The 72,089-nt window shown below is 37.5% G+C and overlaps 1 long non-coding RNA gene and 1 pseudogene across 1 annotated transcript; both read left to right on the top strand.

Annotated features, from left to right (window-relative positions):
• Window positions 1-21,960: 21,960 nt before the first annotated feature.
• Window positions 21,961-26,373, top strand: LOC133799520 (type II inositol polyphosphate 5-phosphatase 15-like; annotated as a pseudogene).
• A 4,736-nt stretch (window positions 26,374-31,109) lies between these two features.
• On the top strand, window positions 31,110-32,397 carry LOC133801520 (uncharacterized). Its single transcript, XR_009876887.1, has 2 exons — window positions 31,110-31,681; window positions 32,067-32,397. It is a non-coding gene; the product is annotated as an uncharacterized LOC133801520 (long non-coding RNA).
• Window positions 32,398-72,089: the final 39,692 nt, after the last annotated feature.

The raw sequence follows: 72,089 nt of genomic DNA on the forward strand, positions 1-72,089 counted from the left end.
GTTCTATTGTTTTCCATCAGCTTAGTCAAACCTTAGCCAGTTAAGTCAATTCCTGAGGCTCGGGGTACCGGAAACGTCCCCGAGGGAAAAACGGTAAATTTCCCCAATATTCCCACCTGAGCTTTCTATCCTCAAATATATCTCCATATATTTATTTCCATAACTCGATAGTCCAAATAACTACCAAATACCTAAAATACCCCTGACTTATCCAAAATCAACTATTAAGCCCCGTTGTGACTTTTCCCCCTATCTGGCTCCCTAGGATCGCCTCGAGTTGCACATTGCAAATATACCCACATAATAATGTGGTTCTCCCAGATATAACATTTAACCTCATTTATATTAATATAATCACACAAGCATGCATTAAATCATTAATTTCACCCATAAACCAATTATACCTTCCCAGCGCACTACTCAAGGCTCTTAAGCCATATTAGTGATTTTGGGTCATTACATAGAACCTGAGCCCGAACCTCGTAGGGTCCAAAAAATACTAGAGGTAGACTCTCCTTCTCTTCCAATAGTTCCAAGGCCGGAGGTCGTGCTTATAGACTCCTCCCCCAGCCCGGAGGGTAGGATCTTTATTTATTTTATTTCTGTATATGCGTTTAACTTTATTTGTAAACTAATCCCCTTTTATTTTTTTCAGGCGAAGAGATGGAATGAGCTGGCGCTCCTGACCTCTGCACTGCCTTCTAGGTCGGGAAAACCGGTTTAGGCCCTGTTGTGAAGAGGCCCAGACTTACGAAGAAGGCCCCTCCAGCAGTGGAAAATGTCTCAAAATCCCTTGCTAAGGGGACAGGCACGAGCTCGGCAACTCCCACTGACAAGAGGGTTCCTCTTCCTCCTCCTCCACCCCAGTTTGCGCCTCCCCAAGTGATACAAAGTGATCCACCAGCTCCCCCTTCCCAGCTGTGACCGTCCGAATACCAATAGATCCCCAGGATCTAGAGAAAATCCCTAAAGCCTTTCAGGGAATTATTTAGGAGACGACGAGCCATATGGTGGGGCACGCCTATAGGGCCAGCTTGAGGGATTTGAGGACTATCGAGGAGCGCATCCCAGAGATCATAATGGAGTCTGCTATGGGAATGAACTTCACTGTAAGTTGTCCTCCCTTAGTGAAAACCTTGATCTTCTTTTTTTTTTTTTATCTAAACCAAGGGGATCTCTGACTGTTCTTTTTTTATGTGCAGTCCACCCTGGCTCAATATCGCAGTATATCCCGTGCTAGGGCTAGAAATGATGAGCTAAGGGCCGAGCTAAATGCTGCCAACACAACTTTGGAAACTTCCCAAGAGGCCGAGCAAGCCGCCCAGAAGATCGAACATGATGCCAAGGCTGCCCTCACTTCATCCCAAGAAAGTGAGCAGGCTGCAAAGGCTGCCTTGGCTGCCCTTTAGACTCAATTGGCGCAACTCCAGGCCGAGGTTAATGGAGCCAAAGCTAAACTTCTCGAGGCTGAGGCTATGGTCAAAGAAGAGAGGGTGGCCTCATTGTCGTCCATGGAGGATATGTTGTACGATTTCTGAGCCTTTAACCAGGATGGGAACTTTTCCTTTATGGCTCCCGAGCTGTGGGATCCGTACCTTGAGAAATTCAGGGCTCGGATTCTGCAAGAATCATCAGAAACGGGGGAGACTCTGGTGGCAGGAGAGGGGGATGGCGAGGAGGTTACATCCTCAGAGTGACCTGGAGGAGTTCAATGACACCTTTTTTTCCTTTTGGTTTTTTTATTTGTTTGTAAACAATTTCCCTTGGGCTCGGTTCGAGGTTTTTCTCCTTGGGATTATTTTATATTCGATTTATATATCTAACTTTTTATCTATTTATCTTTCATTTATTATCTCTCATGTTTATGACTCCTTCGACTTGTACATTCATGATTTTAGGAATCGATTTTTAGATCGGGATAGATATTTTAAGCTCGGTTATATCTAAACTTTACGTGTTGATTTATATCCTACCTATTAAGAATCAGGCCTTGAACCTGGTCATATCCGGGGTTTTAAATATTTTAAACTTATTTCGTGTTAGGTTTATTGATAACTCGAGCTTTAAAAAGCTCTTAATTTTAAACAATTTTCCAAACTTTCCAAGTTTTGTACCTGGTTGCATCTAGGGTTTCAAGTAATTTAAACTTAGTTCGTGCTAGGTTTATTAACATCTCGAGCTCTTAAAAAGCTGTTGAATAATCAATTTTCCAAGCTTCTAAGTTTTAGACCTGGTTGTGTCCAGGGTTTTGGACCTGGTTGTATCCAGAGTTTCAAGTAATTTAAACTTATCCAGCGATCTTATTCTGATCCACCTCGGGTTATATGTCCCCCAAGCAACCAGAATGTGAAGACTTTCTCGATTGCTTTTACAAACATTAATACACGAGCTAATACAACCTTAACAAGATAAAGTATTTAAAACCACCTTAACAAGGAAAATTATTTAATAATCCATCTGTTATTTAATTAAATGCTTTTATAATTAAGCCTTACATGGATGATTGTACTAGTGATGATACTTTTTTAAATGCATGGCGTTCCAGGTTCATGGGACTATTTCTCCATTCACCCGAGCTATCTTGAAAGATCCTTCATGCAAAACTTCCATGATCTAATATGGCCCTTCCTAGTTCGGGCCTAAAACACCATCCTTGGGATCCTTATTTCCAAGTAATGAGTGATTTTTTTTTTATATCGGGCGAGCTGTAACAGCGAATCCTCTCGTTTCTCATCAATCAGGTCGAGAGATGCGTTAATTAATTCATCATTCTGTTCCTGGCTAAATGTCCTTTGCCTATGAGTGGTTACCATAACTTTGACTGGAAGGATGGCCTCGCTTCCAAAGGTTAAGAAAAAGGAGTGTGTCCCGTGGAGGTCCTGTGGGAAGTTCGGTATGCCTAAAGTACTTGCGGGAGAAGTTCGGGCCATACTCTTTTGGCCTCATCTAACCTCTTCTAAAGGCTCGCCTTTAGGGTTTTATTCACAGCGTCGACTTTTCCATTGGCCTTTGAATATGCTAATGAGGAGAAACTCTTAATAACGCCATAATTTTTAAAAAAGTTAGTGAAAAGATCACTGTCGAATTGGGTCCCATTGTCCGACATGATCTTTTTAGGAAGCTCAAACTGACATACAATGCTCTTCACCACAAAGTGCTAGGTTTTTCCCCCCAGTATGATCTCCACAAAAGCCTTCATGCACTTCTTGCATAATGGTTTAGCCTCTTCAGGCAGAACGCACCGTAGGATAGGCAATGAATGACCACGTCGGTATAATGTCCTATCCACTATCACATACCTCGGAGCTTGATAGAGTATTTTTCTTGCATCCTTTCTTTCCTCAAGTAGCATTCTCATTGTGAGGTATTCCATTATGGGCGTCATCCAGGTCGGTCTTGTGTCAATCATTTTGACCTCTACCATCTTTTCTTCCATGCTCGGATTCTCCAAGAACTCTACTAGCACTACATTCAAGGTCTCCGCTTCCTTGGTGGTGGCAAGTCTTGCCAAAGCATTAGCATTGGAATTCTGCTCGCGGGGTACCTGTTCAACAGTATTGTATTCAAATTCGGATAGCTCCCCCTTCACCTTAGCTAGGTAAGCTGCCATTTTGGGGCCTCGAGCTTGATACTCTCCCAACACCTGATTAACCACGAGCTAAGAATCGCTATAACACTAGACGGCCTTTGCGTTGAGCTCTTTCGCCACTCTCAAACCAGATAGTAAAGCCTCATATTTGGCTTCGTTATTAGACGCTTCGAATCTGAATCTCAAAGTTGTACGGATTCGATGCCCTTCTGGGGAGATTAATATGATCCCACATCCTGATCCGTTCTCGTTCGATGATCCATCTATGAATATTTTCCACAACTCTTGCACCGGTTCCTTCAAAAGCTGCTCTTGAAACCCGGTGCATTCAGCTACAAAATTAGCAAGGGCCAGACTTTTGATTAAGGTCTGTGGAACGTATAAAACCTCGAACTTACTGAGTTCAACTGCCCATTTTAAAAGACATCTCGACGATTTCAAGTTTTTGCAATACCTGCCTTAAAGGTTCGTTGGTCATGACGTTGATTGAATGGGACTGGAAATATGGTCGGAGCTTCTTGGAGGCCAATATTAGACAAAATGCCATCTTCTCTATTAGTGGATACCGTGATTCAGCTCCGAGAAGTCTTTTGCATATATAATACACCAGTTTTTGAGCATGTTCTTCTTCTCGAATTAACATGGCACTGGCTGCACTTTCTGTCATGACCAAATAAAGGAACAATGGTTCTCTAGACATAGGCTTAAACAATACTGGGGGCTCGGCTAAGTGCATTTTTAGGTCGAGGAATGCCTGCTCGCACTCCTCAGTCCATTCAAAGTTCTTGTTTCCTCTGAGCAAGTCGTAGAATGGCAAGCACTTGTCAGTGGATTTTGAAATAAAAAAGTTCAGAGCTGCCACCTTTCCAATCAGGCTTTGAACTTCCTTACGCGACCTAGGCGAGGGCATTTCTAACAATGATCTAATTTTATCAGGATTCACCTCTATCCCCCTTGTATTGACTATGAATCCCAGAAATTTTCCTGATGCTACTCTGAAAGTACACTTCTGGGGATTTAGCCTCATATCATAACTCCTTAAGATCTCAAAACATTCTTTCTGATCGGATACATGATTGCCAGCAGTTTTGGACTTGAAAAGCATATCGCTGACATACACTTCCATACTTTTCCCGATCTAATCAACAAACATTTTGTTTACTAATCACTGATAGGTAGCTCCGGTATTCTTCATCCCGAAGGGCATGACTTTATAACAATATATGTTAGTTGAGGTCATAAAACTAGTATGCTCTTGGTCCGCAGGATTCATCATGATCTGGTTATATGCAGAATACGCATCCATGAAGGAGATGAGCTCGTGACCCGCCATGGCATCTACCAACAGATCAATCCTTGGCATTGGAAAGCAATCATTGGGACAATCTTTGTTCAGGTAAGAGAAATCGATGCAGGTCCTCCATTTTTGTTTGGCTCCCAAACGCCTCTATTTTTGGGACTTTGCAGGCACGTTCTTGTCCAAGTTTAGAGTGTGCATGATTACACTCGGGCTTATTCCCACCATGTCTTCATGTGACTAGGTGAAAACATCTAGATTCCCTTGTAAGAAATTAATCAGCTCATTTTTCCTTTCATCACCAAGATTTTTTCCAATCTTAACAACTCTTGAAGCTTATTTGGGATCTATGTTTACTTCTTCGAGCTCCTCAATAGCTTGGAGCTCTGACCTATCCTCGCCCATTAGTGGGTCAATGTCATCATTTAGGGCGATGTCACTATCCTTTGTTTCTTGAGATTCTTTCATCCCGCAAGCAACTTCCACTTCCAGGGACTCCTCACCTCCGTCACTTATGGCCATAACTTGCTGTTCAAGTTGTGATTTTCCCTTCATAAAAATGCTATAGCATTCCCTGGTAGCGAGCTGATCGCCTTTGATGGTGCATATTCCCGCAGCTGAGGGTAATTTGATTGCTAGGTGGCGGATAGAGGTTATGGCTTCAAATTCCATCAACACAGGACGACCCAAAATCGCATTGTATGCGGCTGAACAATCGATGACCACGAACTCAAGCAGCTTGGAGACAGTTCGTGAACCTTCTCCCAATGTTACCACTAACTCGATCGTTCCAATGGAAGCCGACCCTTCACCAGAAACCCCATATAGAATCATTGAGGTTACCTTTAGCTCAGTTACAAACAACCCTATTTTTTCCAAAGTGGACCTAAAAAGTAGATTCATAGAACTCCCGTTATCTACTAGTGTCCTCCGCACTCTCCAGTTGGCGACTTGAACAGTTTTGACCAAAGGATCGTTATGAGGGAACTGCACATGGCTGGCATCTTCTTCCGTAAAAATGATTGGTTGTTTTTCCAATCGTTGTTGTTTTGATAACCGTTGTCCCAGGATGAACTCCACTCGGTTATGGGATTTCAATTCGTTGATGTACCTCTTCTGGGTACCTCTGCTCGTGCCTGATAATTGAGGTCCTCCTGAAATGGTGGCTATATCTCCCTCTGTTATCAGAGGAGGGTCATTCTGATTCACTTGAGCTCCGACTTGATTCATCTCATGAGCTGACGAAGGATTTTGTCTAGCAGGTTGATTGGGGATCACTCGATTTCGGGCGTATTGGGCCAAAGGTCCCACCCTGATGAGAGTCTCGATCTCATCCTTCAGTTGTCTACAGTCATCAGTATTATGACCGATATCGTTGCGGAATTGGAAAAACTTTGAAGGATCTCTCATCGCTCTTTTATTTTTTAATGGTTCTGGCTTCTTCCATAGAAGGCGAGTAGAATTGGCTAAGAAGATGTGCTCTCTAGTATCTGTGAGGTCAGTATAAGTTGCGTAAACAGGTTTGAATTTCTCCCCAGACTTGTTTTTCTTTGTTCCGCACTGGTCGCCCTCACCATTTCCCTTCTTTTTATTATTTCCCCCTTGGTTATTATGGGCAACGGTTTGAGTCGTTGCTGCCACATCCGTTACCACTCCAACGAGCTGGATAGGGATTTGGATGGTTCCTGCAACAGAAGATCATGCTTCTTCCAGGTTGACCCATCTTTGAGCTCGTGCTAAGAACTCGTCCACATTATTAACTCATTTTCTCTGTAATTCTTGCCATAGATCGCCTCTAACAAGGATTCTCGTCCTCATTGCCATGAGCTTGGAGCTATCATCGGTATCTCTAGCTCGTGCAGCGACATTGGCAAACCTACTTAGATATGCTTTCAACGGTTCACCAGGCTATTGCTTTACATTAGCCAATGAATTAGCATTAACCCGAGCTATCTGGGAAGCCCTGAATGCTCTCTTGAAATCAACAAAAAGACTCTTCCACGCGATGATTGAATGCCTCTTGTATTGTTTAAACCATTGCCTGGCAGGACCAATCAGAGTTGAGGGGAATAAAAGGCACCTTAGATCGGGTCCGACGTTGTGGGTCATCATCATGGTGTTAAACATCCCAAGGTGATAAGATGGATCACCATCTCCGTCAATCTTTGATAAGTGTTGCATTCTGAATCCCATCGGATGTGCAGCCGCTGAAATATTTGGAGCAAAAAGCTCGAGCTCATCCTCTGAGTCACACTCATCTTTATCTTTTTCAGATAGAAGCATCTTCATTAGCTCCTCCATTTGAGCTAGCCTCTCGAGGGTTTAGTCCCTGGTCCCTAGGTTATTTTGGGGCTATTCAACAGCTCCCATCCTATCGTACGTTTTCGATGGGTTGTTGTGTTGGTTTTTATTGATCAAATCAGAGATTATGCCCAGCGGAACAACAATCAAATTGTCAGATTAATCTCATAAGATTTCTAGATCTACTTCTTCACACTCATATATGTATTGAATCAAGGACAAGAATAGAAACATTACCTCAGGTCCTTCCTTGCTGCTGTCTTTTCGTATGGCTGAATCCTTGAGATCTCACACCAAGATCTTCCAAAATGTTCTCAGTCACCCAAAGAACGAGTGTGGGCTCGCTATACAAAAATAGACAATAACTATTTATCAGATATTCTCAACACATGAGATCTGATAAAGTTTGGACCTAGGTTTTGTGAAGAACAATGACCTTTGATTTTGTCACTGATCTTTTTCTCTGAGAGAATCCTAGATATTTTTCTATCTCTGAAAACTTACGTTCTGTGAAAACTGATATCCAATATTTAATAATATCAAATATATTAAAATATTTGTTATTTTAAACAAATTCAAAATAACTGATCAGTTATCAGATTTTTGTTTAAATAATAATATTTAAATCAAATCAAAATATCTCATTATTTATTTAATATTTAAATAACTAAAATTGTGGAATCAAGAGACCAAGTCTATCTCTTATGCATGTAGCACAGTGCATGTGCACTGTGCCACACGTGTACCACATGCATATGCATGCATGTGATTTTTCCCAATTTTTATTATTATTTAAATACCAAAAATCGCAAAAATAAATTAATTCAAAATTAATTATATTTTTGTTAAATCAAATAATTAATTAATTCTTAATTAATTAATTACACATAATTAAACAATAATTATGTTTGATACATAGAAAAATATTTTACTTATCACATAAGTCCTTTTTGCCCATTTTTGTATTTGCCTTTGACAGTGATTGTTTGAGCCATTCTGGGGACCATGGACCTATAACATTAAGCTCCAATAAATTGAAACTAAATAATTAAACTCTTTAATTATAATAGTTAATTTATTAATTCTGATATTACTCCACTATGAATTCAGAATTGCACTCTTTATGTTATAGATATACTTTTACAGAAATCTTTTTCTTAAGTCGTCCATTGATATAACCATCTTACAATAGTTCAACCCTATAATTAATTAGTTCATAAATTAGAATGGGAGAATTACCATTTAACCTTTCTAATTTATTTCTTATTCCTTAAGTACCATTAATTCACTAGTGAATAATTAATCTATAATCTAATTATAGATTTGAGCTCAAAATCATTCAGTTCCAGAATTAACCCTTAAGGGAACTAATATACGATCCGTTAGGAAAGATTAGATTCCGTGTTGTTGATACATGTTCCCAGCCATCCATGATATTAAATCTCCAAAACAAAAGTCATTAGCCTCATTCTTTGAAGAGACCTTAACGAGTGAATCAAAAGATTTAATAAACATGAACAGGAGTTCATGAACACTCAGGATTTAGGTTGATCTATAAATGATCATCAGTTATGATATGAATTACAAGTCTTTATTGTTAAATGGTTTTTGGATAAAGACTTTAATTCACATCGATCCATGTCATATATAATCATATTATATAAAGCACCTTTACCGAGATGTCTTACCACATCAATAATCCGAATCTAGATTATTTGTATCATTATGATACTCAGTAAACCGTACTTGCAACTCCAATTAAAGAATTCCATAACTTTAATTTGTCGTTGTTGACCATTTTTATTCATTCATGTGATCTTAATTCTCTCGTACTAATACAAGATCACATCCTCAATAATGAATATGGAATTTTTCTGATATTTACAAAATTATTCAAACAATAATTTAACAATCTAAATATGACAATAATAATAAACCATTGTATTTATTTATTCACAGAAAAAAAAAACAAATGTCTTTACATGCTTTTAGGACACACTCCTAACAATCTCCCACTTGTACTTAAAGCAAGTGAGGCATTTCTCTCAATCCCATATTACGTACATGACCCTCGAATTGCTTTGCTGGAAGCGTCTTCGTGAATGGGTCCCCCAGGTTGTGTTCTGATGCGATTTTCAGAATGGTCACATCTCCTCTATGTACAATTTCTCTGACTAAGTGGTATTTGCGCTCTATATGCTTTCCCCTCTTGTGGCTTCTTGGTTCTTTAGAATTGGCCACTGCTCCACTGTTATCACAGTATAGAACAAGTGGTTTTTCCACTTCTGGAACTACTTCCAAATCTGTGTAGAACTTTTTCAGCCAAACTGCTTCCTTAGCTGCTTCACAAGCTGCTATGTATTCAGCTTCCATGGTTGAATCAGCTATACTGGATTGCTTAATGCTTCTCCAGACAACTGCTCCACCACCAAGAGTGAATACTGACCCAGAAGTAGATTTTCTACTATCCTTGTCAGATTGAAAATCTGAGTCAGTGTATCCAGTAGGTTCGAGGTCACTACCCGAATATACTAGCATATAGTCTCTCGTTCTCCTGAGATACTTGAGAATATGTTTCACCGCAATCCAGTGTTCCAAACCTGGATTTGATTGATAACGACTGACAATTCCTACTGCATAACATATGTCAGGTCTAGTACATAACATTGCATACATTAGGCTCCCTACAGCTGATGCATAGGGATACTTTCTCATGTCCTCTTGCTCTTGTAGTGTCTTTGGACACTGATCTTTGCAAAGAGAAATTCCATGTCTGGTTGGTAATTGACCCTTTTTGGAATTCTCCATAGAGAATCTTTCAAGCACTTTATCTATATAATTTGCTTGTGAAAGTGCTAGGAGCTTGTTCTTTCTATCTCTTAGAATTTTAATGCCTAGAACATAGCTCGCTTCCCCCAAATCTTTCATTTGGAATTTGTCAGCCAACCATTTCTTTACATTTGATAGTGTCTCTACATCATTCCCAATGAGTAGGATATCATCAACGTAAAGAACTAAGAAAACCATAATTTTTCCTTTGATGTATTTATAAACACATGCTTCGTCAATATTTTGTTCGAAACCATATGTTTTAATAGTTTCATCAAATGTTAAGTTCCAAGATCTTGATGCTTGTTTCAATCCATATATGGATTTCAACAATTTGCATACCTTTTTATCTTGATCCTTCTTTATGAACCCTTCTGGTTGTTCCATATAAATGGTTTCATCAAGGTGGCCATTCAGAAAAGTTGTCTTGACGTCCATTTGCCATATCTCATAATTATATATGGCAGCTATGGATAAGAGTATGCGAATGGACTTAAGCATGGCCACAGGAGAAAATGTTTATTCATAGTCCACACCCTCTCTTTGTGTGTAGCCTTTGGCCACAAGCCTTGCTTTATAGGTTTCTACCTTTCCATCTGCACCCCTTTTCTTCTTGTAGATCCATTTGCATCCAATGGCATTAACATTGTCAGGCAGATCTACAAGTTCCCAGACTGAATTGGAATACATTGATTCCATTTCTTGACTCATGGCTTCTTGCCACTTATCAACATCAGGGTCTTCCATTGCTTCTTTAAAAGTCAATGGATCGTCCTTTTCAGTATCTGATACAAGAACGTGTGCCTCATGTTCGTAGCGAATAGGTTGTCTCACAAACCTCCCACTATGACGTTGCACTGGTTTTTCCTTTTCAGGAATTGTGGTTTCTTTGGTTGTTTTATCATTAACTGATGAAGAGGATGGATATGAAATATTATCTGTCATTAGTTCCTGTAAAACTACTTTGCTCCGAGATTTAAAATCATTCATATAGTCCTGTTCTAAAAAGGTTGCATTTGTCGAAACAAATACCTTTTGATCACTTGGGCTATAGAAATATCCACCTCTTGTTTCTGGAGCATAGCCCACGAATATACACACTTCAGACCTAGAATCCAGTTTTCCATATTTAGGTCTTAGCACATGAGCAGGACAACCCCAAATACGGAAATGTCGTAAACTAGGTTTACTTCCATTCCATAGTTCCAGAGGTGTCTTTGTAACAGCTTTGGACGGGACTACATTCAAAATGTAGTTAGCCGTTTGTAGTGCATATCCCCAAAACGATAAGGGAAGTGAAGAGTAGCTTAATATAGACCTGACCATGTCTAACAGAGTCCGGTTTCTTCTCTCTGAAACTCCGTTTTGTTGTGGCGTTCCAGGTGCTGTGAGTTGGGATAGAATTCCATGCTCCAGCAAGAAATCATTGAATTCAGAATCCAAATATTCACCACCACGATCAGATCGAAGTGTTTTTAAAGATTTACCTAATTGCTTCTCAGCTAAAGCTTTGAAGTCTTTAAACCTTTCAAAGGTTTCTGACTTCTTAAGCATTAGGTACACATGACCGTATCTAGAATAGTCGTCAGTAAATGTGACAAAATATTCATAACCACCACGAGCTTGAATGTTAATTGGACCACATACATCAGTATCTATTAGCTCTAGTGGTTCTTTGGCTCTATTTCCCTTCGAAGTGAAAGGTCGTTTAGTCAATTTACCTTCTAAACAGGATTCACAAACCGGTAGGGTTCCAACTGTTAGTTCCCTTAGAGGTCCTTCTTTAGTTAAGCGGTTTATCCTATCTAGACTGATATGACCTAATCTTAAGTGCCACAGATACGTGTCAATTTCTTTAGAAACCTTTTGTCTTTTGTTACTTTGCGGAACGGCTACTTTAAATAATTCAGAATTATTGAGCGATTTTTCTATTGGATCAAGCATGTACAGTCCGCCCTTTTGTTTTGCATGACAAATATTGTTCCCATTCCTTGAAATAAAAATCATATTATTATTAAAAGAAATGTTAAAATTTTGTTCATGTAACAAAGATAAAGAAATAATGTTTCTAGTAATTTCAGGAATAAATAGCACATTATTCAAAACTAAAAAATTGTTCTTAAAATTCAAACGGACTGTTCCACATGCTTTGGCTGAAACAAGCGCTCCACTTCCCACTCTTATAGTCATCTCTCCTTGCTCCAACTGCCTTGCGGACTCAAGCATCTGCAAACAAGAACAAACATGGTTAGTGGAACCAGAATCAACTATCCATGATAATTTATCTTGTTCCACCATACAAGCTTCGAGTACAAGTAAATCTGATTTACCTTTCTTTTTCTCTTTTAGCTCGGCGAGATACTTTGGGCAGTTTCTCTTCCAATGACCATCGACATTACAATGGAAACATTTTCCTTTGGGTGTCTTTTGTTTGGGGTCATTGTTCTTTTTGTTCTCGGGCGCTTTGGATGACTTCTTTGCCTTTTTCGGATTGTCCTTTTTAGGTTTGCTGTCATTGTTATTGCCTTTTCTTTTCTTCTTTGAAGAAGATGGTTTTGCTTCAGCAACATTTGCTTCAGCCTGACTTGAGATGGTCTTATTCAAAGACTCAAAAGTTTGTAATTCATTCAGCAATTGTGTCATGTTAAAATATAATTTTTTCATGACATAATTTGTTGTGAATGCAGAAAAGGCAGGAGTTAAAGACTCAAGTATAATGCTTACTTGTGTCTTTTCATCCATGACTGCTCCATGCGTCTCAGCTTCATGAAGTACACTGATCATGTTCAAAACATGCTCACGCACAGATTGACCTTTCTTCATCTTAGCATTCATGTAGGTTCTAGTAGCCTCATGACGGCTTTGCTCAGATGGGCGCCCAAACATTTCCTTAAGAGATTCTAGTATCTCAAAAGCAGTTTCCATGGATTCATGCTTTGTTCGTAAGACATCACTCATGCTTACAAGCATATAGCATTTAGCTTTGTTATTGGATTGAATCCATGCATCAAATTTGTCCCGAACATGTTTCGGGGCATTTGCGCCAGGTTCTTCAAGACATTCCTCATTTAGGACAAACTTGTGGTTTTCACTAACAAACAACAGATTCATATTTGATTTCCATTTTATGAAGTTATCACCAGTTAATTTTTCTTGTGCAATCAAAGCAGTGATGGGATTTCCAGAGATAGACATATTCTGAATAAAATAAAAAAAATACAAATATATTATTATTATATTTAGAAAAATAAATATCAAAGTTTCGGAAATTAAACGTGATGCATGAGCACAATTAAAACACATAAAATAAAGATTAATTTCCACGATAAAATTTTCTAACAATTAAAGTGCCGCCTTAGGGTCGGTCAAATTAATTTTAGAGAATTTATAAGACATTCTTATCTTTATTGTTTAATACTTAAAATAACTCTTTATTTTCTCTTTTAAACATTAAAGTACCGCTTTGTTTGGTCAAGTTATGATTATCCACTCTCAAGCTTAATCATAACTTTGTGAGTGTAACCCATTATTTCAGAGTTCATGACTTAACTTAGGACATGCCGCCTTAGGGTCGGTCAAGCCTAAAATACATCATTAGTTCCTATCTTTATAAGAAATATAACCTTGCTATTGATATGTCCAGACACCTTCCTTAGGGGGACGAAAACAAAGCCGTCGCGAGGCGCTATTCATATCTCACGGTGTTATATTAATAATGGAGACCATGGGTTATGTTTGAGATATCAACCCTCTCCCACTCACTATTTTGAAATAAGTGTTTTTAACCTAATTAATTCCAAATTAATTATAGTTTCTTTAAACTTTATGAACACAATTAAAATTGGAAAGAAAGCGAGTTTCTAGGTCCATGTCCAATTTTAAATTACCAATCATGTTCATCTAAACTTTACTAAAAAAAACACTTTTTAAAATAAAGTTGGTTTAAAGAAATTAAGTCATAAAGACTTAAAAAATGGTGTGACATTTTACCAAGTTTTCAAAATAAAACTAAGTAATTTACATGCAATTGATTTCACAAAACAATTCATATAAACATATAGGACAATCCTAATAATCATGTTTCTACTGATGAGATGCATGATTATAACTGTGTGGGTTTTTATGTATGGCATACAATGCATGAATCATGTTATCAATCACATTAACCACATGAAAATAATTATTTAAGTAAATAAATAAGCAATAAATGTTGAACCGGGTGCTTTTGGGTATTTCTAATTTTACAACCACTTTATAAAATTAAAATAAATAAAATAAAATGCCTTGATCTCCATCGGGCTTCTTTACTTTACTGTCGGTAGGATTTATGGCATTGTTGGTCCAGAACAATAATAAGAAAACAATTTTCAAACTATTTTTGATTAATTAAAACAAACTTTTAAATAATCAATATTTTTCTTTTTCTTTTTAATTAAAACAACTTTTAATTAAATCTGAAATGAATTTAAATCTGTTATTTTGAAAAAATAAATTTTAAATAAGATATTAAAAAAAAAATTTGTTAAGACAACAAAAATATCTCATTGTTTAAATATCAAATTTCAAAAATAGGATATCTAAACATTTTAAAATTTTAAAAAATAACAGATTAATTTCAGAAAAAAAAAAAATATTCTGGACTGTCAAGCGGGGCCACACGGCGTCAAAACGGGGCCGCCGGGGTCAGACCGTACGGACCGTACGGACATGTCCGTACGGCCGTCCGTACGGCGTCCGTACGACATCCGTACGACGTCGGGCAGTGGCTCGGAGGTTGGCCTCGGAGGTGCGGTGGCTGATTTCTAAATTCCGGGCTCCATTCTGACTTTTGTGTGATCGGAATTACAATTTTTATGGTATCAAAAACCAAATAAAATTACATAAATCCTATGCCCTTTAATGGCTTACACAATGATCTAATCATAAACAAATCCTAACCCAAAAACACCATACAATTAACGATTCAACATTCCCACGCATTCAATCACATTAAGCCATCCATTCATAAATAAATGCATAAAATTAAACCCACACAGATTCAATACATATATATGTGAAGATGGCTCTGGTACCATTTGTTGGTTTTTATTGATCAAATCAGAGATTATGCACAGCGGAACAACAATCAAATTGTCAGATTAATCTCATAAGATTTCTAGATCTACTTCTTCACACTCATATATGTATTGAATCAAGGACAAGAATAGAAACATTACCTCAGGTCCTTCCTTGCTGCTGTCTTTTCGTATGGCTGAATCCTTGAGATCTCACACCAAGATCTTCCAAAATGTTCTCAGTCACCCAAAGAACGAGTGTGGGCTCGCTATACAAAAATAGACAATAACTATTTATCAGATATTCTCAACACATGAGATCTGATAAAGTTTGGACCTAGGTTTTGTGAAGAACAATGACCTTTGATTTTGTCACTGATCTTTTTCTCTGAGAGAATCCTAGATATTTTTCTATCTCTGAAAACTTACGTTCTGTGAAAACTGATATCCAATATTTAATAATATCAAATATATTAAAATATTTGTTATTTTAAACAAATTCAAAATAACTGATCAGTTATCAGATTTTTGTTTAAATAATAATATTTAAATCAAATCAAAATATCTCATTATTTATTTAATATTTAAATAACTAAAATTGTGGAATCAAGAGACCAAGTCTATCTCTTATGCATGTAGCACAGTGCATGTGCACTGTGCCACACGTGTACCACATGCATATGCATGCATGTGATTTTTCCCAATTTTTATTATTATTTAAATACCAAAAATCGCAAAAATAAATTAATTCAAAATTAATTATATTTTTGTTAAATCAAATAATTAATTAATTCTTAATTAATTAATTACACATAATTAAACAATAATTATGTTTGATACATAGAAAAATATTTTACTTATCACATAAGTCCTTTTTGCCCATTTTTGTATTTGCCTTTGACAGTGATTGTTTGAGCCATTCTGGGGACCATGGACCTATAACATTAAGCTCCAATAAATTGAAACTAAATAATTAAACTCTTTAATTATAATAGTTAATTTATTAATTCTGATATTACTCCACTATGAATTCAGAATTGCACTCTTTATGTTATAGATATACTTTTACAGAAATCTTTTTCTTAAGTCGTCCATTGATATAACCATCTTACAATAGTTCAACCCTATAATTAATTAGTTCATAAATTAGAATGGGAGAATTACCATTTAACCTTTCTAATTTATTTCTTATTCCTTAAGTACCATTAATTCACTAGTGAATAATTAATCTATAATCTAATTATAGATTTGAGCTCAAAATCATTCAGTTCCAGAATTAACCCTTAAGGGAACTAATATACGATCCGTTAGGAAAGATTAGATTTCGTGTTGTTGATACATGTTCCCAGCCATCCATGATATTAAATCTCCAAAACAAAAGTCATTAGCCTCATTCTTTGAAGAGACCTTAACGAGTGAATCAAAAGATTTAATAAACATGAACAGGAGTTCATGAACACTCAGGATTTAGGTTGATCTATAAATGATCATCAGTTATGATATGAATTACAAGTCTTTATTGTTAAATGGTTTTTGGATAAAGACTTTAATTCACATCGATCCATGTCATATATAATCATATTATATAAAGCACCTTTACCGAGATGTCTTACCACATCAATAATCCGAATCTAGATTATTTGTATCATTATGATACTCAGTAAACCGTACTTGCAACTCCAATTAAAGAATTCCATAACTTTAATTTGTCGTTGTTGACCATTTTTATTCATTCATGTGATCTTAATTCTCTCGTACTAATACAAGATCACATCCTCAATAATGAATATGGAATTTTTCTTATATTTACAAAATTATTCAAACAATAATTTAACAATCTAAATATGACAATAATAATAAACCATTGTATTTATTTATTCACAGAAAAAAAAAAACAAATGTCTTTACATGCTTTTAGGACACACTCCTAACATGTTGTCCCTCCAAGCTCGAGCTTGGTTTTGTGGGACATTCCCATTATCACGTACTTTGGAAGGACATCCCTCTTGAGGAGTATAACTAACACCCTCATCTCGAGCTGAATTTCTTCTCTATGAATTTAGGCGATCACGCAGATCAGGCTATGGATCATATCGAGGGCTTTGTGCCAAACATAGATGATTTCTTAGATCGCCCTCGGACTTACCAGACCTACCACTTCAACAACTTTCAGTCTAATAAATTCCATTCGCGAAGCTCACAGCTCGCGGTTGAGGCCGAGGATCCAGATTTTCAACACATGTCCGTGGAACATTGGTATGGGCAGACGGAGAAGGATTTCTCCTACTTTCCCCTTAAGCAGGAATGTCCCGCATGTCCCGCATAGGCCGAGGATTTCTCTTACTTTGGTAATGTGTATATGTGCTTATATGGTTGTATGCTTGGAATGAATTATGAGTGTTGTTATTTATTGGATTAATAGAAAGCATGAGATACTGATAGGGCCTGGCCCTTGACTACTGTGTGAATGTAAAAGAGGCATGCTTATTAGCATCGTCGTGCATGTAAAAGAATATTTGGATGATTAACTACATATTGTGTATGGATGGATCCGATGTTTATATCTTAGCTGTTGTGTGGAAATGATTGGGCATGCTTATTAGCAAAGCCGATGCATGTGGATAAATGCATATATATTGATTGCTTATGATTGGTTATGTTCCTCTGGTGAATTTTGGAGAAGCTTTTACCCTGTCATCATGGTCTGATTGCCGAGTCATTGATTACAAATTGACTTGGATAGCTATGCGTCCAAGAAAATCTACTCGACTAGCCGACACTAGGTTTCGGACCAGGGGTGATGACCAGGGCCAGATCCCTCCACCACTCCCTAAGAACTGACATCAACTTATGTCAGATATGCAAGCGCGGTTACAGAGCCAAGACGAACAGATTCGTCTGCTACGACAGTAGGCTCCATTAGGGAGTGCTGCCCCTATCGTAACACCTGCAGTGGTACCAGTTGTACAGCCAGGAGAGGTTAGGAATAGGTGGGAGTCATTATATGAGCGGTTCAGGAAGCAGCAGCCCCCAATTTTTGAGGGAGGACCTGGCCCACTGAAGACCGAGCAATGGTTGACTATGATTACAACTATCCCGGACATCATGAGGATAAAGGGACATGACAGAGTGGCCTGTGCCACATATATGTTGAGAGAGGATGCCCGCATCTGGTGGGAAGTGGCTTCACAGACCAGGGACGTCACTGCTTTCAGTTGGGAAGGATTTAAAGACTTGTTCAGCTAGAAATACTACAATGTTGCCATTCGGGCAACAAAAGTTAATGAGTTTGTGGGTTTGGTGCAAGGCAACATGACAGTTACTGAGTATGCCCTGAAATTTGATAGACTTGCGAAATTTGCACCAGACCTTGTACCTACAGATGCAGCTAGGCAGGACAGATTTATCAGAGGGCTTAATGCTATGATAGCCCGAGATGTGAGGATTACGACAGTTCCTGGGGGGACAACTTATGCCAAGGCTGTTGAGAAGGCTCTTACCACTGAGGAAGCAGAGAACAAGATTGGGAAGGAAAGTGCAGTGAGGCGCAAGGGTCACAGAGTGGTGCCTCCTTATTTTGGGTCAGGTAGGAGTGGAGTCCCCAGTGACTTTAAGAGGAAGACTCCTGACACTTCGACCGCTGCTGGTCCTGATAGGAGGGGTTGGGGTGGTCAGGGTGGCCGCCAGGGCAGCAGTGAGTCATGGCAGAGTTATCCAGAGTGCCCGAGATGTAGAAGATGCCATCAGGGCGAATGTTGGGCCAAGGCTTGCTATGTGTGTGGGACAGTGGGGCACCTCAAGAGGACTACCCAACAGTGAAGAAAGGGGAAGCAAGAAAGGTGGACAGCTTGACTCCAGCTCGAGTGTTCACCTTGACACAGGCGGAGGCCAAGGTTAGTCCCTCGGTAGTGACAGGTCAGCTTTCTAGCGCTGGTTCTCCTTTTACTGTATTGATTGACTCTGGTGCTACGCATTCCTTTGTTTCTAGTAAAATGATTGATAGATTGTGTAGACCTAGTGAGTATCGGACTACGGGGTTTGGGACTTTATTGCCTACTGGGGAACTGGTAGTTTCGAAGAGGTGGATTAGGGCGTTGCCAATGCTGGTTGATAGTAGGGAGCTTTCGGTTGACTTGATTGAGCTAGATATGGAGGATTTCGACATGATCTTAGGAATGGACTGGCTGGTCAGGTATGGGGCTACTATTAACTGCAGGAAGAAGATGGTAACTTTTGAGCCTGAGGGTGAGGATCCTTTAGTCTTCGTGGGTGCGGTATGCAAACCCCGCGTACCCATGATATCTACACTGAGAGCTAGAGACTTGTTACATGGTGGATGTATAGGTTTTCTGGCTAGTGTAGTGGACACTACCAAGATGTTTCCAGTGGGGCCGGGAGAGACTAGGGTGGTTTGTGAGCTTTTAGGTGTATTCCCTGAGGAGTTACCAGGATTGCCGCCTCGCAGGGAGATTCAATTTGTTATTGAGTTAGCACCGGGGACAGAACCACTATCAAGAGTACCATATAGGATGGCACCAGCAGAGTTGAAGGAATTGAAGATACAACTGCAAGAACTTCTGGATTTGGGATTCATCAAGCCTAGTTACTCTCCATGGGGCGCTCCAGTTTTGTTTGTTAAGAAGAATGATGGGACTCTAAGAATGTGCATAGACTACAGGGAATTGAACAAGTTGACTATCAAGAATAAATACCCTCTACCAAGGATCGATGACTTGTTCGATCAGCTCAGGGAAAGATGGTGTTCTCAAAGATTGATCCTTGATCTGGTTATCACCAGCTGAGGATCAAAGATGAGGACGTACCAAAGACGGCCTTCCGAACGCGGTACGGGTATTATGAGTTCTTGGTCATGTCTTTTGGTTTGAGCAATGCCCCGGTAGCTTTCATGGATCTAATGAACAGGGTGGTCAAGGACTTCTTGGATCAGTTCATCATTGTCTTCATCGACGACGTCTTAGTGTACTCCAGTTCAGAGGCAGAGCACGAGCGACATCTTCGACAGTTTTACAGAGGTTAAGGGAGCATCAGTTATATGCTAAGTTTAAGAAGTGTGAGTTTTGGTTGCCAGAGGTGACTTTTCTTGGGCATATAGTTGGCACAGAGGGGATTAAGGTGGACTCATCCAAGGTGGGAGCAATGAGAGATTGGCCGAGGCCAAGGAATGCCTTGGAGGTGCGCAGTTTCCTCGGGTTAGCGGGTTACTACAGGCGGTTTGTAGAGGGATTCTCGAAGATTACTTCGCCGATGACAGAGTTAACACGGAAGAACCAAAAGTTTGTTTGGTCAGAGAAGTGTGAGGACAGTTTCCAAGAATTGCAACGACGACTTGTTACTGCACCTGTGTTAAGTCTTCCTTCGGAGGAAGGAAAGTTTGTGGTATACTGTGATGCGTCGAGGATGGGTCTAGGTTGTGTGTTGATGCAGAATGAGAAGGTTATAGCGTATGCATCACGGCAGTTGAAGGAGTATGAGTAGTGGTATCCTACCCACGATTTGGAACTAGCAGCAGTGGTATTCGCACTGAAGGTATGGTGACATTATTTGTATGGGGAGAAGTGCGAGATATACACTGATCATAAGAGTTTGAAGTATTTCTTCACCTAGGAGGATCTGAACATGAAGTAGAGATGTTTGTTGTAGTTGGTGAAGGATTATGATTGTGACATTCTTTACCACCCAGGGAAAGCCAATATAGTGGCAGATGCATTGAGCCGGAGGGGCTCAAGGTAGTTATTTAGTTCTGTTCAGATCTCCAGAGAATTAGCAGATGAGATGGCCAGGGCAAAGATAGAGCTGGTGGTGGGTTGGTTGGCCAATATTACCTTGCAGTCGACCCTGCTGGAGCGGATCAAGGAGGGTCAATTGGTGGAGGCACAGCTACAAGAAGTTCGATAGAATGTCTTAGCGGGGATAGCTAAGGATTATTCTGTTTCTGAGACCGGTATGCTTCGATATCAGGGGCGGATTTGTGTTCCGACAGATGAAGGGATTAGACGAGAGATAATGGATGAGTCTCACACTTCGCCATACTCGCTTCATCTGGGTACCACAAAGATGTATCAGGATCTACAGACATTATATTAGGATGAAGAAGAATGTGGTAGAGTATGTGGCCAGATGTTTGACATGTCAGCAGGTGAAGGCTAAGCATCAGTGACCAGCAGGGTTACTTCAGCCTTTAGGTATCCCAGAGTGGAAGTGGGAGGACAATTACCATGGATTTTGTGGGAGGTCTACCCTGGACGGTAGGACTTCACTACAACAATTTTGCTTATATATTACGTCAAAATATTACATATATTTAGAAGTGCTATAAATATATACTAATAAAAACAAACAAGCTGAAATTTTACCCTAAAGGCGGCAAGTGAAAATACTTACCGCCAAATGAAAATGAAAAATATCATTTGGGTTTCCTCTCTCTCTCTCATTCGGATTCAGCTCACCCTAATCACGCCTCATCCTCTCTCTCTCGCCTTCATTTTATCAGTTCCCTCTCCATTCTCCATTGCGCTCTCTCTCACCGAGTCTATTGACTCTCTCCATCATGCCATGACCATGCCTAGCTAAAGCTCTCTCTCTAATAGAGTCTATCGACTCTCTCTTCCTCAAGCCCCGATACTCTAAAGTCCGACTGAACAACACCATGTTTAGTCTCTCTTCACTCTTTCCCGTTGAGCTGTTGGAGCACACGCGAGCACGGAGCAGCTAAACCAAGACCCAGGTAACCCAATATAATATGTATTGATCCCATATATTTAATTGAGAACTTTTCCTTTCATGTTGATTGAAAAAAAAAATTGACATTAGCTTCAGATATATGAAAATTTTACTTATGAATTCATCAGTAGATTGAACCAATTTCAAGGATGCTGCTGCTTCTGGAACTCGAACCAATTTCAAGGAAAGCTTGTCGTGGCAGGCTCATAGAGGCCTCATTCTCTCTCTCATTATCACAGCATATGGTACCTCAACTGGATCCGCAGTGTTATGATTTAACTTTATCATTTACATTTGTTATTGCCCAAATTTCATTTCTTTGGCTTAAAGAAAATTTTGTCTTGACTTTTGCTGTTCCAAGGGAGACCTGTGGTCGGGTTCAGAGGCTGGTGCTATTAAGATATGGCCTTGGGAAGCTATTGAAAGATCTTTATCTTTAACTGTTGAAGAAAGGCCCATGGCTGCACTACTTGTAGAGAGGTCCTTCATTGACCCAAGGGGCCAACTCGCTGCAAATGGTTTCGTCAATGTCTTTAATTCCGATGTCAAGTACCTCTTATCTGATGATTCCAGAGCCAAAGTGTGGACTGCTGGTTATTTATCCTTTGCATTATGGTACCCCTACATTCCCGCTTCCCACTATTTGCTTTCTACACGTCTAAAAATAGTTTTGGTGGAATTTTTTTTTTTTGAACTCTTACAATATGAATATAAGATGACATTTTCAAATAATTGTTTGTGAAGTTCTTGACCAATCATAACTTATATTATGGGCACAATATGTTCTTGATGATTTTTTAATGAACATGATTGAAGCCAATATCTTAGACACTGAATTTAATCATAAGTTGTACTTTTATATATGTGGGTATGTAAAATTGTAAATGCTATTTGTTTATCTGCTAACTTTGATACTTTAATGCTTCCATTAAGCGCTCTTGCCCATGCAATATAATATGTAAATCTAAGAATAATTTGATTGATGAATGCTGGGAAAAGAATAAAATTTAATTATGCAATGAAAATGAGAGGTGAATGTTCAACTAATCACGAGCCTTTTTTCTTAGAATTAATTAAAGGAATTAATACATGGAATTATAACATGATTTATGATTATTTATTTCTTTTGTTTTTTTAGCGCATTAAATATCTGTTTCTTTTTATAATGACTTTTCTTGTTTCCTGACTGTAGGTAGGTCTTGAGGGGAGTTATGTTGGGCAGTGGTGGCTGGATATGATTGACAAAACATTGGATGAGGATCAACATTTGAACGAGTTGGTTCTAGGCAGTTAGTAGGCTTGCTTATTGCTGCATGGTTGGTATTTTCTATCAAAATCTCTTTTGTGAATTGTTATTGTTATTATTTTTTCAATGTCTCAGATGTAGAGACTTAATTTTGCGTCACCATTTTTTAAGTGCCGTGTCTGATTAACTCCTTAATAACTTCAAGTATTTAACCTATTACTAACTGTATCTCAAGTGAACTCAGTTGTTTCTTACTTTCTTAAAATCAAGTGGGTAATTTTTAGTTTGTTTGTCTCGAACTAGATTTTCTCAGGAATAAGGATAGAAACCTTATATTTAAGATTTTTTTGTTCTTCTCTTCCATGCTTTTGCATTCTGCCTACTTAATCTTTTTATGGTCTCTTTGTCAGTTAAGATTTTTCATTAATGATTGTTGAATGTCATCCTTTAGGGTGAGAACTGATATTAGAGCTTATGTTGGAGATGTTGATGTAGCAGTAGTTCTGTGTGGCTTTGGGCGTGCCATTGGTAATAAGGTAGGTTCTTTATGTTAATTTGAATGACATGATTGTGATGCATACATTGTTGTTACTTTTATTCATTCAAAGACTTGATGGTTTCCAAACGGTTTCTTTATGGTTTCTGTTTGGCTTATAGATCTATATATGTTCATGCCTGCTGATGCATATACTCAACATAAGTAAATATGTGAACTGCCTTTTGTCTAAATAGAAATTGATGACTTTTTTTTAGGGAGCTGTTGGTTTGAGGATGAGAGTGTATGATCGAATAATGTGCTTTGTTAACTATCACTTCGCTGCACATCTAGAAGCGGTTAATCGTCGCAATGCAGACTTTGATCATGTATACTAGACAATGTCCTTCAGTCGACCAACTAATCTCTTCAATGCCGCTTCCGGTACAATATTGTACCTATTCTTTTTTAGTTCGCTTGTCTTCTCAATGTATTTATTTTGGCTTATTTATAGATCTGGATTGCCATTGCTCCTTTCTGTTGCAGCTAGTGCTTCATGTGCTGCTCAGGTGCTTCGAAATACAACTGTATGTACATGTCATCACTGTAGCATGCTAAATTGGTCTGAGTTATTTTTTTTTTCAAAGTTAAATAGTTTCAGTTCATTTTATGAAGCATTGTTGTCTTCACAGACTGGTGTTTCCTACTCTGCTGAAGGGATGCCTGAATTATCTGAGGCAGACATGGTCATATATCTTGGTGATCTTAATTATCGATTAGATGGTATATCTTGTGATGAAGCTAGAGATTTTGTGTCACAAAGATGTTTCGATTGGCTTAGAGAAAAGGATCAACTTAGAGCAGAAATGGAAGCTGGAAATGTCTTTCAAGGAATGTGTGAGGCAGATATTAGGTTTCCTCCCACATACAAGTTTGAAAGACACCAAGTTGGTTTAGCAGGTAACTTTTTCTGTGCAAGTAGTATTGTTCAGTTTATGCCAATTGAACTGTTCGAGAGACGGGTGGTTGGGGTAGTTTGTATCTCTTCTAATCAGGTGTTTAGCAGGTAAAAAAAATCTTGTAGGTGGGCTTTCGTTCCTGCTATAGAGCTTTTCATTGATGCTGATAAAAAGCTTCCGGAAATAATTGACTTGTTTGTAAATTATCTTTTTGTAGGGTATGATTCAGGTGAAAAGAAGCGAATTCCAGCTTGGTGTGATAGAATCATATACCGTGATAGCCGTTCAACCACTGCATCAGAATGCAGTTTGAACTGTCCTGTAGTTTCCTCAATATTGCAGTAAGTGATTGTAATATGTAACATATATTTTTTTTTCCCAATTGCAATAAAGTATAAAAACAAATGGAATGTATCTCATAATTTTTTATCTGGTCTAAGGCCATCCAGGTGGCCTTTAGAACCCCCTTAAATTCTTCCAGTGCGATACTAGATAAATTTCTACGGGTTTACAGGGATGCATTTCTTTATTCTGTATTTAATAGGGTTGTGATTGTCAAGGCCATATTTGGATGCATGTACTTATCAAAAGAAGCTCATCAGTTTTGTTTCTGGCTAAGTCTCTAGCTCTTTAGTTCATATTAATCTGCTCAAAATTTGATGTTCAAAACTTCAAATCACACATATGAAGGGAGGGAACAGAGTTGAGAAAAAATGCTCAATAATTTTATTAAAATTTCTTGTGTACTGGACTAACACCTGTGACAACTTATACTGATATCTTTTCTACTCCTGTCTAGGATACACTGACACCATGGTTTTATACTTAAATACCTGCCATCTTCTGTTTGATAGGTATGAGGGTTGCATGGATGTGACAGACAGTGATCATAAGCCTATCCGCTGCATCTTTGCTGTTGATATTGCACGAGTTGATGAATCAGTTAGGAGACAGGAGCTTGGAGAGATTCTTGGAACAAATAAGAAAGTCAAAGCTATACTTGAAAAACTGTGCAAGATTCCCGAAACGATCATCAGCACAAACAACATAATTCTTCAAAACAAGGACACATCGATCTTGCGTATTACTAATAAATGTGGGGAAAGAGATGCATTATTTTAAATCCTTTGTGAAGGACAAACTATCGTTAATGAGGATGGGCTTGCATCAGATCATTGTCCTAGAGGCTCCTTTGGCTTTCCTCGTTGGCTTGAGGTAACTTGTTTTGCTTTTAAAAAAGAACAATAGTTATACTTTTGCAGGTTCTTATTTTGTTTGGTTGAGAGGATTACAAAATTATACTGTGTTTTTATTACTTTGCTCGTTTTATTTTTCAGTTATATATATATTAGTGATATAATGTTCAAATTTTAAATTTGTTGCAAAGCTACACCACTAGTGCTAAGAAATATCAGTAAAAGAATTTAGAAAGACATTTCTAATCCTGATAAATTTGTAATTTAAGAAACATATAGAGAGGAAGTGATCTATTAAATGCATTTTCCCTCTTGTTCAAGGATTGTTTCTCTGTATAATTCATTTGAACAAAAAGAACACTTAATCTTACTTTACTGTGTGCCCGTGCAGCTGGCCTGGTGGTTATTTCTTACCTCTAAATCAGACCCGACCTTCCTGTTTTACACTTCTACAACAGATTGCTTTGTGGACACACTCTTTAGCTCTTTTGCTAGTATTTAACGTCTATCTTTTTTCTTTTTACCAGTATGAAGTGAACGGAAAAGTGGCTGATTCAATGCTTGTTAATACCATATTGATGCTGGTGTATGTTACTAAGTTTTTTTGGTGGGAAGCTGGATACTGGAGCACAATGGATATTGCACATGATCGATGTTGTATCATGTTGTTATTGTTGTTTTTGTAATGGTCAACTTTATGGATGTTGTATTTCTCTCATCTTCAATGACCAAAAACTTTTCTTGTTTAGGAAAATTACTATAAAGTTGTGTTTCTATTTTTCATTTTTGAAGTAAAAATTGTTCAAGATTATAAAACTTTATTATGTTATGCTTTCAAACTTAAGTTAGAACTAAGATCTCATGAAGTAGACACATTTATAGTTTGAATTAGTTATTGTTTAATGTAATACTTATGGTTTATCAATCTATTGAGAATTACATTTTATGATTAATTTTGAATTTTTTTTATCAAAATACAATAATGAAAATCTTTTAATTAAAAAAAAACCATATAAGTATACTTATCAAAATAAAATTTAAAATTTTATTACTATATGTTATGATTTAAAAGCATATTATAAGCGTAAAAAATCGTTATGGTTTATATAATATAACAAACTAAAAATGTTATCAAAATAATCAAATGTAACAGTTGAAAAGTGTTATGAAAAAAATACAAGATTAAACTTCAAATTTATAATCGAAAACTCTATCTAAATGTTATTATTTGAATATTATAGCACCTAAAAATGTGTTATTGAATAGTTTAAGATAACACCAAACATAACATTCAAAAAATGTTATAGAAAAGACTGGACTTTTAATAACATGGGCTACGTTAGCATTTTCAGAAGTGCTATCAATAGTCCCAGATAGCACTTTTTAAGTGTTATGAATACTGTTTTTTCTTGTAGTGCTTCATGACTCGGTGTGGGTGATCGTGGACAGATACACCAAGTCAGCTCATTTTCTACTAGTGAAGTCGACGTACACAATGAAACAGTATGCAGAGTTGTATGTGAGGGAGATCGTTCATCTCCATGGGGTTCCTAAGTCCATTGTATTTTATCGAAACCCTATCTTTACCTCTAAGTTTTTGGGAGCTCTGTAGAAAGCCACGGGGACTCAGTTGAAGTTTAGCACAGCCTTTCATCCTCAGACTGATGGGCAGTCTGAGAGGACGTTTCAGGTGTTGGAAGATATGCTTCGGGCATGTGTGATCGACTACGAGGGATCTTGGAGTAAGTATCTCCCGTTGATTGAATTTTCGTATAACAACAGTTATCAGTCCGTGATTGGAATGGCTCCTTATGAGTTGCTATATGGAAGGAAATGTAGATCACCCATTCATTGGGACGAGATGGGTGAGAGGAAGTATTTGGGGCCAGATATGGTTCAGAAGACAAGTGAAGCTATTGAGAAGATTCGAGCCAGAATGCTTGCTTCGCAGGGTAGACAGAAAAGCTACGATGATCCTAAGCGTAGAGATGTGGAGTTTCAGGTTGGGGACCATGTGTTTCTGCGAGTTTGACCATTGCGAGGGGTGAGAAGATTTGGAGTAAAGGGCAAGCTGAGCCCTCGGTTTGTTGGGCCTTTCGAGATTTTAGAAAGGATTGGACAGGTGGCTTACAGGTTGGCCTTGTCACCGTCGTTGTTGGGATTTCACGACGTATTCCATGTCTCTATGTTGCGGAAGTATGTCTTAGATTCGACGTATGTATTGAAGTATGAGGACTTAGAGTTGCAGATAGATTTGTCCTATGAGGAGCGACCGGTTCAGATTTTGGATTGGAATGATAAAGTTCTACGGAATAAGACGATTCCGTTAGTTAAAGTATTGTGGAGAAAAATCAAGGTGGAGGAAGCGACCTGGGAGATAGAGACAGTGATGCAGGATCAATATCCCGAGTTATTCAGGTAAATTTCGGGGACGAAATTCTCAATAGGAGGGGATAGTTGTAATGACCCAAAATTACTAATAAGGCTTAAGGGCCTTGATTAGTGTGCCGGGAGGACATAATTTGTTTATGTGTGAATTTATTAAGTTTAAATCGTGATTATATAATAAGCATGCTTGTATGGTTGTATGAATGTTAATGTGATTATATGTTATATTTGTGAGAAACACATTATTATGTGGGTAAGTCTGTAGCATGCGACTTGAGGCGATCCTAGGGAGCTAGTTAGCGGGAAAGTCACAATGGGGCTTAGTACTTGAATTTGGGCAAGTCAAGGGGTATTTCAGGTGTTGGATGGTTATTTAGGTTATCGGGTTATGGAAATAAATAATTTGAGATATATTTGAGGTTAGGAAGCTTAGGTGGGAATACTGGGGAATTTTACCGTTTTGCCCTCGGGGATGTTTCCGGTACCCCGAGCCTCGGGATTAACTTAATTACCTAAGGATAGACTAAGTAAAAACTCAGAACTCAGTGGAAACAAAGGAACCGACCTTCCCTCTTTCTTCCTTTCTCACTTAAAGAACACTACAGAAAACTTAAGGAAAACTCAGCTAGAATTCAGTGGATTGAGCTGAAATTTGTGAAGGATTAGTCTAGTGTTTAGTTAAAGGGTTCAACCAGGATTAAGGTAGGTCATAAGCTTTGTGCATGGTGATTAATTTTGTGATTATGGCTGGTTTTTGAGGTGTTTATGGATTTTGATATTGAAGGATTGAATTGAGGCTGAAACTTCGAAGTTAGCTCAGGAATCTTTAAGAAAGTTGTTTTATCAAAGAAGGTAAGCTCCAATTCATGATTTAGTGTTTGAATTCTGAGTTTTTATGACTAGTTTTGTTGTTTTTAAGCTTTTGGATTTCAGAGATTAAAGTGGGATTTTGATGGTTTTCTAGGCTGGGTTTTCGTTGGATTATGTTGTTGGAATCATGTTAGAAGTTTTTTGATAATTGAGTTGTGGAAATGGGATAGTTTTGGATGGTTTTGAGTGGGGTTTGAGAGTAAAAAATGGAGGTTTTTCTGGGTTCGAAGGGGTCGGGTCGTGGCATAGTTCTTGGTGAGCCATGGCCCTATGAAGCTGAAGTGTGTTAAGGAAGGAGGGTGGGTCGCGGCCCGTGTCTGATTCTGAGTGTGGGAGGGCTCTGTTTGAGGGCCATGCCGCGGCATGGGAGGCTAGAGCTGCGACCCTTAAGGGAATTTGGGATTTTGGCATTTTAAACATCGGAATTTAACCTAGAGTGCTCGGGATCAAATCTACTACCCTGCTTGGTGGATTTTGATGTTTCGGAGACTAGAACCTTATTTAGAAGCCCTTTTATAATTATTAATGGTATCCCTTATCTTGGTTGTGACTAGGTTTAAGCTAGGGGCTCGGGAAATGGATCGTGCTCAAGAGGCATCTCACGTAACCAGATTATTTGGAAACTAAAGGTAAGAAAACTGTACCTGGCTGTGGATTTATAATGGGACTAAGGGTTCCCTATTTTGTATGCTTTGTGAAGGATGGTATTATGCCATGTAAATAGTAAAAAAAAAAAACGGCCTAAGAGTGCCGAGGTTTACACTAGCGCACAGGGCGCGGCTCGGCCACTGGTAGCTGAGGACAGCTTATAATGCACTGATCTCGGTTTAAGCGGGCCGGAGTTAGTGGGGTATACAGAGGGTGCGACCTAAGGTGTCGACCCTGATTATCATGTGATTTGATTGTCATTATCGATTGGTGGATTGTTATGCTGTATAGCTGGGTGTTGATTAGCTGAATCTTTGGTTGAATCTTCATGCTTTGTGATTATTGTGGTATGTTAAATATATGAACATGCCTAAGGGGTTATCCAAATGTTATTATTGCTTGTTATACAATATGATATGTTTTCTTGCTGGGCCTTGGCTCACGGGTGCTTCGTGGTGCAGGTAAAGGCAAGGGCAAGCTTGATCAGCCCTGATTCGGGGAGTTCTGAGAGCAGAATGTACATGAACAGCTGCTCAGCCGCCACAGTTGAGGGGAGAAAGGGACATGAGAATCATAAACGTCTGTTTTGCTTTTAGAATGGCTAGTGGTTATTTGTGCTCTGGAATTTTTGTAAACTAGCTTTTAAATGCTGTTTCTTTTGGGATCCCATATGTAAAATGTTTAGTTGTATGAAAAATATATTTTGAGACCAAAACTTTTTAGCCCTAGCGCATTAATGATTTTAGCTAAAACGTTTTTAACTAAATGACTTGATTAGCAAGTCCTGCACCTTTATAAGTACACAGTGTAGCGGTCTTGACTATCTAGGGCGTTACAACAACAGTAGCTCTTGAACTGTCGTGTCATGCAAACTTACACAAGACGACAATTCTGGTGAGACTGTTGTAGCATATCTACTTTTAACACGAGATGACTTTTCTACGAAATCTATTGTCTCATCTAATACAATTTTTTTAATCAAGTATGAACAAATTTATATATTTTTTAATATAATATAATATATTATATAAATATATTCATAAAAAAATTATAAATTAATAATTTGTAACATAGAATAGATATTAGTTATAATTTGAGTTTTGTCGAATAAATTATTTAAATAATTGTCTAATTTTTTAATAATTTGTAATATTGATCATTAATTAAATTATTTATTATATATTTAATAAAAAAATTTAAATAAAAAATCATTAATGATATTTATTATGATGTTATAGTATTAATTTTATTTATTTTTCTTATAAAACTAATAACAATTATTTACAAAAAAAAGTTAATTAATATTGAAATAAAACTTGTCAAATTAACAATCAATAATTTGTAATACTAAAATTAGTTTAGTTAAGCATAAATTATTTAAATAATTTATCTAACTTTTTAATCATATTTAATATTAGCTATTAATAAATTAATTATTATATTTAAATATATATTTTATAAATATAAAAACCTAAAAATATATTTATAAAAGTATAGCTAACGTAATATACTTTTCCCTAATCCATCTCTTTCTCTTCTCAGTCGTTCTCTCATCTTTCTCAGCCTATCTCTCTATCACACATTCTCTCCATCGTGGTCCCTCTCTCACTCACTCACTCACTCACGCCAGCGAACAACACGAATAACGGGGGCTCGTGGTCTTGGGCAAACAATGGGGGCTCGGGGGTCTTGGAGGCTCGGTCTCTCTCTCTCTCTCTCTTTCTCTCTATCTCCGTTGTTTAAGGTCAGGGGGCTCGGGGGTCCTGGGAAAAAGACTTAGGGCTCGGGGTCTTGGGCAAACAACGGGCGCTCGTGTTCTGTTTGGGGTTTTTTTCGCATGTGGCATATGCTTTAAATTTGCTCCATTTTTTAATCTGATATGCTCTCTTTTTTTATAATCTTCTCCGTTGTTTTTTTTTTTTTGTTCTTTGATAATGTAATATGATTTTGGAGTAACTAGGTGGTTATAATTGCATATCTTGTGGTCTGAATTTGTTGCAGCTGGCGGTGCTACTGATATGATTTTAGCAATTTTTAATAAAAAAATATTTGGGATTTTGCAGGTGGCACTGTTGCTACAATGGCTTGGTAAAAACTATTGATTTTAACATTATAATCTGATCTGATTTTTTTTTGTCTTTTTGCTATTCTAAGAAATAAATTTTCTTAAACGTTTTTAGTATTCTACAACTATAACAATCTTTCTTTCTATATATATCTTCCATTGCTAATGGTGGAGATCTTTTCCTTTATATTAAATACGCATATATAGTTTCACACGACACATAATCAAGTACATTTTACAGATATTTATATATATATATATTAGATTCAGACATTAGTGTTTCATATATATATATATACAGTACTCATAATAAATGACATTAAGATTGTTTTTGAAATATTTGATTGTTTTTTTGTTCCAGTGACTAAACAAAACAATTTCTGAACTTGGTTTTACTTCTTAATGCAGGGACATCAACTGCAATTCATTACAGAACTGTGGTTGTTTTACTTTATCATTCAATTTCTTATTATTTCAAGGGGAATTGAACATAATTTCCCGTCACTCAAAAAGGCTATTGGCAAGTTAACTCTTTACTCAGTCATCCTTTTTGTTCCATCTTGTTGGTAGTTTGATTGTAGAAGGAATTTGAGAAATGAGTTGTTTGCTCGTAATTTAGCTTCATAGACTAATAATTGTAATTATGTAACTCTACTAAATGGTTACCCAAATCTCATGTATTTTGATACCATTTTATTGAAGTTGCTCTACGTTTCAATAAAGAAAAATATAAAGATTATTTTTTGTTAATTTTTTAATTGCTTTTCTACTATTAAGACATGGATTTACATGGTCAAGGCAACAATACATTTTAATTATATTGTAATTATACATGAAATTTATGATGAATGTAGTAGTTTAAAGCAGGAAAACGAAATCTCATTTTCTATGTATGGTACATTAGTCCACAACATTATGCTGTCTCGTTTACCATATGGCACGATAGTTGCTTAAAAGCTGTTATGTCATGTTATCATAATTGTCCATGAACTATTGTATCATGTACTCAAGAAGACGACATTTGCACATCAACTATTGTCCCTTGTGGTGCATGAGGTGACAATTTTATTTGAACTGTTGTCTCTTGCTAGAACGTGGTACTACACTGCATTTTACAATAATATCATAACTGTTGTATTAATATTTTTACTACAGTCTAAAATTATGGTACCATGTCAAACTTTGAAAAGTATGAAGGTTTTTATATAATATAACATAACTATTGAAAAGTTTGTTTAAATCAAATTGTTAAGTAGAAAGGGAAAACAAAATTTTGAAACCTCATCTTATATCACTCCCCACACCTCATAATGAGGAGGAGAAATATAATAACCAATTACCAATGTTGTGAGCAATACAGACATATAGCTATTGTTTGAACTATATATTTCTTTTTGATAAGTGAAATAAATAAAATATGAATAAAAGTCTATATACCTCCTAAACTTATAGTATGGTAATACAAATGGAAACAAGGGCGAAAGCATTTCCTTCATTTAATTCTTACAAGAGCTGAAAATAAAATTCATAGTAAAATTCTTAAAAATGAACGTTATGGTTAGACACTATCACGTTTTAGGTATGTAAATCAATATTTACTCAATATTTCTTTATGACGGTGTTTATTGTAGTCATACTAAGACTTCTGAATTTTTTTGAGAAAATTCTCATAATTTATAATGCAAAAATGAGGGTTTAAATAGTATATTGCCTGTATGTTTTTATATATATATATGCGTGGAAAAACAGACTATTTAAACTTTATTTTTGGTACTATAAATTATTTTGATTTTTCTAAAATTTTACAAAAAACTTATTATAAGTATAATGAACACTCTGATAGAAAAATTTGAGAAAAAAATTAATTTACATGCCTAAAACCCATTTCTTACCAGTGCCTTCCCTTAGAAATAAGAATTTTCCGAAATTTACTAATATCTAAAAAGACTCACATACTGACAAATGAAGGGTTAAAGCTAAAAAAAGAGTAAATAATTGAAAAAGAAAGGTCCAAATCAAAGGACAACAAGACCATCATTTATTTTAAATGCAGTACATGGTGAATATATATAATAATAATAATAATAATAATAACAATAATAATATATACTAATAAAGCATTAGACATTAACTGTCAAATTACAATGAGTTCTACAGGAGAAGTTGAGCAAACATAAAAAACTTGATCACAAAACCGTGTAAAACAGAGGGAAGTTGAGTATATAAAGACTAGAATGTATGATAAAACACATTTTTTTTCACATTATTTACTCTATTGTTATATTATTTAAAATAATATAACATTTTTCTCCTTAGATTAAATAATTTATTTTTATAACACTTATTTAATCAATTAAACATTATATTAAAATATAATATTTTCCCACTTTATTAAATAATCACTATTTATATAAACATTTGTATTGTTGCATAAAATAAGATGTCTTTCAACTTAAATTTTACCATTTTAATATCTATAAAGAGTGATATAGGGTTAAAGCTAAAAAAAAGGGGCAAATAATTGAAAAAGAAAGGTCCTAATCAAAGGACAACCAGACCATCATAGTGGCAAACAAAAGGTTTATTTTAAATGCAGTACATGGTGAATATATTAATAAAGCACTAGACAATAATGTCAAATTACAATATGAGTACTATTGGACAAGTTGAGCAAATAAAAATACTTGATCATAAAACAGTGTAAAACAGAGGGAAGTTTAGCATACGAAGACTAGAATGTGTGATAAATTATACTTTTGTCATATTATTTAATCTATTATTATTTTATTTGAAATAATATAACATTCTCTTACTTAGATTTAATAATCTCTTTTTATAACGCTTACTAAATCAATCAAACATTATATTAAAATATAATATCCCCCACGTGATTAAATAATTACTCTCTATAGAAACATTTGCATTGTTGCATAAAATAAAATGTCTTTCGACTTGAATTTTACCTCAGTGTAATTATCAGAAAATTTGTTGAAATTTTTGTTGCCGAAGCATTGAATCACTATTTCTTAATGACAAACTGGTGATAGCACACACAATTTTGTTATGTTCACTTGAGACCTCAATGTCTTGTTTTTGCACCATTAATGGCCGTGTGCACCACCCAATTCTATTCGTAGACTTTTCTTAAGAATGACTCACAATTCTCATGAGGGGCAACACCACCCCTAGATCTATATAGATAAAACTCTTATAGTATTTTGTTACCCTAAAATACTTGTCTTTCAAGACTGAGTTCTATTAAAAATATTTTCAGTTTTAAACATTATTTTGGTAACACACTAGTACTCATATCTCATATGGGACAAAATTTTGAATACTACTATTCACTTGATTGACTTGTTATTACCTATTTAACATAATAATAGTTTGATTACTAGTATTAAGATAGATTATCATCAATTGCGAATCTCTTAAGGGAGTCTAAGTCTCCTCCCTTCAGATGTGGAAATGATTCCATTAATATCATTTCTTTTCTCATGTATCCATACTTAATAATTCTCTCATTATTTTATTCAAACCTTGTTGCTAGCTATAGTTTGATTAAAAAATAGTTACACCATTAAAATTGTGAGTTTGACCATAGTCAACACCCCCACTATTTTATACTTTAAAATTCAAGATAATTGTAGAGTCCCAGAATTTTACTTAGCTAGTAAAATAGTAGTAGTAGTAGTAGTAGTAGTAGTAACAGCTAGTAGTAGTTATAGTATGATAGTTACTGTGGATTTTGGTTCAAACCGGGACTTAGTTGAACACTCTAGCAACACTTATAAATTTTATAAGTTTAACCTATAGTTTAAGAATATTAATTATAACATAAGGTTTGATTAATATTGCTGATTATAAGAATGTCATTTATTATACTATAAGGTTTAGATAGAACTAATAAGATCACGACACTTGTCATGTGCATGTTTATTAAGGAATTAAATATTTTTTATGAATAGTTCTATAAAAGAAATATTTAAAAACTCTACGACCTGCCAGCAGCTTTAAAACCGTATTATGACTCTGTCAAAGATGTTTATCCAATTCAAATTAAGCTAAAAAAGTGCAATTACGTGTCTAATATTTCAGCGTATGCCGATATATCGAAGTTGTAGGGGCGATATACCGCCACAAGAGAGATGTGAAAAACACGTCGATTTTGCACGAATGATCGAACCAGCCTCAGGAATACTGGGAGAGGCAATATATCGCCTATAGGGGGCGATATATCGGCCCCACCTATGTATTTTTGAAAGTTCGGTTTTCAATTTTAAAAATAGCCTTAACCTCTTGACTAGCCTCTGAACGTTTTTGACCGAGTCTTAAGCATCTATTGAGCGAATATTCAAATATTTTTCAATTAATATTAATTATTTTATTCAAGCTAAAAGGAGGTAGTTTCACTCCTTGAACTCTATAAATAGGACCTAGTCCCCAGCCATTTTTCTCATTCTTCAAGCTGTGTTCAGAGTCTTCAAGCTGCTAGGTTTACTATAGAGTGATAAACACTTGGGTTGGGATAAAAGCTTTATCATCTTAAGCTTTATAAACACTTGGGAAGTGAGATATAGAGTGTGTTTTCAATATCGAGGTGTAGTTCGGTTTTAGTACATCCAAAGGTATTCCTATTCTTAAGTTCATTTCAATTTAATTCTTTAGTTTTCTTTAGTTTTCATTCAGATCCTAACTCATTGTTTTCAATTCTTGGGTAGGTATTTAAGTTCTTTGAACTTAAGGTTTCTTTTCGGTAAGCTTCATCTTGGTGGTTTAGTTCTCTTCTTTATCATCTCTTTTCTTTAGAAATACTCACATTCTTATTGTTGGTTTTAGGAGTGTTCCAAATCCCGTCTTTGTTCTCAAATATCCTGGTGTTGGTAAGAAAAATAGGATAGATTCTATATGTTTATATGTTATGTTATGTTATGTTATGTTATGTTATGTTATGTTATGTTATGTTATACATTATGTATAGTATGTTTATAGTCCTTGGGCAAATGAGTTGTCTAGATAGCGAGCCCCAATAATTTACGGGCATATGACTTGCTTAGCTAGCAAGCCCCACAAATCTATTGGGCATATGACTTGTTTAGTTAACAAACTCCAAGAAGTATGATGGCCATTGTAGTATATGACATATGTTTATAGTATATGTTTATGATATAGTTTATGTATATGTTTTATGTTATTAGTAGATTTTCCTTGCTGGGCATTAGGCTCATTCCTTTATTTTTATGTATGCAGGAAAATAGATATGGCGACGGAAAGATTCGTGGTAGCTTGGCTTGTGTATTGAGAAAGAAGGGATTCGATGGACTGTGTGACGATTCGAGGACGATGTTGTTTTTAGTCTTTAAATTATGTTTTTATGTATTTTTCGCATTTAGCTTTGTAAAAAATTTCATTTAAGTTTAAAGTTATGTTTTGTTTTCAAACAATAGGATCACATACTATTCATTTATGTATTTCAATATTTACTTTAGAGTTTTTAATAAAGTTGTGAATGTTTCTTATGTATGTTTTCTCGAAAGTACTGTCTATGTATAATAGTTTTAATGGTTCAAGGTCTTAGAATTAGTTGGGTCATTGCAGTTGGTATCAGAGCAACTGTTCATTCGCATGGAGTTCTCCTTGATACACACGCTCAAGCTCCAAATCTAACCGCCAATGTAAGTATTTATGTTATAGTTATTATGTTTATATGTATAGCTAACGTTTAAGCTTTATGTTTTCAGTTAAGAATGAATGGAGCATTAACTTATGAGGATATCCGAGCCATTAAGGCCTTGGAAAGAATTAGAGAGCTATGAAATACCGTAGGAGTGTTAGAAAGAATCACTCGGAGACTACTCTTATTCCACAGGGAGATAGGTCACCTCCAAGCAACTAAGCAAATCATGATGAGAGCTACGGAGCAATATGTTTTAGTGATTAGAATTTTTAGAGATTATCCTACTGTAATTACAGCCTTAGAAGATATATGGGAGACTATAGATGACGAAGATGAATTACCGATAGCTATGAGATATTATTTTCTCATACTTCTAAAATGGAATTCCAATTTACAAATGAGCAAAAACATAGAATATTCACGAATCTTCCTCGAGGGCATTTTGAGGCTCAAGATAATGATGACTATGAGGAGATAGATGATGATATGCTAGATGAAGGATCAGATGTAGAAGATCCCGATTTTTAGAATAGATTAGTTTCTTTATTTATTTTATTTATGATTGTAATTAGTGAAAAACCTTTTTCCAAATAAATATCATTGTTATTTTGTTGACATGTATGAGTTTGATTTTCTTTTGCAATCATAATAAATAGTGACCATGTTCGGTGAGGGTGGATACAAATCAATGAACTAGGTTCTCTATATTGAGAGTTAGGGGGCCATAGTAGTGGGAGCGATTTTATTGATCCCAGCCCTCCCTCAATATGGTTCACTTTTTAACAACGACGAGTTTCGAGCCTGAGAATTAAGTCATATAGGATGATTAGAAACAGACTTAGAAAATAATAAAGATGGCTTATTTTTCTAAGTATAGAAACACATCCTAATTAAAAGAAGGCTTATATAATTCCTTTCATAAAAAGTCATAATTAATAGGTCTGAGTTATGTTTGTTTAGATAGGCTTATATGCCAATGCGTCCAACTTCGTTCCTGAAAGCAATGAATCCCCTCCAGTTCACAAAAGGGGAGCGCGTGCTACCAATGCTGCTGCCAATCAAAGTGCGTCACCACCGCTGCCGTCGGTTGACAATACTGCAGAAATGGCTAGACTACGACAGCCTCCGCCTTTGCCGCAACCGCAGCCTCAAAAAATGGTACAAGCACCCCATCAATTAGGTCCTTATGGGGGATGGCCAATGGCGAAAAATGCACCATACCCAGCTCAGCACATGGAGCAAATTTACGAGCAGTTTCGTAAGCAACATGCTCCGAACTTTGAAGGGACAGCAGACCCCTTCGAGGCGGAAGAATGGCCCAGAAATGTGGAGCCAATCCTAGCGCACATGAACCTCGGCAACGTGGAACGCATATCCTACGTTTCATCTCTACTAAAGAAGGATGCTAGAATATGGTAGGACTTAGTTTAGTAGACTCACGATGTCCCCACCATGACTTGGACCAGATTTGTGGAGCTATTCCACAAAAAGTACTACAATTCAGTAGTCATCGCTACAAGAGTCGAGGAGTTCGCTGGTCTGAAGCAAAGGAACTTATCAGTAGCAGAGTATGCTCGGCAGTTCGACCGATTAGCCAAGTTTGCACCAGAAATGGTTCCAACTGACTTTCTGAGGGTGACCAAGTTCGTTAGAGGACTTTGAACAAAGATTGAGTTAGGGGTTAAGCTAGCAAACCGGGGAAATACTACCTATACCAATGTTTTAGAAACGACAATAGAAGTATAAAGGCTTCAGGCGAATGCTAATAAAGAGGAGGCCAGTACGCCTGATCCTAAACAATAGAGTCAACCTCAGAATGGTCGGAATAACAATCACAACAACAACAAAAATTAGTCCAGCAACAATAGTAATGGTCAGAATAGACAACATCCTGACAACAAGCAGTCCGATAATGATAAAAGGGCACAGACGAACAATGGAAGTAATAGGCCGGGTTATGTAGAATACACACAATGTGCTAAGTGCCAAAAGAAACATCCTGGTGAATGCCGTGCGAACACCAAGGGATGCTACAACTGTGGTCAGGAAGGACACCGGAAGAGAGAATGTCCCCAACTCAAGACAGAGGAGAAAAGGGACAACAAGATGGTTTCTGCCAGGGTATTTGCCTTAACCCAAAGATAAGTTGATGCTAGCAATGAAGTGGTTACAGGTCAGGTTGCTATCCTCAATAATGTATGTTCTGTATTATTTGATTTGGGAGCCACTCATTCATATATCTCGTTAGGAATGATAGAAAAACTAGACAAACCTTGTGAAAGATTTAGAACTAGGTTTGTAGCAGAGTTGCCTTCGGGAAAAGTAGTTCTATCATCACGGATAGTACGAGGCGTACCGGTCAAGATTGAGGACATAGAATTAGAAGGAGACCTGATAGAACTGGAGATCAAAGACTTCAACATGATACTAGGCATGGACTGGCTAGCAAGGCATGGCACAACCATCGACTGCAAATGCAAGAAAGTGACATTCGAGACTCCTGATGGCCTAAGACTATGCTTTATGGGACAAGTATCAGGACTACGCACACTGCTTATATCATCTCTCAAAGCTCAGAGGATGATAGAAAAATGATGTCAAGCATTCTTAGCCAGCGTCACGAATGTGGTAAAGGAAACACCACTAAAGGTTGGAGATGTCCACATTGTAAAGGAATTTCCAGAAATATTTCCTAATGACTTACCAGAGCTATCACCGATCGGGAAGTTGACTTCACAATCGAACTAGTACTGGGCACCAAACCTATCTCAAAGGAACCATACCGGATGGCACCTACCGAACTCAAGGAGTTAAAGACGCATCTACAAGAACTCCTAGACTTGGGTTTCATTAGACCGAGCCATTTGCCATGAGGAGCACCAGTTCTATTTGTGAAGAAAAAGGAAGAAAGCATGAGGATGTGTATAGATTACCGCGAGCTGAATAAGGTGATGATTAAGAATAAGTACCCACTACCCCAGATTGACGACTTGTTTGATCAATTCCGAGGAGAAACCGTGTTTTCAAAGATTGATCTACGGTCCGGGTATCACCAGCTCAAGGTACGGGAAGAGGATATTCCTAAAACAGCTTTTAGAACTCGTTATGGGCATTACAAGTTTTTAGTTATGTCTTTTGGTCTTACCAATGCTCCAGCCGCGTTTATGGATTTAATGAATAGGGTTTTTAAGGACTACTTGGATAAATTCATCGTAGTATTCATCGACCATATCTTGGTGTACTTGAAGGACGAAGTCGAGCACGAGGAACACTTAAGGTTGATCTTGTTATGACTAAAGGAGCATCAACATTACGCCAAGTTCAAGAAGTGTGAATTTTGGCTTTTGCAAGTATTATTTCTCGGCCACATAGTATCCAAGAATGGAATTACGGTAGACCCATCCAAGGTAGAGGCTATGAAGGATTGGCCAAGACCAAAGAACGCGTCAGAGGTAAGAAGTTTTTTTAGACTAGCAGGTTATTGTCAGAGGTTTGTAGAGGGCTTTTCTAAGATAGCCACTCTGCTTACCAACCTGACTCGGAAACAGCAAAGGTTCAACTGGACTGATAAGTGTGAAGAGAGCTTCCAGTTGCTTAAGGATAAGCTATGCTCAGCACTAGTACTTTGTGTACCGACACCCAACGACAAGTTTTTAGTCTACTGTGATGCGTCAAAGCAAGGGTTGGGTTGTGTGCTGATGCATAATGACAAGGTGATAGCCTACGCCTTAAGGCAACTAAAGGAGTATGAGAAACGCTATCCAACACACGATATGGAGTTGGCAGCGGTGGTCTTTGCGTTGAAAATCTAGCGCCATTATCTTTACGAGGAACGGTGCGAGATTTATACGGACCACAAAAGCTTAAAGTACTTCTTCACTCAGAAGGAGCTCAACATGAGGCAGCGCAGGTGGTTAGACTAGTGAAGGATTATGATTGTGAAATCTTATACCACCCGGGAAGGGCAAACGTAGTTGCTGATGCGCTAAGTAGGAAGAGTTATGGAAGTCTAGCAGCATTAGCTGAAATAGAAAAGTCCCTACAACAGAAGCTGATCAGTGCCGGAATAGAAGTAGTCATCGGTAAGCTGGCTAACTTGTCCATCCATTCCAGTTTATTAGAAGAAATACGGATTAGGAAAGGGCATGATGACACATTAATAGTACATATGGATGCAGTTAAAGAAGGCAAGGCCACATATTTCTCAATATTAGGGTTGGGGTTATTAAGATATAAGGATCAGGTATGCGTGCCAAATGATCAAGGGATTAAGATGAAGATCTTAGAAGAAGCACACAATACCCCATACTCAGTTCACCCAGGGTCGACCAAGATGACTCACGACATTAAGACAATATATTGGTGGCCAGGAATGAAGAAAGATATAGCGGAGTATGTGTCTAAATTTTTAGTATGCCAGCAAGTGAAAGCAGAACATCAGCGGCCTACAAGCTTATTGCAACCACTTAGCATTTCAGAATGGAAATGGGACAATATAGCCATTGATTTCGTGATGGGTTTGCCACGAACAAATAAGCAACATGATTCGGCTTGGGTAGTAATAGATAGACTAACCAAGTTAGCTCATTTCCTACATGTTAAGACTTCGTACATGGCAGATCAATACATAGACGTTTATGTCCAAGAAATAGTATGACTGCATGGAATCCCTATAACAATACTATCCGATAGAGGATCGGTGTTTACATCGAGATTTAGGGGAAGTTTGTAGCAAGCCATGAGTACCAAGTTAAGTCATAGTACAACATTTCATCCTCAGACAGACGGTCAGTCTGAGCGTACCATACAGATTTTAGAAGATATGTTGCGCGCTTGTGTACTTGATTTCGGAGGATTATGGAGTAAGTACTTGCCGCTGATAGAATTCTCCTACAACAATAGCTACCAGTCGATGATCGGGATGGCTCCTTATGAGTTACTTTATGGAAGGAGGTGTTGATCGCCATTACATTAGGACGAGGTTGGAGAAAGGAAACTTCTTGGTCCCGAAGCTGTTAGAGAAGCTCAAGAAGCAGTGGTGCTGATTAGAAAGCATATGCTCGCTGATCAAAGCCATCAGAAAAGTTATGAGGATACCAAACGACGTGATGTGGAATTCAAAGTCGGAGATCAAGTCTTCTTGAAGATATCTCCTATGAAATGTGTGATTGGGAAGAAAGGCAAGCTTAGTCCCCAGTTTATAGGTCCTTTAGAGATATTGGACAAAGTGGGAGCAATTGCATATAGATTAGCCCTACCGCAAGCTCTAGTAGATAGCCACAATGTGTTCCACATCTCGATGTTGCGTAGATATGTGTAAGACCCATCTCAAGTACGATACAACAACACTCTAGAAAGACTTTAGTTACGAGGAACGACCCGTTAGCATCCTAGATAGAGAGATGACGTATTTACGGTCCAAGAGTATTATGATAGTCAAGGTCCTATGGAGTAATAGTTCTGAACAGGAGGCAACATGGTAGTTGGAGGAGGACATGTGAGCACGGTATCCATAATTTTTTGTTAAGTAAATTTCGAGGACAAAATTCTTTTTAGTAGGGGAGAATTGTAGAGTCCCAGAATTTTACTTAGCTAGTTAAATAGTAGTAGTAGTAGTAGCTAGTAGTAGTTATAGTATGATAGTTACTGTGGATTTTGGTTCAAACCGGGACTTAGTTGAACACTCGTAGCAACACTTATAGATTTTATAAGTTTAACCTATAGTTTAAGAATATTAATTATAACATAAGGTTTTATTAATATAGAATGTCATTTATTATACTATAAGGTTTAGATAGAACTAATAAGATCATGACACTTGTCATGTGCATGTTTATTAAAGAATTAAGTATTTTTTATGAATAGGTTTATAAAAGAAATATTTAAAAACTCTAGGACCTTCTAGCAGCTTTAAAACCGTATTATGACTCAGTCAAAGCTGTTTATCCAATTCAAATTAAGCTGAAAAAGTGCATGCCAATATATTGCAGCTATAGGGACAATATATCGCCACACGGGAGATACGAAAAAACACGCCGATTTTGCTCGAATGATCGAACCAGCTTCGCGACTACTGGGAGGGGCGATATATCACCTATAGGGGGCGATATATCGGCCCCACCTATGTATTTTTGATAGTTCAGTTTTTCAATTTTAAAAATAGCCTTAACCTCTTGACTAGCCTCTGAACGTTTTTGACCGAGTCTTAAGCATCTGTTGAGCGAATATTCAAATATTTTTCAATTAATATTCATTATTTTATTCAAGCTTAAAGGAGGTAGTTTCACTCCTTGAACTCTATAAATAGGACCTAGTACCCAGCCATTTTTCTCATTCTTCAAGCTGTGTTCAGAGTCTTCAAGCTGCTAGGTTTACTATAGAGTGATAAACACTTGGGTTGGGATAAAAGCTTTATCATCTTAAGCTTTATAAACACTTGGGAAGTGAGATATAGAGTGTGTTTTCAATATCGAGGTGTAGTTCGGTTATAGTACAAACAAAGGTATTCCTATTCTTAAGTTCATTTCAATGTAATTCTTTAGTTTTCTTTAGTTTTCATTCAGATCCTAACTCATTGTTTTCAATTCTTGGTTAGGTATTTAAGTTCTTTGAACTTAAGGTTTCTTTTCGGTAAGCTTCATCTTGGTGGTTTAGTTCTCTTCTTTATCATCTCTTTTCTTTAGAAATACTCACATTCTTATTGTTGGTTTTAGGAGTGTTCCAAATCCCGTCTTTGTTCTCAAATATCCCGGTGTTGGTAAGGAAAATAGGATAGATTCTATATGTTTATATGTTATGTTATCTTATGTTATGTTATGTTTATATTATGTATAGTATGTTTATAGTCCTTGGGCGTATGACTTGTCTAGATAGCAAGCCCCAATAATTTATGGGCATATGACTTGCTTAGCTAGCAAGCCCCACAAATCTATTGGGCATATGACTTGTTTAGTTAACAAGCCCCAAAAAGTATGATGGCCATTGTAGTATATGCCATATGTTTATAGTATATGTTTATGATATAGTTTATGTATATGTTTTATGTTATTAGTAGATTTTCCTTGCTGGGCATTAGGCTCATTCCTTTATTTTTATGTATGCAGGAATATAGATATGGCGGCGGAAGGATTCGTGGTAGCTTGACTTGTGTATTGAGGAAGAAGGGATTCAATGGACTACGTGACGATTCGAGGATGATGTTATTTTTAGTCTTTAAATTATGTTTTTATGTATTTTTCGCATTTAGCTTTGTAAACAATTTCATTTAAGTTTAAAGTTATGTTTTATTTTCATACAATGGGATCCCATACCTCTCATTTATGTATTTCAATATTTACTTTAGAGTTTTTAATAAAGTTGTGAATGTTTCTTATGTATGTTTTCTCCAAAGTAGTGTCTATGTATATTAGTTTTAATGGTCCAAGGTCTTAGAATTAGTTGGGTCATTACAATAATTTTTTTCTTGATTATTAATTCTAGAAACCTCTTTGTTTCTAAAAATATCTTTATGTTTTAAATTGATTCCTTCTCGAATAAAATATTCTAGAAATAATAACTTTAGACATCAAGCATGTCTAGATTTATTCATTCTATGCACATATTGCCAAAGTGATTTAGAATGTGAAATTCCAAATGACCTATTTGATAGGATGACCAAATTAATCAATTACTTTCAAAAAAATAAATTGATTAACTTTGAAGCATCATCCCCACATTGATGACATAAAGTGAAAATATAACTTTCTAAATAGAAATATTTTTATTTATATTAAGTGTTGGGAATATGTTGCTTTGCACATTGCAAATCAACAATGAATAATGAGAATAATGCAATATTCACAACCCTAAATCAATATCCAAATTTCTTGATAATCAAAGAAACATGTTCATGATATGAATGTTAATCTTGAATATAAGAAACTAAATGATTAAATGTTGATACGATGAACTTAGAAAAATTTAATCATCAATACTAACAATGAAAACACAATAGAGTAACACAAAAGAAAGTTAGGATTAGATAGATACAACCTTTGATTTAGAGCAAGTTGAATTTTCAACTAGGGAAACTTCTAAGACTTATACACAATAAGAATATTGTTGTCAAAAATCTTTATTCCAAGCCTTCACAATTGGAGAAAACATTGATATTTGAATGCTAGAGAGAGAGAGAGAGAGTTGGAAAGTGTGATTAATACTTTACAACTCTAGTAACCCATATTTATAGTGTATGCATCATCATTAGTCTAATGAATAGGATTAGAGCATTTAAAACACATCATTTGGAGCATTTTACGTAAACTATACGGTCACCCGTAACAGCCCTGATGACGCGTTGCCTAGCACTAGGCGATGCATCGTTTGGTCTGTCTCAGTTAGGGTTCTGAAGCCAATATTCTATCTATTAGGAAAGTATAGATTCAATTATTGTAAATCATGTTCCAGCCATTCATGATATTGAATTTCCAAACAAAAGTCACTAGCCTCATTACATTAAGAGACCTTAAAGAGTGAATCAAAAGATCCAATAAACACAAACAAGAGTTCATAAATACTCAGGGTTTAGACTGATCTACAAATGATCATCTAGTATGATAAGAATTAAATCTTTATGGTAAACGGTAAGTTTATAAAGATAGATAATTCATATTGGTCATGTCATATATAATCTCTATTATATACAATACCTTTACCAAGATGTCTATCCACATAAGTAATTCGAATATAGATTACTTGCATCTGGTTCCTTACTTCAATATGTTACTAACTATTTTATTTAATATATATGATCTTAATTCTCTCTTATTAATACAAGATCGTATCATCATAAATGAATATGGAATTTTCTTGATATTCATATAAACTATTCAAACAATAATTATAACATGAAAATATAAAAAAATTGTAATTTTATTTAAATCAATAAGACGCCTTTATATGCTTTTAGGGCATAAATCGTAACTTGAAGATGCTACCATGGTTCCGAGCCTAGGGTGGTCGTTGTCCTCCTTGGTTTGGTGGTTGAGGAGTTCGTCCTACTCTTGATTGGGATCTTTCGGCATTGGCAGTACTCTTGAAGTAACAAGCGGTTGATTGCTCCACTCCTTTTCTATCCAAGGCACCTGCCCTGAAGGAGCTTGGCGATTTCTCACTACCATGCGTACAGTCGTCTCAAAGGCGAGGGTCGCCTCTCAGCTATAGTAGCAACTTTCATGGCGTGCAACCATGCCATCTCTTCTGTCAGGGTGGGAACGTCCTCCCATGCCACCTCAGGCTGTTGGGGGAGATGGCTGCCATTGCCTTCTTCTAGGTTCTCATGAGGGTCCTCCTCAACATTATACAAAGGAGGATGATTTGGTGGGGACATATGTCCATTTTCTTTAGCTGGACCACACCTAAGTGCCATGACCAGTGAGGGGGTGGGGCACTTGGGTTGTAGATGAGAAGATCTAACTCTGAGACTCACACTCTTAATGAAAAGCACCAAAATGTTGTCTTGTTTTTTGTCAACTCACACGGAGTGATAAATGAGTAGTCATTTGTGTGTAATACCTCAGAGAAGATATTTAACGATGAACATAACATTAAGCTAAAGAAAAGAGAAATAAATGCAACAAAAAATGAATGAGACCTACGTCCACTTTAGTCAGTATTATTTATAAACTTTGAACCCTCAAGAGCGAGCTGAGTTTGATCTTGCTCTTAGGGTAGTTGCAATGATGGAGAGAAAAAGCTCTTTGAAAATGAATAGTTACCGACTTGTTTCTCCAATCTCAGAATCCCTTCCTATACTACTGTGCGGGTTGCAGTATTTTTAGTTACGGATATGGGTAGGGATGATGGTGACACCTTGTTTCCTGATCAGGCTAAATCTTGGTACACCTGGCTTAGAGATAAGGTTGTGTCTCACCAAAAGTGGAAGTTCGACGTGTCCTGTTTATTTAATGGTTGAAGGCGTACTCGGAGAATGAGGCTAGGATGACGAGGGCCACTAGTGGGAAGTGTGGGGCTTCAACCACCAGCAACGGACTACTGGCGACCAGTGAGATGCCCTGGGGATCAAGTACGTCTGATGGCGACATAAGCAGATCCTTGTGATGCATGTTCGTTCGACTTGTGCGTCTGGTTAGGGCGATTGGCTAGCGCTCTTTTCTTCTTACGATTGAAGTTGGTGTGGCCGTCTGGGGATCATTTGGCTTCACACGATGGGAAAAATAGGCAGGCACTGGCGAGTCCTGCCTCTTCTTTAGTATTGGGGAAATGGCAAAGGACACTCCTCATGACGACTAGTGTTGATTTTTGCGTTCTGAAACTTGGTCTTGACATGTCCTCATTTCACCCGCTACCACGTGAAAGTGCTGAATTTTGGATATAACAATCTCTTTTTTTTGGGTAAAAACTTTTTCTCCCTAGAAAATCAGTACAATCAAAAATGGAAATCGACCACCCACATCAAGTGGGCTTACTTGGATGATTCGAGCCTATAATGGCTTGAATTATTTGAGATAACCATCTCGTTAGTTCGAGCCCATCTATGTTTGAATTTTCGAGATAAATTTGTCCAATTATTTTTCCCTTCCTATTTTAATTAATGGGCCCTCACCTTTTTCTTTATTGTTAGATAATGAAATATTCTGAGAAGAATTGGTGGGGGACCAACTAAGCCATACCCTATCAAAGTCCACCCCCCCTCCCCCGAGCTGAGTCCCCATTTTCTTGAAACCAAAGACTCATTCAGGAGCATGTAGAGTGAATAGATCATGAAGACATCAAGGCTCATTTCGACGTCAGATTGTCAAGGTCCAATATGGGAAAATGAGAAGGCTCTGATTGGTTGTTCATCCTGAGACTGACTTCTATATCTGTCTCATACCTTTAGATTGTGCCTTCACAGTGATAATGCCTTTCACCCAAATGAGCTCTCCTTCAAACTCATGGAGAGCTCTTCGAGCCGTCCCTGTCAAACTTCTATCCCAGCCCCTCCTCAAATATCTTATCTCCCTTCCTCTAGTTGAAATTTTTTCTAGGCCGACAGTTACGAAAGCTCAGTAAAATTGAATAGATAGGTTTCATACATCCCGTCTTCCCATGGCTTAATTTTTTTTGCCAAACTAGTGTGTCAAGCTCTGGCACTTGAAGACAGGAGTAGTTATGCCCTTGGCGAAGATAATCCTGGTCGGGTGTAAAAGCTCGCGACTTGGAGTCGTGAGAACATGAGGGCTAGGGCATTATTGCCCTTAAAGGACTACTTTCAGAAGTTCACCGAATGAGTCGGTATTGCTCCATTGCAGCTATAGTCCAGGTCATATTGAGTTCTAGCGGTATTAAGGTCACTATATCATGAAATGAAGTGGGAAAGGCCTTCGACATGTGAGATTCTCTATCTCTTTTGCCTTAAAAGGAACCTGACTCGAGCCTGAGGTGAAGATGGATTTTACAATCTATCGAGTTGTCCCAGAGAGAGGAGGCTCTTTGAAGACATACCTAACCATCCTCCCAACTTCAAGAAATAATTTTTCTGAATCAAACACTAGTTTTAGTACCTAACCACCAGATCCGTAAGTAACTATCTTAGTACTCTTAAGACTAGTTTTAATCCCTAATTCAAACACTTATCCATATGCTTCTTTGTAGCAAACTTTGACTGTCCCAAGCCTTCCAAGGAGATGGCAGACCGTCAAGATAAAATATTAAAACTTCATATGACATGTCATCTCTAAATTACATTCCACATCAGGACAAGCTTTAATTTTGTTGTTTGCTCTGAGAAAGCGAGACCAAAGATGATGATGTGACCTACAAGTATGCCTCGTGGGAAGTAGTCCCATTTCCCATTCCCTCCTATCCATCTCGAAAAGAGAGAAAAATAGTGTCAAGCTCGAGCCTTGGCATCACCTTCTCCTCGATTGAGCAATTTGGCTTGGGGAACGAATCATAGGATGAGGCATCCCTGAGCTCGATTGAAGGAGGTGAGGTAGTCCTCGACCAATCAGGTTGGTCCCCCACACTCTTAACTCAGGATCCCGATGATTTAGTTTCTTTTACGGATCCTGAAAATAATTTTATGACCTTGTCAGGGGTAAAATTTTATAGTAATTAGGCATGATAGTTGGTTATAAAAAAAGTGTGGGAAGGTTTAGGAATCCAATATGACTCGAATGATTGGCGAGATCTCTCCGAGCTGTCTCCCATATTCCGAGATGAAGAATTAGGAATAACAGATGAATCTTCTGAAGTCATTGATATATCCTCTAATGACTTTTCATTTGATTCTTTGTCTTCTAGATATGTTTCCCTCCTCATATTATAAAAATGTTATTACGTACTTAAAAGATACTTAATTGTATTTTTCTCCATTTTGTAGGTGACATGGATTCTGATCTTGAGAACCTCCTCTCCAAACCCCCAAAAGCAAGAGGCGTGAAGTGAGGACGGGTCTCCTTGAAGACAATTATGCCTCCTCCACCACCTCCAAAAATGGCAAGGGTTACGGAGAACCCTTCGTAGGCTAGTCCAACAGCCTCAAGGCAAACAACCCATCCGGTCTCCTCAGAGCCTCCTTCTGATGCCTCGGGGGAGGCTCTAGCTCCAACCCCCTTGAAGGCTCTTCCTCATCCTCTGCCTCATAAGATCCCTTCATCAAACAAGGGAAAGAAAGTTTACAATGCTTCAAAGTCCATTCCTCTTAACGCTTCAACCCTGGTCCGCGAGTTCGCAATCTTAACTCACGAGAGAGAATTTGTACTGGCCAATGCAGCTGGTGCCTCTAGGGCTGACCTTTCCTTGAATGCTTTGACCCGAGTCGATCATGTCTTTAGTATATTTGATATGTGAGAGGAGTTATTGGATTCTTGAGTATCATCAAGCTCAAAATTTTTATAAATTTTAATTTATCTATATTATTTTATTAATAACACTTTTGTATGATGGATAGTCTTCTTAGCTTCCATTGCCAAAATTACATCCTGACGACCCAAGTGGCCATTGGTCACAAGGTTGCATGCTAGGCTTACTAAAGCCAAGGATTCTCTCAAGGCCACCAAGGACAAGTTGGAGACCGTGGAGACTGACCTTGCCAACGCTTCACGAGCTCACAATGAAGAGCTATCGAAGGTTACTACCTCAGAGGCCAAGTTTGAATGCCAGAAGTATGAGCTTGACTGTTCAAGGGCTGATCTCGATAACATAAAGGGCGAGCTTCATCGTGTAAGGGCGGAGATTGAAGCCAAGATCTCTAAGTTGACCTCCAAGAAAGCTTGAACGACTGCAGAGCCAAAATGAAAAACTTTAAGAGGACAAGAAGGCCATCTATGAGGTGATGGAGGAAGAGAAGGCTCGAATTCTTGCAAAGTTCATGACCAAGAAGGATACCACAATTGAAATGGCCATGTACAAAATATGGTCCATGAACCCTAATCTCAATACCTTCTTCCTGGCAGATTAGGAAGAATAATTCTTGGAGAAATGGAAAATTCTCCTTGCAGAGGAGGAAGCTACGGAGGTCACCACTCAGGAGGCAAGATCTGGGGTGGAGAGGGGAGACGAGGTGGAATCTGGGGCCGTCCATCAATATTTTGTGTTGTTTTTTATTTTACAAGGGCTTTGACTATCGTTTTTGGGTAGTAAATATTTAAGGACCTGGTGCCCGAGACAATTTTATTGCTCGAATTATCGAGCTATTTTAATTACTCATTTTGAAGTATTTTTACTTTAAACAATTTTGTTGCTCGGTTTTGTATATATACTTCCTTTCTGTTTTTATTATAGCATGCTCAAATTTATCATTAGCAGAAATTTTTCGAGCTCACACTATATATATATTACAATTGATTATAATTGTTTATCTGTACAAGTAATTTTCAAGCTTATTACAAACATGTATAATTGTCATGCATAGTTTGTGTTTGTGATTATGCTGTAAATCGATCCCTATAAAACAAGCTCGACTACTTTAAATTTGCTTCACAAAAATTCATTGTAATGTTTAATATTAATTCAGTTATTTTACTTGTTTATAATTTCAACTATTCCACTTGGTTAATACCGAAGGAAAATCCGAGCTTAAATTTTTTTTGCAAGTTAAATCCAACTCGAATTTCACTAAATGGTTATTCTGAACTCATAAGGACGTGCTAGGTTGTTTTTCCTTGCACTTATTTCCACTTTTTTTTTATAAAATTTCTAGCTCATGGAATGTTTTTATAGCTTGTACCATATATGCCCCCCTTAAATTCCTAAGATTGTAGGATCTTTGGTTGTTTTGTTATTCAGTGGCAAGCAAAAAATTAACAACAAATTATAAATGGAAATGAAAAGTATTTTATTGATAATATTGAAATAAATGAAATCTTGGTTACATTAATAAACATCTTCAAAAATTCATTGATAATATGGTTGTAGAGGTTCACCATTCCAAGCTTAAGGGACTAATTCCCCATTTAATCGAGTCAATTTATAGACACTGGGTTGGATAATAGATTCCACTAAATAAGGTCCTTCCCAATTTGGCCTGAGCACACCTCCTGTCGAATTTTGTGTGGCTAGAAATACTCGTCTGAGTACTAAATCTCCCACTCCAAAATGCCTATCTCAAACTCTTTTATTAAAGTATCATGTGGCACGTTGTTGGTACACGAAATTTTAAAGCTAAGCAACATCTTACTTTTCTTTAAGTAGGTCTAATGGCTCTTCGATCTATGAGTAGTTCGAGTCCTATGCTTATATTTTTCATCGTCATGTCGATTCTTCGACCTCAATTGGTAACATTGGTTCACAGCCATAGACTAGTGAAAACGGTGTGTGCCCTGTCGAGGTTCGAGTTGTCATCCTATAAGCCCACAGCTCCTATTATAATTCATCAAGCCATTTATCTTTTGCTTCTTCGAGACACTTTTTGATAAAACTATTCATAGTTTTATTTACAGCTTTAACCTGACCATTTGCATGAGGGTGTGCCACCAATGAAAATCTTTTATAATCTAGTTTCTTTTAGAAAACTGAGTGAATAATTCACTATCGAACAATCTTCCTCACTATCTTATATCGGCATATAATGTTCTTTACCACAAAATCTAGGAAATTTTTGGAGGTCATTGTTGCTAATGGCTCGGCCTCGGTCCATTTTGTGAAGTAATCGATTGCGAACACACCATATTTAACTCCACTTAGTCCCATTGGTAATAATCCTATGAGGTCTATGCCCCATACTACGAATGACCATGGGGAAGTTAAGATAGCGAGCTCGGTTGGGGGAGCTCAAGGTATCGACCTGAACCGATGGAATTTATTACAATGCTTAACATATGCAAATGCATCAGCCTTCATTGTGGGCCAAAAGTATCCTTGTCTTATTACTTTCTTTGAGAGGTTATGCCCCCTTGCGTGATCTCCACAAAATCCTTCATGGATTTTTCTTGCTTCAGGCGGGGTTACACATCGTAGCAATGGCATGGAATAGGCCCTTCGATACAACTTTCCTTCCAAGATAAATTATCTCAGAATCTTGTACCACAATTTTCGAGCCTTATTTCGGTCTTTAAAGAGACTTCAGGTTTTGAGGTAGTTTATTGTAGAAATCATCCATGTCTTTTGCAAATCAATCATTTCGACATCACCCTTGTTTAGCTTGGAAATACTTGGTTGTGGAAAAAATTCCACTGGAAGCACATTGAGTGTGTCAGATTCCCTAGTTGCTGCAAGTCGAGCCAACGCATCGGCATTTGAGTTTTTTTCCTTCGAAATATGTTCGATAATATAGTTTTTGAAATGTTCGAATACAGTTTTGACTATTTCTAGGTACGTTGCAATCTTTATCCCTCGAGCTTGATATTCATCTCGTACCTGATTGACTACGAGCTGAAAGTCACTATAGCAGTGTATTATCTTGGCTTTTGTTCACAAGCCACTCGAAGCCTTGCAATTAACGCTTTATATTATGCCTCGTTATTGGATGAATAAAATCCAAATGTCAATGCAAAATGAAATCTATGCCTGTAAGTGATTATGACTATGATTCCTGCCCTTTGATCATATAGCGTCCCAAATTTGCTAATAGGGCTTAGGGCCATGATTAGCGTGCTGGGAGGGAAATAATTGATTTAATGCTGCTAATATGTGAATTTAATGATTATGTGATTAGAAATGCATGTTTAGGTGAATTAAATATGCATGTGGGCCTAATTTAGTTTTCGAGGGCATATTTGTAATTTTGGCCCATTGAGGGCATACATGTGATATATATATGTGTATTGTGATTGATACCACGAGGGTGTGGTGATATATTCATAATGTGTGATCGGAGACAATCCTAGGGAGCAGATTAACTAAATAGTCACAATGGGGTTGAATACCCAGCTCGGGAGGAGCCTAATGGTATTTTGGTAATATAGTATATGTTTAGGAATTACCGGGTAACGAGTGGTGATTTAATGTTTATCTAAGTGTATCAGGAATCAAGTGGGGATTTATAGGAACACTTGAGGATTTAGCCGGATGTGGCAATTGAAGGAATTTCCCTTGGTGGCACTAAAAGACTAAGATAGACTTGAGGGTATTTTGGAATTTTTAGCTAGGGGATAAACTTAGACATATCTCAAACTTTAGAACAATTTAAAAAGAAACAGATGGAAGAAACACCAAAGTCTCAACTCTTGCTATCTCTCTCTCTTGGCAATCTCTCCTTCTCTAGGGGACTTACCCAATTTTTGGAATTGTGGTGGTAAAACTCAGAATCTAAAGCTGGGAACTTGGGGAAGACAAGATAAGAGTGTTGGAATGCTAGTATAAGCTCATAATCTTCACTGAGTTAAGGTTACTTTCATGTTTTTGTTGGTAAATTCTATTGAGAATGAATCTTACTTAAGTTCTAGACTTAAGATTGAATTTGGTCTGAATTTGGGTGAGTCAGCTAGCTTTCTGAAGTTCTAGCATTGCCTAAACTATAGTAAAGTGATTGTGGGGCTCAAATCTGGCTCTGGGGTATGTTTAGATTGAATTTCAGGGTGGTTAGCTCGTAAAATCCATGTTGAATTCTGGGTTTTGGGGCTCGCACCGCGGCCTTGTTCAGCAGGCGTTGTGGCCTGTTTGAACATTTAGGCCTGGGGGCCTCAGAAATTTTCCTAGGCGTCGTGGCGTAGGGTATAGCACACTGCGTCTCGTGTCCTTCAGCAGAGAGGGCTTTTTTATGCATGTTTATGAATGAACGGCGAAGGCCGAGAACGGCTAAAGCCGAGAATGGAGAAGGCCGAGAACAGCAAGAAGCAGGGTACAACAAGGGGTCGGGATCAACGTTAAGGACGCTGAGTGTAGGCCGCTAGGGAAAGACCCTCCAAGGGTGTTTTATCCACCCACTCTGTGAGGACCGCGAACCCAGGGCCTGGTTAAGCACCTGGGTCGACGTAGGCCGCTATGTGTTTAGTCTGTTGATTGTTTGTGTTGTTATTATTGGATTAGATTATGCTTTATATGCATTGAGTTTTCTTTCTGGGCTTCGACTCGCACGTGCTCTATGGTCCAAGTAAGGGAAAAGGAAAGATCGACTAACCATGAGTACGGAGAGCGTGGAGCAACGGGTACATGTTCGACTTACTTGGCTGTCACGGCTAGGGTTATTTTGGGAAAAGTACTGTAATGACTTGCTTTGTTGCATAGGTTGACCATAATTATTTTTTTGAGTATTAATACATTTTCTAAACAATATTTTGGGATCCTAAATGTACGAGTTTTATGATTTTAATGAATGTTTCAATATTTACAATAAATGCCATTAAACGAGTTTCATTTTAATTTAGTCACACTTTTTAACATAAAACCTCAATTAGTGAGCTAATGGCACATTTATAAATCACATGGTGATGGCTCTAAGGAAGTAGGGTGTTACAGATCCATTCTCATTTGAGGACCCATCAACTTAAAGTTTCCATAACTCTCGAGCTGGGGTTGTTACTTACTCTTTGGATATGCCTGTGCATTCTACTATCACATCGGCTAATGCTTGATAGTTAATCGTTGTCCTTGTGTGATAGGTTATCTCGAATTTCCCAAGTTTGACCACCCACTTTAATAATTGACATGATGCATCTGGTTTTTCCAATATTTGCCTCAGTGGTTGATCAGTAAGAACATGTATGGGGTGCGCTTGCAAGAAGGGTCCCAGCCTCCGTGAAGCATGCACCAAACATAATGTAAGATTATCCATTAGAAGATATCTTAATTCAGTTCCTAAGAGCCTTTTATTGACGTAATACACCGACCTTTGTAGATTTTGTCCTCAATAACTAGTGCAATGTTGATTGCATGCTCGGTTGTGGCGAGGTGTAAGTACATTACATCTTCCAAAATATGTTTTGAAGAAATTGGTGCATTGTGAGGTGTTTCTTGAGAGCTTGAAAGGATAGCTAGCACTCCTCTATCCACTCGAATTTCTCGCTCCCTCTCAAAAGTTTAAGGAATGCCAGGCATTTATCAGATCATTTTGAGGTGAGTATGTTCAAGGCTACCATACATCCAGTTAAACTCTGGACATCCTTATGCTTTCGAGGTGAAGAAATTTCTATTAGGGCTTTGATTTATTTTGGGATTTTTTCGAATCCCTGAGCATTCATTATAAAACTGAGGAATTTTCCTGAAGATACTCTAAATGAGAACTTTTCCGGGTTTAGCCACATGTTGTATTTTCAGAGTATTGTGAAACATTCTGTGAGGTCGGCAACATGGCTATTGGTCTGCTTGGATTTGACAACCATATCATCTATGTACACTTCCATGTTGTTCCCGATCCACTCAGCAAGCATTTGATTTACCAATCTTTGGTATGTTGCTCCAGCGTTCTTCATCCCAAAGGGCATCACGTTGTAGCAATATAATCCTTTGTTTGTTATGAAGCTTGTGTGTTCTTGGTTGGGAGCATGCATATCTATCTGGTCATATCCAGAATAAGCATCCATAAATGACATGACGTCATGCCTCGAGGTTACATCGACGATCTGATCAATTTGAGGCAGTGGAAAGCAACCCTTTGGACATACTTTTTTAAATTTGAATAGTGAATGCATGTTTGCCACTCCCCATTTGGCTTGGGAACAAAAACTGCATTGGTTATTGAGTCTGTATAGTAGGCTTTTCTTATGGAACTTATAGCCTTTAACCTATCCACTTCTTCCTTTAGGACTTGCTTCCTCTCACCATCAAGGAGGCTCATTTTCTGTTGTTTCGAGGGGAACTTTTATCTATATTTAAAGCATGGCTTATTATGTTGGGTGTAGTGTCCAAGAACTTTACTTAGCTAAGATAGATAGTAGTATTATAGTATTTATAGCATTATCTTTGTAATTGTGGATTTTTGGTTCAGACCGGGAATTATTTGGACACTCATAGTAGTACTTATAGATTTTCTAAGTTTAACCTATAGTTTAAGAATATTAATTTTAACCTAAGGTTTGATTAATATGACTGATATTAAGGATAATATTTATTATACTATAAGGTTTAGATAAGGACCAATAGGATTTTAAGCACATGTTATGAATGGGTGATTAAGGAATAAATATTTTGAGGATTAAATTTAATAAGGGAAAAGTTTGAATGCTATAAGGTCAGTCAGCAGCTTTGAATACGTTGAGGGCTTAGTCAAGGCTGTTTACTCCATTCAAACTTAGCTAAAAATGTGTAATTTCGTGTTTAATTAATCAGCATGTGCCGATATATCGCAGCTATAGGGGGCGATATATCGCAGCACGTAGATATGGAAAACACGAGACGATGCACGACAGCCTCGGGCATACTGGCCCAGGCGATATATCGCCTACAGGGGGCGATATATCGCCTCCTTCAGCATATTTTGAAACATTTTGAATTTGTTTTCCATTCAGCCATTCAACCTCTTGATAAGTCCAGCACCTTTTTGAACGAGTCTTCAGCCTCTACTGAACGATTATTCAAATTATTTTCACCTAAAAAGCTACTATTTTTATTCAAGTAAAATTAAGATCCTTTCATTCCTAAACTCTATAAATAGGACCTAGTACCCAACCATTATTCATCTTTTGCTCTAAGTTTAGAGGCTGCAAGTGCTAAGTGAGTGTGAGAGTGTAAACACCTGGGTTGGGGAATCATAAGCTTGATCACCATAAGCTTATCAAACACTTTGGGAAGTAAAGTTTTATAGTATTTCAGTTTGAGGTGTAGATTGGTCTTACAAGCCTTCAAGGTAACCCAAAACTCTAAGTTCATTTCTGCAATTGTTCTTTTAAGTTCTCATAGTCTTCTACTCAGCTTTTAACCATATTCTTATTTTGGTTAGGAAATCTAAGAACTTGCACATAAGTTTTTGGTAAGTATTTTTCTCAAGGTTTGGTCCTTCCATTCTTTTCATTTCTTTTTCTTCAAATCTACTCACCATGTTATATATGGTTTTAGGAGTGTTCCAAAAGTCCCAACTCTGTCCTCACATCCCGGTAACTTTGGTAAGGAAAATAGGATAGAAATGCATATGTTATATGTTTTATATGTTATCTTATGTATCTTATGTTATGATAAGTGTTATGATATGTATGTTTGTAGGCTTGGGCATATGACCCATATGACTAATAAGACCCCAAATAGATTATGGGAATATGACCTACTTAGCTAGTAGGACCCCACTAATCTCATGGGCATATGACTTGTTTAGTCTATGGGACCCCAAGTAATAATGGCCATTATAGTATGTGTATGATAAAGTGTTATGTTATGTTTTTATGTTTCTTATGAAATTTATGTATATGAACTATGTGTTAGATTTTCCTTGCGGGGCATTAGGCTCATCCCTTTTTGTTTATATGTGCACGAAAATAGCTATAGTGGCGGTAAGGTTCGTGGATGCTTGGGAGAATGTGTATCGGTGGTGAATGGAGTCAAGGAGTCGAGAGTTCGATTTTCGAGGATGTAGTCTTGTTTTACCTTTTTATGGTTTTACATGTATTTTTTTTCCGCATTTTCTATGTAACTCCTTTTCACTTTAAAATTATGTTTTGTTTTAAAGACAATGGGATCCCATATCCTACTTATTTTATGAAAGTAACTCTTATTTCTACAAGTTTCCAATAAAGTTATGGTATTTTCGCAAATGTAAGTTTTATTAAGGATTTGTATGTATAGTTTCGTTAATGGTCCAAAAGTCTAGAGTAGTGGGTCATTACATTGGGATTGATCCCAATCATAACTGCATGGGACCAAGCAAAAATATCTTGGTTATTCTTTCAAGAAGCCTGTTAATTACTATTTCGCCTCTCTAGCAAGGTTATTTTTTTTCTTTTCGAATTTCACCATTTTAGTTGTTTCCTTCTCATTGAGCTGGACTTCTTCAAGCTACTCAATTATCCCAAGTTAAGCTCTATCCTCTCCCAATCTAGGGTCGATTTCTTCTTCGATCTTAGAAATTCTTTTCTCAATCTCTTCGATCACAACCAGTGCTTGGGTGTTGGATTGATCTTTCCATCTCATGAAGATGCTATAACATTCTCGAGATGCTAGTTGATCCCCTTTCAATGTACCAATTCCACTTGATGTTGGGAATTTGAGCGCCAAGTTCCTTACAAATGTTGCTGCCCCCAGCCTAATCAGAGTTGGTCTCCCGAGCAAAACATTGTAGGAAGATGGTGTATCTGTTAGGATTAATGCCCCAAAGGCATGTGAAGACATTTTAATGATTTAAATAAAAGTACAATTTTATTATATTTGAATGTTATACTTATTGTTTAAATTAATTATATAATAATATCAAGAAAATTCCTTATTCATTCATGAAAATATGATATTGTATTAGTACGAGAGAATTAATATCATATATAATGAATAAAATAGTCAGTAACATATTAAAGTAAGGAATCTTTAATTAATGGTTACTAGTAGGGTTTACTAAGCATACAGGATGAAAGTGATCTAGATTTGGATTGCTGATGTGGATAGACATCTTAGTAAATGTGTTGTATATAATAGAGATCATATATGACAAGACCAATGAGAGTTAATTATCTTTATAAACTTACCATTTTGCATAAGTATGTAATTATTATCATAATAGATGATCATTTGTAGATCAGTCTAAATCTTGAGTATTCATGAACTCCTGTTTATGTTTATTGGATCTTTTGATTCACTCGTTAAGGTTTTTTTAGTATAATGAGGCTAATGACTTTTGTTTTGGAGATTCAATATCACGAATAGTTGGGAACATGATTTACAATAAATGAATCCATACTTTCCTAACTAATCAAATAAGATTTTTAAGAGATCAAAGTTGTTTCACTATTAGACTCTCTCTCAGAAAAAGAAAGCAAGATATTTTTTATAAACATGAAAATCTATTCACAACATCCTCTCTCTTTTCAAACCTCTCTATATCTCATGTGTTAAGTACATCTAGAGAGTTCTAAATCAACCTTTTGATTCCTACGTGCCCACACACGTCCTTGTGTGTTCGAGGATCGATCTGGAAGATCAAGCTGTGAGCTTTCAGAATAAGGATCAAAAGATCGTGAATTTATACAAAAAGAATCATAAATTTTTTATAGGCTACAAGATGCAATCTCTAATCTATTTGTGTTTGAACTAATATATTTATATATGTATGATCCTCGCTTGTATTAATAACTTTTTTGAAAAAAGATCAATCCTGTTGCGCATCCTATTTTATCATATTTAATACCAACATTTGCTATTTGAAAATAAAGAGAAAATATATTTAGGATTATATTTTTTTTTAAAGAGAAAATAAAGAGTTATTTTAAGTTTAAAATAATAACTATAAGATTGTCTTATAAGCTATTTGAATTTAACTTGACCAACCCTAAGGCAACACTTTATTTGGCAGGTAGTTTTATCATGGAATAGTAAATGTTAGTTTATGTGTTTTAATTATTGCATTCATGAATCATGTTTACTTTGATTAATTGATATATTTGTTTTTCAAATAGTAATATTATTATATTTTTATTTTAAGTCCGAATTACTTTTCCATCATGTGTTCGATCATGCATGAAATGATTAATGATCATATAAGCAGCGTTAAACTAACTGAAGAGGATCAAGGAGGATGGATAAATTATACTTATTCTGTTTTCTAGCCAAAAAGCTAAAACATATTTTTAATGAAAGACAACCTCCTCCTATGCCATCATGAGATTCAAGGAAAGAGGAACAAGAGAAATATGTTGATTGGATGAGAACAAATCACATGGCAAGATTTGATATTCTTAGCACCATGGAAGAAAAGCTGAGGAAAAAGTTCGAAGATATTGAATACGCTCGAGATATGTGGGATGCTGTTTATGAGAATATACAGACAAGACCACATTCATGAAAAAGGTAAATATGATTTGCCTTTACCTTAAGCTTAATAGTGGGTTATAATGCATAATCCTGAATCTTTGATTTGAAACCACTAATCATATTTTTGTTCTTCTTTACAAATATTTGAGCAATCAAGAGGAACTTGTAGATGGAGATAAAAGAAAGAAGAGAGAGAAAGCGTCTAGTTCAAGAAAGCGTTGAAAAAAGTCCTTTTATTTTAAAGTTCATTAGTTTTTCTTAGAAGAAAACGTTATTGTTGTTTGAACAATGTTTTCGTTTTTTTCTTTTAGTATTTTGAATATTATTGCATGTATTAACATTATAATATTTTGTTTATAATTTGATTATTCTTAATTTTTATTTGGACATGAAAATGAAGGACATTAACACTTTCATTAATTGAACAATCGCTAAATAGCTCGGAATCATTTAAGGTAGCAAAATTGCAAGAAAATGAAAGACAAAAACGTTTCAAATGAGGATGACACATATCTTTGGCATCTTTAGACTTGGTCATACAAGACTAGACAAAATAAACTGGTTAACAAAAGATGGACTTTGAGAGAACTAAGAGTTGGAACTCTTTCGATTTGTGAATCTTGTCTAGAAGGCAAACTGACCAAACATCCTTCTCAGCAAAAGGAAATAGAGCTAAAGAACCTTTGGAGCTTGTACACGGTGATGTTTGTGGTCCAATCATTATACAAGCAAGAGGTGGGTAAGAGTATGTTGCCACCTCTATTGACGATTACTCTAGATATGGTCATACTTAATTAATGCTTAAGAATTCTGAAACCTTTGGTAAGTTTCAAGAGATCAAAGCTAAGGTTGAGAAGCAATTAGTCAAGACTCTTAAAATAATTCAATTAGATAAATGTGGTGAATGTTTGGATTTAGAATTTGAAGATTTCATTCTTGAGCATTGTATTCTATCCCAACTCACAACACCTGGAACGCCACAACAAAATGTTATTTTAGAAAGAAGAAATAGGACCTTGTTGGACATGGTCAGGTGTATGTTAAGCTACTCTTTACTTCCTCTCTCATTCTGGAGATATGCACATCAAACAGGGACTCACATTTTGAATGTAGTCCCATCTAAGACCATAAGCAAAACATCAGTGAAACTGTCATACTCTCTCTCAGAAAAAAAAAGCGATAGACTTTTTCTAAACCTGAAAATCTATTCACAACATCCTCTCTCTTATAAAACCTCTCTATATCTCATGGGTTGAGTACATCTAGACAGTTCTAAATCAACCTTTTGAATCCTATGTGCCCATACCATACTTGTATGTTTTAGGATTGGTTTGGAAGATCAAGGTGTGAGCTTTCAGAATAAGGATAGGAAGATTATTGATTTTTACAAAAACATTCGTTGACTCTTGATAGGCTACAAGAGGTAATATTTAATCTATTTGTGTTTGATTTGATATATCTATATAAGATGCATTCCAATGCGCATCTTATTTTATCATATTTAATACCAACATTTTCTACCACTATGAATTCAACACATCCTTGTCACTGAGACTACATATTATCCTTGTCCTACAAGAAGTTTGATAGCTCCAGTGCTGGCTATTGCTTCTCCTGAAAATATATATAGGGTAGTGGAACATGATTTTAAGTCTGGACCCAATAAGCCCATCTTTTCCAACGTCGTTTTCTAAAAGATATTCACCTACCTCCTGTTATCAATTAGTACTCGGTGAACCTTTTACATGTAGGAATTGTACATGAAAAACATCTTCTTCTGTGAAAGTCATTGGCTGGGTTTTGACCCTTTGTTGTTTTGGAACTCGGGGATATGGAAAGGCGATCCATCTTCGATTTTCAGTTCTTGTATTATCTCTCATGGGAATTCCTACTCATTCCGACTATATGGTTCCCTTCGGAGATGGTTATTACATCCTCTCCATCAATCAAAGTTTGCCGGTTGTCATATCGAGCAGGGGTATTGCGAACTGAGGTGGCACTGCAGGTTTGCTGGTGCCACTCTTCGGTTTTGTGGAGCCTGCCCCTAGTTATTGGCCATATTTCTGACATACTGCCCAAGGTAACCTCTCTAGATTAAACCCTCGATCATGTCCTTTAATTTCCTGCATTTGTCAGTCATGTGGTTTATATCTCTATGGAACTGACAATATTTATTTTGATCTTGTTTGGTAGTTGATTGCGCATTGGTTTAGGTAGTTGAAATGGAACCAGATTCTCATTGGCCACATAAATATTTTCTGAAGTCTTTGTTAGCTCGGTATACACAGTGTATATATAGATGTACTTGTCTCCTTTTTTCTTCTTACTTCCCTTTGCTTTCGGAGCATTTCCCTCGTTCTTCTTCTATTTTAAAGAATTATCACCCAAGGGTTGCACAGAATTTGGTGTCGCTGAGCTTGCAGCGGGGTTCATGTTTATTATTGTAGTTATTGGAGATGGAGGTGCGAGTTATAATGCTGACGTGGCCTCTTCTACATTGATAAACCTTTGAGCTTGTAATGTGAATTCTATTATGGTACGAACTGGTTTACACTGTTGGTCATCCCTAAGGGCGCTTCCTGGCATGATTCTAGCTCGAATAGCCATCATGTGGCTACTATCATCTAGGTCTCGAGCTCGAGCTTAATACTTTTTGAGTGATTTGCCCTGCTAATGTTTAATATTTTTCGAGTATGAGGCCTCAGGTTGAATACTTTTTGCAGCTCGAAACTGCTTTTTAAAATCCCTAGAAAATTGTTCCCATGATGAAATAGAGTGTCTACAAAAATTTTCGAACCAAATTTTTGCTGCTCATGTTAAAGTTGTTGGTAACAACATATATTTAAGCTTGAATCCAACATTACTAGCCCACATTACCGTGTTAAAAATGCTAAGGTGACTGGTAGGATCAGTGCCCCCTTCGTAAGGCGCCACATGGGGTATTTTAAAACCATTCGAAAAAGGTGTGCTCAAAATATGAGGGGCGAAGGGCTCAAGCGCCTCTTCTGAGTCGAATGCTTTCTCCTTGTTTTTTCCTTCTTGTAGGTGTCTGAATTGTTCTAAGAGAATATTTATTCTCTCCTAAATTGGGTCTACCAAGGGCGGAGCCTACACTACTGGGAGCTTGTTATAGTTCAAAGGAACCCCAACTCATTGTTGTAAAGGCTCTCGTTGGTAATTTAAGTGTGCCTTAGGTTTGGGGTTGGATGGTTATACTACCCTCAATTTTGATTCAGATGGTCTTGAAGATCAGGACCATTGTGTGGATAATTTTCGTGGTATCTACTCTCGATATTGTACACACTTACCGACCTACTGATATCTTGACCATCTTTAAGAAAGTTAACCGTTCTTTGCTGCTACTGATGTTGAGAATAATTTTGAGGTGGGTTATCCACGTGCACCCTGATCTCAGTGGTTTGGAATCTCGATAAATAACTTCCTGAAGGTTATGATTGTCTTGCCTGCCTTGCCCCTTGGTTTTCTCCCACTGAGACCTCATGGATATTCCTATGGCCATGCCCACTCTGGCGAATTCTATCTCGACTTGCACTTCGGGCTGGCTTTTGAGGTATCACTATGCCCGTTCAAAATCCGCCTAGGGCATGTTATGTTATGTCTTGAACTGGTCGGTGTCTTATGGGAGGAGGATGCCTGACGGAGATGGTAGCGGTCTCTCAATATTCGAGGCTGGCCTCACAAGTTTTGGGTTATTGTTCTAAGCTACTTTCAAGGAAGCTTGGTTATTCCATGTATTGGAAGGAGCTTCCCTCGCTTGGTGAGCATGTGGGGGAATTTTAGATGAAACACATGACTGGCTAGCCCCTGTATTTACTCCAGCTCCTCCTGCCTTGTTTTGTTGAGCCCTTTTGTAACATCCCGAAATTCCTAATGAGGCTTAATGCCTTTATTAGCGTGCCGGGAGGGCACGTGGAGTAATTACGTGTTAATTAACTAAATAAATATGTGATTATACAAATTAATGAGTTATATTATGATATGATTGTTTATGCATGTTCATGTGTATTAAATGTGCTTATAAGCCTACTTTTTGTTAAAAATGTGAATTTTCGTAATTTTGACACGTTGATGGTATGTTTGTATTGTATGTGTTATATGTTTGAGACCACATTATTATGTGGATAAATTTGAGATATTCGGTACGAGTTGAACCTTTTGAGAAATTAGCGGAAAAGTCACAATGGGGATGAATACCTGGCTTGGGGTGAGCTTAGGGGTATTTTGGTAGTTTGGTGAACTACAATGAGTTATTAGGACATGGTTTAGTGGGAGTTTAAGGAAAATGACCTTTTTTTCCTTGTGGGCAAGTTTTCTGGGTTTTTTCTTTAGCGTTGATTCTCTTGGTAGGAGCGATGCGACCCTCTTGAATGTCTTTGAGGGTGCGTTTTCCCCGGACTGCATTGGCGTTGCAGCGCAAAATAAGAAAAACTATGGGTTAGCTCTCTACCAGGTGGGACGCCATAGTGCAAAATGCCTAGGAATTTAGGATTGCCTCTTGGCTTAGTGTGGAACCAAAGCGCAAGTAAGGGGCGCTGCATCGCTAAATGGGGATTTTAGAATGTGTTAAGTTTGGGTTTTGGGAAACTGAATTAAAGGGCATGGGAAGGATTCTACTATCCAGTTTAGTGGAATTCGAGGTCCTGAGGGCTCGAGCTTTGTCTTGAAGCCCTCTATTGATTAAGTTCTTGATTAAAATTTCTTAATGTGTTGGGACTAGGGGATTTCGTTAGGCTCGAGAGGAAAGAATTGTGCTTGGGGTCGCCTCGCTTTATCGCTCGAGACATGAAGTAAGAAAATTGGCATTTGCACATAGAGTTGATTGGTTGCTAGGCATACTAGCATTGAATGGTTTGTGAATGTATGGTATAATCTATATTTGACCATCTTGTTGAACGTGAGGTTGGTCGACCATCGCATGGAGCGTGGGGCTAGTCGGCAAGCTTGTGGAATGCAAGTCGTAAAGGCGAGTCTGGTTTGAGGGTTGCAGTCCCTACTGACCTCGCACGAACCGTAAGTTGAGTGCCTGAGTACACATCTCGCGCAGTTGGGCCATTTGGCATGGCTATTTTCCTAGGCTGTGTAAATGAATCATATAATTAAAATAAATATTTTTGTAATTCGTTAAAGATGTTTATGATATATATGATTGGAATTACTGCATTTATCACTTGTGAAGCATATGTTTATTGGTTATGAATAAGTGAATTATTATCATGCCATGTGAGGGTTTTCTTGCTAGGCCTCGGCTCATGTGTTGTCTATGTTGCAGGTAAGGGAAATCTATGGGTAACCAACCATGAGTTGGAGAGCTATGGAGCAGCGTGTACATATTTGGCCATCACGATCAAGTTATTTTGAGGAACTTAGAACAGTGGTTCGATTTTGTCGCTTAAGACGACTATTTTTGGTAATGTTTAATATAACTACTTTTTGATTATAAACTTTTGGGATCTCGTGTATATATGCAAACCTCTTAATGAAAAGTCTAATTTTATTGGCCAAAATTTTTAGTACCTAGACCATTGTTTAAATTTAATTACACTTTTGATCTAAATGTCTCTCTTATCGAGTCAAGCACTATTTTAAACACACAGTGTGGCAGTCTTGGATTAGTTAGAGGTTACAACTTGGAATCAGAGCCGCCAAGGCCTAAAGTTCTTGAAGATTTTCTAAATATGTACACTCGATTCTAAGATAAGCTCATCTCATGGTTTGGTGGTTTGTGGGTTGAATACCTTTCTAAATGTTTATCGAACTATATTCCTTATATGCATGCTAGAATCGAGAGCATGATATATATATTGTTAGAGCAGGGCCTACTAATTGATATATGAATTTTGAAACATGTGTTTTAGCATTGTTGTTGCATGTGAATGTTGTAGTTGTTTAGTTTGATTGTGGGAGGGTTTCTGGGTACGATTATCATGCCTGATGGGTCGAGTCATTGATTTCAGACATACTTGGAAGTTATGTGTCCAAGGTAGTCAATTTGACCAGGTGCTATTGATATCGAGGCCAGAAATGATAATCAGGGCCATAACCTTTCGCTTGCCCCTTGGAATTGGTAGCAAATGTTTTCAGATATGCAAGTGAGACTATAGAGACAAGAGGAAGAGATCAAGTGGTTGAGACAACATGTTCTTCCAGGGAACACTGCTCCGTTTGTTCCCCCGGTTGTTGCACCAGTTTGGCTCAAACTAGGGTTTAGAACAAATGGGAACCATTGGTGGAGAGGTTCCAGAGACACTACCCTTTAGCTTTCAATGGAGGCCTAGAGGAATTGGTAATGATAGAGTGGTCTGGTGAAGTAATGGATGTGCATGATTAGCTCCATCCTCGATCATATTAGGGTGGCGAGTAATGATAAAGTGGTATGTGCCACATGTATGTTACGGGGTGACACCCAGAATTGGTGGGAGTTTGTATCCATAACACGGAACATTATCGGGTGATTATCAAGAATAAGTTTCCACTGCCAATGATTGACGATTTGTTTTACCAGTTGCAAGGTAAGATAGTGCTCCTAAGAATTAACCCTCGATGTGGTTATTAGAAGATGAGGATCAAGGAAGAAGATATTTCACAAATTATCTCTCGTACTAAGTATGCGTGTTATGGATTTTAAGTGAATGCTTTTGAACTAAATAACGCTTTAGCAACCTGCGTGGGTTCGACAAATAGAGAGTTTGAGGATTATTGGGATAATTCGTATTTGAATTTATCGTGAATGTTATGGCCTACTTCCAATAAAAGACAAAACATGAGCGATATCTTCGTATGATATTACAGAGGCTAAGGAGGCATAGATTGTAGGTAGGTTCTGAAAGGATGAGTTCGTATTTCCTCGGGTGATGTTTGGAGCCACATTATGGGAAATTTTGGGATCATGCATGATTTGATTAAGATAGCAACAGTAAGGAATTGGACAAAGGAATGCTTTAGAGGTCAGAGGTTTATTGGGAATGGCGGAATGCCTTTGACATTTGATTGAAGAATTTTCAAGGATTATAATACCCTTAAATGAAGTAATATGAGAACTTGAGGTTTGTCTGAACTGACAGATGTAAAATGAGCTTCCAAGAGTTGAAGAAGAGGTTAATCATCGCACCATGGTATCGGTATAAGTAGGTGGGGGACTAATAAACAAAGACGGAATAATGGATACGATTTTTGTTGTTTGAAAATGAGAAGCTCGTGGTATTTGGAGGTGCGACATGACAGGGACTAGGATGGGTTTGTATGTAGGCAGGGAAGGTGATGGCGTACGCTTCATGATAGTTAAGCGAATAAGAACATAGATATGCTACATGGGACTTTGTGTTGGTAGTAATGATACCCGTGTTTAAGGTAAGGTGACAATACGTATGGTGAAGAAGTGTGAGACATACATTGGCATAGGAGTTTAAAGCATTTTTTCCCTAATGGGGGTTTGAATATGAGATAAATACGTGGTGCGAATTGGTGACAGATTGTAGTGAAATCCTTTATTACATGGGAAAAACTAACTTGGAGGTTGGTGCCTTGGGTTGGAAAGGTCCATGCAAGGTATATGATTCGAAATGGATTACAACAAAGTCATTTAAGGAAATGACTAGGATTGGCATAGAATCTGCGATTGATAATTGGAAGATATAGCTCTACAAATAATGAATTACAGGATGAGAATCTTATAGGAGTGGCAAAGAACCCTACTATTTTTAACATGGATATGTTGAGATATGAGGATCAGATACGTGTTCCGATGGATGTGGGCATCAAGAGAGAGATTTTGGATTGATCTTTTACCACTCCATCCTCGCTACACTCAAGAATCATGAAGGTGTACCAAGATTTGAAATCTGTATAGTGGTGGCTAAGTGTCTAACCTTTTAGCAAGTCAGAGCTTAATACTAGAGGCCATCAAGGTTGTTATGAATTTTGGGCACTTTAATAAAGATGAGTGTATATAATTATGGACCTGATGAATGGATTGCCTAGTATTGTGGGTAAGATGATTGTGGTATGAGAGGTTGTTACTTTGTATATTAGGTCAATGCACTTTCTACCTGTGCGAATAAATTATAATGTGGAAAAGTATGTTAAGTTATATGTGAAAGGAGATGGTGTATCTCCATGGGGCACCAATATTTATAGTGTCGAATCGAGGTCCCACATTTGTTTTCAAGTTGTAGAAAGGCTCGCAAAGGGCGATGGGTACAAAACTGAGATTCGGTATCACTTATCATCCTTAGACATATAGACAATCTAGGAGGACAACTCAAACGTTAAAGAAGGTGCTTTGGGCAAGTGAATGACGATTTTACCCTTGGTGGTTGTTAAGGGTTTTAATTAGGCATGAGGGCATTTTAGTCTTTTGACCCTAAAGGATATATATCAACCATTAAAGCTTAGAAGGCTGTAGAAAAAATAGAGCACTCCTTCACCTTCTCCTGTTCATCATTTCTTCTTCTTTTCTTGTTGAATTTTGAAGCTTCTTTTGAGGAACCAAGCTAGGGAACCAAGTCTTGATGATCTAGGGTTGTGTTCTACCATTGAAGATGGTGTAATTATGAGCTTGGGGTTAGTTTTTAACCATAGATGATAACTCTACAAAATAGAGTTATTTTACCACATTTTTTATGCTAATTGTTGCTTAGTCTTTGAGTTTTTAAGTAAATTATTAACTTTTAAGTAAATTTGAATTTATTAGGTTTATTTTAATTTTATAGATTTTTGTGTATTTTTATAGTTATATTATTGTAAAATATTATAGTTTAATTATTTAAAATTAATATTGTTAAGTTAGAATTAAAAAGATGCATTTTTGGAGCTTAAATGTTTAAATAAATTAAGTTTTAATTAATATTTTCATGGAACTTATGTTGTATATTATATTATTGAAAATATTCAATTTTAATTTAGTTTATGATTATTGTGCACGGTGAGAACTCATCAACGATATACGGTCAGAAAACAAAATTATATTGTGAAAGGTAGCTAGGAATAAGATGGAAAGAACTTGAAAGAGCAGAAATACAGAACTACAATGGAGCAAAGATCATATATTCCTTAATTGTCTGTTCATACAAAGAATTTTCCAACTCCTTAACCTGAAGGGTCAAAGCTTATTTATAGGTGGGCTTTATTGGCCCCTGATGCAAGTAGGACCTAGGGGACAAGGACGTACGCAGGTAGATTGTAAGGGTAGTGGCTCACGACATAGAGGTGTCTACCCTGACAATGCCAGACTAGTGGCGCAGGACATCGTACTGTCGACTCTGGCATATGGTCAGGGGTGCTCAGGTAGTGCCTCCACTCTCCGTACGGGTTCGTACCGCCACTACTTGTCAAACGTAGATGTCAAGGCCACGCTTCTGTCCTCCTTAGGATTATACATCCCGTACTCCTATACATGCCTTGTAACTAATGGTTCTTCTTATATAACTGAGGCACATCATCTTTCCAAGTTTTCTCCCATTCTGCTAAGTGTTGTTGATCTCAGGAATTCATCTCTATGGTATAGTGAGTTTACCCTAGATGTCATGGGAAGAGTTCGTGACATCGGGGACACACATGTATTCACGCCAATCCATTGGTGGGTGACATTGGTGCCCACGGGACCTAGCCCAGATCTTGCATGGCTAAACTGGCCCTCAGGGGTGCCACTATCCAAAAACCCCAATGCGTGACGCACGGAGAGCCCTGTGGAGGTCTTCATAGTAGGACACCCTTGCATGCCTCAGCCCCTCGCGCGCATCGGTCCCCCACGCGCATCGGTCCCTCACGCGCATCGGTCCCTCGCGCAGCAAGCCACCCCCGTGCGTCTCGGTCCCTCGAACAGCGCGCTACACTTGCATCGCTGCCCCATAGGTGGGTTAGGCCTCGCCTAGCAAGGTACCTTCCCCGAGTGGTCCAGCCTCAGGTAGCGGGGCACTCCTGACCTCGCGAACCTCGCACAATGGCGCCTGGCGAGGTGCCTTTCACATTGGTCTAGCCTCGCGTAGCGAGGCGTTCTGACCCCGCGAGCCTCGCACAACGGCACCAGGAGAGTGGTCCTGCCCAGCAAGCCTCGCATAACGGCGCCTACAGATGCTTCAAGGGAGGTGAGCCTCCCCAATGGTTCAACCTCGCATAGCGAGGTGTTCTCCTTTGCGCACCTTGCACCTCGACCGAGGCTCTAAGCCACAAGCAAAGTAGGTCTTAGTCTTGTGGTGCCCACGTATGCCTGAGCACCGAGTAACCCCTCACATAGCGAGGGATTCGCTAAGTGCTGCAGGGGTGCGTGTGCACGCCTATGGCAGGCTAGGCCTTACATTGTGGGGCCTTTGCCCCTTCTACGCCCACGCCTAAATGCGCCGACATATGCTTCAAGGAAAAACTTCCCGTATTCACAATTATTTTGTAGGAAAAATTGTGGCATCTTTGTACTTTGGAAAGAAGTGAAAAGAAAGAATTAAAACTGAAAAAAGAGAAGGAAAATGTGGCATTTATGACAAGCTCTCCAAGCCTCCCACCTGCCCAGCCAGCCCAAGCCCCCAGGCCCATCACGCATCAGGCCCACTTAACCCTTCCCCATCCTTCTTCCAGCCTCTGCCCAGCCTGGGCCCGCGCCAGGCCCGTTTTGCTCCCAGCTTCTCTCCAGCAGGCCCGTACCTCCGAACAGCCCAATACAGGCAGCCCAGCATCGTTCCTTCAACTGCCTCCTGTCGAAGCTCACCCAGCCCACACGCCTTTGGACCTCTCCCTCTCTTCCAGCCATAAGCTAGCTCTTCCCCTACCTGGCCCACCCACCCAACTAGCAGCCTTTTTTTCCTCTTGAGCCCAAAAATTTGCCTCCTTGTCCCACAATGCCCAAAATTGCCACATTTTTACCCAACTTTTATACACATTTTCACCAAAATCATCATTACACCCTAAAATTTACCCCTATTTTCCATATTATTATTAATTTAATCAATTTAATTAATTGAAATTGATAATTTTAATAGTCTCATTTTGGCTATAAATAGGGAATTTTCAAGACCATTAAGGTGTGCTTGGAAGATGTTTTACACTACAAAATTCCTACACTTTCAAGACACCTCCATTCTCTTCATATTTTTCTTCTTTTTGGTCATTTTTTCTATGAGTTTTTAGATGAAAAATTTGGGGGTTCCTCCTCCAAAATTTCCTATTTATGTTTGTAAATTTTTGGTTTGTAATTTCTATTCTAGTTATGTGCTTCTAATCTTTTTCATAAGATTATTAAGATCATGATGAATCAACTTGTAACTAGATAATATTTATGGTGTATGTTTATTTCTCTTGTAATGCAACAAAGTTTATGGATTTTTCTTTTTCATATGTGTCTTTCATCTTTAATGTCTCATATTTTGGATTGTTAGGTAATATGCACTTTGTTCTTCATTTTGCAAAACATAATATTCTTTGTGTAAGATGTGTCATTA

Source organism: Humulus lupulus, chromosome 9 (assembly GCF_963169125.1).
Source record: "Humulus lupulus chromosome 9, drHumLupu1.1, whole genome shotgun sequence".
NCBI classification, from domain to species: Eukaryota; Viridiplantae; Streptophyta; class Magnoliopsida; order Rosales; family Cannabaceae; genus Humulus; species Humulus lupulus.